Consider the following 72,089-nt stretch of genomic DNA (forward strand, 5'->3'; position numbering starts at 1 on the left):
TGATTTCACATCCCTCTCTTATTAAATACTTAATTTGTCCTTGGTTTATATCTGCCCTCTTTTTTCTTTTTAATGGTTCAATTTATTCATGAGACATTACTGTTAATACACCAATTTAATATTCATCAAGATAAAAATCTAGGGAATGTATTTCTTCCTTGGACTTCTTCAAGTTTGTAGGTTAGTGATTGTCCCTTCCTTCTTTATTGAGTGCTTCATATATTTTTTTGTTTATTTTTATTACATTCTCTTCTATAGATTTAATGTTTCTGAATTACAATTTTTTTGTTATACAAGTGAGGATTTAATCGAGCTTTATTTGTTTTATTTGTTTACTTAATTGTAAGCATATGATTATTTTTTCTTGCTTCTTGGCAACAGCTTTCTAAGTAAATGCTCTTCATCTGACATAAGATCTGGTGCTTTTTCACATTCATACAATTTCTCATAATAATTTTATTGATTATACATACCCATTTTTTTTTACCCATTTTTTTTTAAACTCATAATTTAATAAGAACATTTTCACAAACTAGTAATTTTCAGGAGGTTTCTGTGTGGAGAGCACAGTGGCCTTGTTACTCTAGGTAGGTTTACATTTTCTGTGTGATTCTTTGGGAAGGCCCCCAATTTTGCTTTTCTGAAGTAAATTTGATGCAAAAGTGCTTTTAGGATCAGCCCTGCCCATTCCAGTTTCTGCATTCATTATTGCAAATGACAAACATGTTTTGCACTAGAAAGCGTGCTCTTGAAAGTATTTCCAGTACTTGTAGGATTTGATGCAGCTGAGCTAGCTCACCTCTCTCCCTACTTCTTTCTTTCAATTCTTTCCTCATGACTTTGAACCAGATCTCATTGTTTTCAGTAACCCTTATGCTTATTGTAAAATCTGAAGGGCTTTGATGTCTTGTTGTTGTTGTTGTTTAATTAAGGTTTCTTTGGTTGTTTCTCATGTTCTTGTTGTTGCTTTTTTGTATTTTCTAGGAGAATAAAGAGAAAGATGCTGAACTATGTCACCATGTTGCTACCAGAAATTTTTAAAATAATTGGAACACATATAGATACTCAAAAAACGGACATATAATCCTTTCCATCTGGTGTGAACGTAAAGATTGAAAAGAATATTCTTCAGAGCATAAAAATATATTATCCTGGATTGTTTAATTTTATAATTATGCAGTTATATAATTTTATAATTATATAGTAATAAATATAATTAACAAAATAGTTGACACCTGGTTTTAAAAATAAAGAACTAGGGGCACCTGGGTGGCTTAGTCAGTTAAGCATCCAACTCTCTGTCTCAGCCTAGGTCTTGCTTTCAAGGTTTTGAGTTCAAACCTCATGTAGGCCTCCATGCCTAGCATAGAACCTACTTAATAAAACTAAAACTAGGGCGCCTGGGTGGCTCAGTGGGTTGGGCCACTGCCTTCGGCTCAGGTCATGATCTCAGGGTCCTGCGATCGAGTCCCGCATCGGGCTCTCTGCTCAGCAGGGAGCCTGCTTCCCTCTCTCTCTCTCTGCCTGCCTCTCTGACTACTTGTGATTTCTCTCTGTCAAATAAATAAATAAAATCTTTAAAAAAATAAAAAAATAAAAAAATAAAACTAAAACTAAAAATAAAGAATCACCACTGAATAATTATAATGGAGGCAATATACGTCACTCAGTTTTCATGCACCATGATTGTAAAATAGTGAAGGAAAATGTGTGATTTAAAATTAAGGAATAAATTATAGTATAGGTCAGTATGAGTGAAACTAAAGATCCATATGATCATTTTTCAGAACTCATGTATTGTTCTTATTTCAAATTAAAATAAATAGGAAAATAATATTTTGTGAGTTTTTTTTTTTTTAATTAAATATATTAGGTCCATCCTTGCTAAACATTAGAAATACTGGTCTTTGGCAAGTTTCACTCTACATTTCATTTCCTACCTCAGCTCTGTGAGCTACTGAATATTATTCATGCAGATGTCAGCAGAGTTGCAGTCATAAGTGGAACTATTTACTTATTTACTTACTCACTTACTTACCTATGCATTTAAATCTTTTGGCGTGGGTAGGAGATGATCCCTGGGCATTCTTGTTCAGTTTGTTTATGTTTTGTTCTATGACACAAAGCATGATTCTTGCACAATGACACTTCAGAATGAAACTTTGGGTGATATAAAAAAGTACCATCAACTACATATAGTGTAGAATACAGTATTTGGCCATATATGTCAACTTGAGTTCTTCTTCTGTGTCCAAATTTGAGTTTTTCTTTTAATTTAGTTAAGTCAAACATCTCATTCCTTTTTTTGTTGTTGTTTTGTTTTCAGGAATTGCAACTAAATTAAAGAGCTGAATGCAGGACAGGAAAACTGAGAACTAGATTTAGATTGTGCTTAGTTTTATGTGTGTACCATAAAGATTATGGAAAAAAATAAATCTATGATTTATAATCACTAAACTTAGTTTAATACATTTGATAGTGTTGTGAAATACTGTGACTACTATGAAAGATCAGTTTACTGAGCAGTGGTCAATTATTAAACCAGAGGCAGCCTTAAGGGTTAATTAGAAACCACTGAAGTAAACAGTATCTTCATTTTTTTTTCCATTGCAGAAGGCAATGGCTGGCCCTCAGAGTGTGATGATATTTGCTCTGGGAAGGATGACATTCTATGATGACGATAACAATGATAATAGTGACAGACAAATCTAAAAGTACTCACTTCAAAAGTAAACAAATTGATAAAATGATAAATATCATACTGGGTCTTGGGGAACAAAGTCAGTTGTGCTCTGACACTGATTTGCTCTGTGTACGTGGGGATGTCTTTCTTTAGACTAGAAAATTAATAACATACCAGGTATAAAAGAGACAAAAAGGTGGTTTAGTTCTTAGAAGTTTTGGGAAATTTAAGATTCACCCTATTCAAGGTGAGCTTCCTGAAACAGGACATTTGCTATTGTACTCTTCAGGGCCTGAGAGAATTTTTATGACGAGAACCTTAGGAAAGCAGGTAAAAAGGCTTTTCTGCATCTCTTCCAGGAGAATCAACTTTTGTTTAAAAGGCTGTATGTTGAGAGTTCCCTGGATGTGGAGAGTTTTAAGAAATTTAAAAACCAATCAAATAAATAAGGGAATTTCTCCTCTTAGATATATGTTTTTTGTGTTGAGGTGCTTGAGACAACCAGTTTGGGAGCTTGGAAACAAGTTCTCAACTTTGTAGCAAGTTGACAAGTATTACAGCAAAGGGGAAGAACACATTCAAATAAATATTTTTTGCATGTAATTTGCAATGCTAGTACTGGGACTTTACGAATTTATAATATGTATCTGAATTTATGCTATTTATCTAAGAAGAGACACGGGACTTACGTACAAAAAACAAATGAAAATCCAGAATAGCCTAAGCTACCTGCCACACTATCAATACCTGAAATCAGGCCTCTGATTTTTTGTTGTTTGCCATTTCATTGTTTTAGACTGTTCAGTAAAAGGAAGTGACAGCATTAGAAGCCAAGTCAAGATGATTATTCATAGCAGTAGAGTGCTTTGTGTATGTATGTGTTACATAGAGTTTGATTTTACTGGAGCACAATTAACATATTAGGAGAAATTTTAAAGGGTTGTGCTTAGAGACAGTGTTGCATGCTATGTCAAACAGAATTCATTTAGTACTCTAGCAACAGGTAGTTAGTGAGTGGGGATATGTTGCAGTGGAGGAACATTTATTCAAAATACCTAATATCATTTAAGAGAATGCAGTCAAAACCCATCCCTTATCCCCCTCTGGAAAGAGACATTCATTATCTTTATTGCCCCAGAATATAAGCAAATCAGCTCAAGGAAAAGAAAGATCTCCCTTCCGACTGCTTGTTTATACAAACATCTTTGAAAAAGTAGTTTGGAGTATATTAGATGTTAATGCCTAAGTGTACAAAAAGATGGGAGACCGAACGAGAATGGTCTTTCAAAACAAGATTCTTCTCTAATCTCTCCTAATCCCTCTTGTCTGGTTTAGATATTTCTCTGTGCATGCTGCTCTCTCCAATAATGAAGAGATTTACCAAATCCCCATGACACTAACAGATAAAATAAAAGAAGCACTGTTAAACTTGAATTTCAGGTGAACAACACTTGTTTTGTTTTGTTTTTTAAGATTAAGTATGTTCCATGCACTATTTGAGATATAATTATCCTAAGAAGTATTCTTTGCCTATCTGAAATTAAAATTTAACTGGGCATTATGTATTTTGTTTGCTAAATCTGACAACCTTACCATGAAGTAAATGAAATATATTCGTTGGTGGCCGTAACTTGAAAAGGTTTCTCTGAGGCCCTGGTAGGGAGTCTAGTCACCTTATATTTGTAATTTTGAATCAGTTTTCTGAAACTTCCAAATTCTTCCACCAATGGAAAACCTGTATATTCCCCTAGTCTAATAGTATACTGTGTATTACCTATAGTAATGACAAGTGTATTTTGTATATTACCTATAGTAATGAGAAAATGTATTCTCTAGTAGATAAGAGAAAGAATCATCTAAGTCTGAATGTCTGAATTGTGCTCAAAACTTTTTTTTTTTTTTAGTGTGTGTGTGTGTGTGTGTGTGTGTGTGTGAGAGAGAGAGAGAGAGAGATTTGGTAAATATTTTTCTTTTCTTTTACAAATTCAGATCTAGTTTTTAAAATCCTACTTCACAAAATTCATGTCAAATAAACACATTGAATTATGATAAAACTCTGAAACATTTTCAGAAACTTTAGAACAGAAATTTCTTGAGAACTTTAGGCCTTTGGGCTTGTTTTCTGAGGGAATAAAGAGGAAGGGTGCCAATTATACCTACCTAGCTTGTATGAATTACTCTAATCCTTCAAGAATCAACTCAAAGTTTACACTTCTAACATCATGTCAAGTCTTTCATCCCTCTTGGTATTATTCTATTTCATATTTCTCATAAAACTTTTACAAGATGCAGAGACACTATTTATTAGAATGATTGATTATCTGTTTTCTTACACTGGAATATAAGCATGAATCTCATCTCCTTGCCCATTGTCTTGTTTCACATAGCACCTGCACTGTGCTAGGCTGTCAAATACTTATTAGAACAATGGACAGATTAAATATATTCATTAGGTATTCTTTTGTGTTAGGCACTATGCTGCAGTCTGGGAATCCAGTGTTAATACAATTACACTCACTAAATTTAAAATTATGGCCAAGGAGATAGTAGGAAGTATGATAATCCATTCAAATAATAAACGCATAGAACTTTGGGATCACAGTGTTTTTAATTTAATTTAATTTAATTTAATTTAATTTATTTGAGAGAGAGAGAGAGCACAAGCAGGGGGAGTGGCAGAGGTAGTGGGGCAGGGAGCAGGAGAGGGAGCAGTAGAGGGGACAGGAGAAGCAGGTTCCCTGCTCAGCAGGGGGTCCATGACCTTAGCCTAAGGCAGACACTTTAACCTACAGAGGCACCGAGGTGCCCTGGATCACAGTGTTTTTGTTTTTTATTTGTTTGTTTGTCTGTTTTTAAATTTTTATTTATTTATTTGACAGAGATCACAAGTAGGCAGAGAGGCAGGCAGAGAGAGAGGAGAAAGCAGGCTCCCTGCTGAGCAGAAAACCCAATGTGGGGCTCGATCCCAGGACCCTGGGATCATGACCTGAACTGAAGGCAGAGGCTTTAACCCACTGAGCCATCCAGGTGCCCCTGGATCACAGTATTTTTAAGTATCAGAAAAGTAAACAAGAAGACCCTTAATTTATATCATTATTATTATTGTTGTTGTTGTTTGTAAGAGAAACTAGGTTTGTCTTGTTACCAACCTGCCCACTTTTGTTCTGTGGAGATTTTTTTCTGTGACCTCGTAATCTATATGTAACAAGCACTTATCTTTAAGAGAACATTCGACTAATTCTACTTTTTAAAATTATTTATTTATTTATTTATGTTCAAGTTGTCCAACACAAAACCTTAATTTGGCCTTCTCCTGTTATCTAGATTTACGAAAATCAAGTTAAATTACTGAAATTTGTGCCTGTCTTTCCACTGTAATTGTTCCCTTGTGATTAAAACCAAATGCCTAGAAATTATACTTCAGAGTACCTATAGCTAGTGACTGAAAACAGCAGTTTCTCTGTGCATGAAAACAAAATCTTACCTCTATAAACAGCACACTTAGCAATGAAGAGAACCTTACTCATAAATACTATATATATGTAGAGAATATGCTAAACAGTCTAACCACAACTAATCTAAAAGATTATCAACAGATCTGTTTTGAAAATTCTAACTATAAATGTATTTCTAGGAAAAGAAACAGTTAAATATAAAATCTTGTAGGTACATTATATGTAACAAGAATTACAAATGCTTCATTTTGGTAGATGATATACCATGACATTTAGTATTTGAAAACTTTTTTGCTACTATTGTTTTTAAGGGAGAAATTCCTGGTAATAGTTTAACATTTTCTTTCCAGACTCTAAAAGAAATAGATACTTCTAGTCAAATTTGAAAGTAAAAACTAATCAGCCATAATTCCATCCCACTAATTCAAAGATAATTTACGACTTCTAGCATTCTGGTAGGTGCTGATAACTTTTAATGGGATTAGAAATGGTGTGTGGGAGCTGATTCAAATTAATTCATGAGAACCATTTTGAAATTTATTTGCAGCTTTCTTTACTTCTCTTCTTACCTTTCTTCCTACCTTCCTGCTTTCCTTCCTACCTTCATTTGTAAAGAAATTCTGCAGTGTTGAGCTATTCCATTTTAAATTTTCTAATTTATTTGACCATTGCTTTCCTATTGATAATATTACAATGAGTGCTTAGTCTAGTAATGCTGACTTTTAGCAGAGGCATAGTACTGTTGTAAAATAAACATAATACTGTCTGGGCCGCTTTCTTCAGGGAAAAATATTGGAGCAGTGTGGTTAAAAATACTTATCTTGTATGCATGATTCTAGCCCTTTAGGAATTCAATGCCATCTAATTTGATAATAAAATTATGCTTATTCTACTATGCCTTAAAAATGTGGCATTCAAATTTAGTTTTCCTTCTTCCCTTACTTTGGCACAATGAGCATGCACTTACAAAATATAATTTAAAAAAAATTTTGTGGCATGATGCTACTTGAATGGACTTGAAACCATCCATTTGTAACTATGTCTTTGCAATTTGTAGTGAGCTGGGCTGTAGTGTGAACTGATAAAAGCAGGGTTTAGTCTCTGTTCCAACTATTTAGCCCCACTGTACTGATAGGATTAATGTCACTGGTAAGAAGAGACTCCAGAGAACTAACTCATTCTCTCCATGTGTAAGAGAGGAAAGAGGAAAGGGCATGTGAGAACTTAATGAGAAGGCAGCCAGTTATCTTTAAGCCATGAAGAGAACCCTTGCCAGAAACTGAATTTTCTGGCACCTTAATCATGGAATTCTAGCTTCCAGAACTAGGAGAAAATAAATTTCTGGTTTTTAACCGTGCAGTATTTTATTACAGTGGTCCAAGGAGACTAATGCAATTTTCTTTGGAAACCTAAGAAGCTGATCAGTTCCACCACCAAAATACTAACTGCCTTCACGATCAGAGGCAGGAAACATGCATTAAAGAAGCAGCTTTACCTCACAGCACTAGATTCTTCCTGCTCCTATGCATATTTTTCAGAGCTCTCATACTAAGAGCATAAGAGTACAACAAGCTAGTGTATCACATAGTGTTCTATGATTACCAAAAACAAACAAACCAACAAACAAAAACAAAAACCTTAATGATTCCCAAGACTTTATATGCTTGAATATATCAAATGTGTTATAAAAGTTTCTGCTTTCAAGGTAAATAGATCTCTATTTTCTTAGGTAGATCGTAAACATGGCAATTCTAGACTCTCCTGATTAATTTTTGTCATGTAACTTGGGCAATAGGTTCAGCTATGTGACCTGCTTTGGTCAATGGGGTTCTAGCAGGCTTGAAAACACTTATGCAATTTGAATTTTTCCTCTTCTGTGATTTTTATCTCTATTAAAAAAGAACCCCCCCCCCCAGTCTATCTCATTTGTTCCAGGAGAAGGAAAAGATGTGAGGAGCAGAGCTAAGTTGTTCATCTCCCCATGTGATTCGAGACGTCAGCCAAACCCAGCTGAGACTAGACTATTCCCACCTTCATCTCTCATGAGGTAAAATAATGAACAATGATTTCTTATATCATTGAAATTAGTGTTGCTTTATTATTATTAATTTTTTATCCTTAATAGCAATACCTAACTAATAAAACATGATAAAAGTAACTATTACTTATTGGGTATTTACTCTGTGCTGAGAAGCATGTCTTAATCCATTAAATCTTTACCCAAGGGAATGAGTTTAGTGTTATATCCTTATCTTAAAGATGAGAACCATGCTCTCAGATACCCAGCAAAACTGTTGCAGATTTAGGATATGAACACATACTGACTCTACAATCTGGACTCAAATACACTATTTTTTCTATCCTTAGAAACCAGCTGAATTATACATCTTTGCCCCCCAAAATAAGATCCAAGATCTTAAAGATCTATCATTAGTATCTTTGAAGGGATTTTTATTAAAATGACTACATTTTTGATGGAGAGATTTTTCTTAAAAATAGAGTAATTCTATTTCAATTGATGGTTACAGTTCTTGATAGCATTTTGGACTAATATGTTAAACAAACAACTTGAGATCTTCAAGTAAATTTATCTAATATTCATTTATTACTAAATTATTCCCTAAGGGCGTATATAACCTACCATGTTTGTAAGATTGATATTAATTAAAGATAAGATTCTGTACTTTGCAAAGGTAAACTAGTGTTAGGATAATACTAACACTATACTATTTCTAACTTCATTGACTTATGATATGTTTGCGATTTCTTTGAGGGCTAGTCATAGTCTACCTGGATGATGGTTAAATTATTCCTGTGTTTATTTATTATTTTTTAAGATTTTATTTATTTATTTGACAGACATAGAGCACAAGTAGGCAGAGAGGCAGGCAGAGAGAGAGGAGGAATCAGGCTCCCCGCTGAGCAGAGAGCCCGATGCGGGGTTCGATCCCAGGACCCTGGGATCATGACCTGAGCCGAAGGCAGAGGCTTTAACCCACTGAGCCACCCAGGCACCCCTATTCTTGTGTTTATAAATAATATATTATCCTCACCTAATGTAACTTAAAAAAGCTCTTACTAATTCTTTCAAGGTACTGGCCAATTTATCTCAACTTATTTTTTTTTTAAAGATTTTTTATTTATTTATTTGACAGAGAGAGAGATCACAAGTAGGCAGAGAGGCAGGCAGAGAGAGAGAGAGGAGGAAGCAGGCTCCCTGCTGAGCAGAAAGCCCAATGCAGGACTCAATCCCAGGACCCTGCATCATGACCTGAGCCGCAGGCAGCGGCTTAACCCACTGAGCCACCCAGGTACCCGATCTCAACTTATTTTTAATCCTTAAGTGTTTTGAACACATTAGTTATGAGATGTAGCTATTATTGTTAATAGTAGTAATAATAATAATAATGATGAACATTATCTTTTTATGTTTGGTTCACATCATTATTCTCCATGGAGTATCTGTCTTTTCCAGGTCTTCTGTATTAAATTCTATAATTTCAAGACCCCATACAGATGTGTCAGTCTTGTGGAAATTTCCTCCAATTTTTCATTCTAGGAATTATGTCTTACTCCTTTGAATACTTTCAGAGTGTTTCTAGGGTTTATTTTATAGTGCTCATCATGTCATAACTTGTATCTTTCCCAATTAATTTTATTTTCAAAGATTTCAAACCTATATAAAATTGAAGGAATTTTGTAATCACCATCTATATATCATTCACCTAGATTTGTTAATTGTTGGTAGTTTGACTTCCCTATAATTTTATATATATATATATATATATATATATATATATATATATATATATATATATTTACTACTTCTGTGCAAATATCTAAAAGTAAATTGAGGGTTTCATGGTCTTTCTCCTGTAATACTTTTTTTTTTTCAAGGATTATTTATTTTTATTTTAGAGAGAGGGAGAATGGGGAGGAGAGGCAGAAGGAGATGGAGAAGCACATGGGGCTTGACATCAGGACCCTGAGATCAAGACCCAAGCTAAAACTAAGAGTCAGATGCTTAACTGACTGCACTATCCAGGCATACCTCCTGTAAATATTTCTATGTGTGTTACCTAGAACAAAAGTATTCTCCTATAAAGTTACAAAAAATTATCATATAAACAAAATTAACATTGGTACTATAATATAAATTAAAATAAGGTCTTTAAATTTTAACTGATCATACCAACAGCTTCCTTTTCATCTGTCCTTCTTCCTCTCAGGTTTTAACCAAGATTTATATATTGAAGGCTGCCAGGGTGGCTCAGTATGTTAAGCATCTGCCTTCAACTCAGGCCATGATCCCAGCATCCTGAGATCAAGTCCCACATTGGGCTCCTTGCTCGGTGGGGAACCTGAATCTCCCTCTGCCTGCCACTCCCCCTGCTTGTGTTCTCTTTCTCTTTCTTTCTCTCTGACAAATTAATAAATAAAATCTTTATTAAAAATAAGATTTACATATTGACTTTATTGTTTTGTTTCTTTGGTGTCTTTTTTTTTTTAATTTTATGTATTTATTTGACAGACAGAAATCACAAGTAGATGGAGAGGCAGGCAGAGAGAGAGAGGGAAGCAGGCTCCCTGCTGAGCAGAGAACCCGATGCGGGACTCGATCCCAGGACTCTGAGATCATGACCTGAGCCGAAGGCAGTGGCTTAACCCACTGAGCCACCCAGGTGCCCCACTTTGGTGTCTTTTTTATAGAGTAGTATTCTCCACTTTTTGCCTTACCTGATGTGTATGTTTAAAAATGCAAGCCAGTCGTCTTCCTCATAAGATTTAAGTTATACTTTGGGGGGCGCCTGGGTGGCTCAATGGGTTAAGTCCTTTGTCTTTGGCTCATGTTATGATCCCAGGGTCCTGGGATCGAGCCTCACATTGGGCTCTCTGCTCAGCGGAGAGCCTGCTTCCTCTCCTCTCTCTCTGTCTGCCTCTCTGCCTACTTGTGATCTCTGTCTGTCAAATAAATAAATAAAATCTTTAAAAAAAAAGTTATACTTTGGTTACAATAATACTTGGTCATCCCTATGTAATCATATTAGAAGTCACATAATATCAGTAGGTTCCATTGTTAATGATACAAAATCTAATCACCTGACCAAATAGTATCCTTCAGGTCTCTCAACTATATATGGTATATTTTCAATTAATAACCAATTAATAATCAATGCACAGATTTGTGCATATTCTGTGCCTCTTATACCCCATTTACTTATGCGTGTTCATTGATGATCTTGCTTAAATTAATTGTGTATTTTCAGGGCACTTGGGTGGCTCTGCCCATTGAGCATCCAACACTTGGTTTAGGCTCAGGTCCTGATCTCATCATGGTTGTGGTATTGAGCTCCACTTTCAGTAGGGAGTCTGCTTAAACATTCTCTCCCTCTGTCCCCCTGCCCACTCATGCTCTCTCTCTCTTTTTCTTTCTAAAATAAATCTTTTTTAAAAAGTTGTACATTTTCATATCAGACAACTCTTGTTTTCACCTTACATACTCTAAGATAGTGGTCTCAAGGAGCATCAAGACCAACATCACCAGGGAACTTGTTAAAATTCTCAGTCTGTATCACAGACCTAATAAATCAGGAGCTCTGGGGTAGAGCCAAGAAATGTGTGTTTTAGCAAGCCCTCCTGGTGATTCTAATGTACAATGAAGTTTGGGAACCAGTGCTTCAGAACTACATTTCATTCCAGAAGTTGCCATGGTTACCATCTGTGGTAAGTGTAACTTGACAACACCTTAGATCTGTTGTACTTCATACCTTTAACTTTCTGCTTAGGGTTTAACTGCCTCTATGTAGGGTGCTTACTCTCATATACACAAACCTGCAAATGCCAGGAAGTTATTAACACATAGGACAGCCCTTGAACAATCAAACCTATAACCAGTAGGTAAGTATTCTCCTCTTTAGTGCTTTAATGGTACAACTACAGGTGTATTTTACAGGATTCTTCAGAAGGTCACAGCAGAGTGAGGCCCCTATTGGCAACAGAGAAGACCCATTCAATAATGCACCCTTGGATTAGTTGTTTGTTTGTTTTTTCTTTTAAGTCTCTCTACATTCCCTTATCTCATCTTTGAATTACTTTCCAAAACAAACTGACTTCATAAAAACCATAGCTTCTGGCTCTGCTCTCTATGGGTAACCAAAAATAGCATATTTTGAATCAGATGTGGCACTGAAAAATCCAAGGTTGAGTTTGGCATGATAGAAATGTGTCACTAATTCCTCTGCCACATGGTGATGCTAAGATTATATTACTAGTGGTAATCAGGAAGATGACCACCTTGGGAATGTGGTTGTTTCACAATTAGTACTCTTTTAGCTGGAAGTTATTGGGTTTTAGAGCCAGGTATTTAAGTATATAGGCTTATGTTGTAGTGGGGTACTAAAAGAAATGGGGTAAGTGCTAATTATAAGATTGTGAATATATATATATATATATATATATATATATACATATATATATATATGTATATATATATATATATATGGCTTGGAAGCCTTTAAAAAAACAAAGGACATATTCAAATTCTGGCACTTAAAATTCAAGGCATACTATAAAAGTCAAAAGGCTTCCACAGCAGCATTTGAAGACATTATATCCTACAGGATTAACTAGGCTGAAAATTAGGCCTGGGAATTCATTGTAAGGGTAGTGGAGTTACAGAGGATACTGAATGCATAACATTTACAGGTCTCTTAAGTTTAATTCAACTCCCTGATAGGAAAAGATTAAGACTCTGAGACTTACTGAGGATGAAGATATTTGAAAGATGACCTAAGATTCATGAACCCATAATTTTTCTTTTGAATTTCTGCATTGATAGATGTAACCCCCAACCCACTGAAAGAGAAGCCTCTCTCCTCACACACCCCTCCATCATTTAGAAATCCTGTATGGGCTTAGAAATTGATGCTTGTCCTCCTCAAGATTCTCCTTGACTTCTGTTCATTGTCTCTAAGCCAATAACTAAGATCAAGTCACAGCACAGCCTGAGGGACAATGTAATTCCATTTCTGTGAAGAAATAGTAGATATACCAGAGAATTGTAAGACTTGCCCTGACAGAACTTGAATGAACATATATGGAATTTGATCTTGAAGCTATTGGACAAGGGAATATAGAGTGTAAGTCGGAATAGGAGAGAAATTATTGATTCCTTTGTGACTCAGGAGTTTATGTCCCGGCATGGACCACATGCTGGTGTTGATATGTTGCTGAGATGTCCAGTTAAAGACAGCAGTTAAATGATGGTTTATGGTAAATAAAATAGAGATGCCAGAATTGTCTTAGCAGACAATTGTAAAAGGGTCAGAAGACTAAAAGAGGCTTGTTGTTTGACTTGTATTACTGGTAAAAGTCTAGTACTGAAGATTGGAAGGCTGATGTCCTTTGTCACAGTAGAGAATTAAAATTATTCAGCTAGTTTTTGGATATAAGTCAATTATTAGGGTTACAGTCCAATCATTATGAGAAAATGAGTCCTCTTGAAAAGTTGTACAGTACCACTGTAAGTATATCTAACAATAACTTCTCAATAGTTTTTAAAGCCTCCTGTAGCCAGTTACAGGAAAACTGTACTTTGAGAAAAGGGACATATCCAGGTATTTCTAGGACATGCACTTTATCAAAGGACCAAAAAGCCTACTGTAGTTTTTGTTTGTTTGTTTGTTTGTTTGTTTGTTTGTTGTTAGAGTGAGGTAGAAAAGAACCTAGATGTTATATAAAGCTCTGTCCAAATTCATCATGCAGTCCGACCACAGTATTCACTGGTTCACTGTATAAATTTTTCTGTAACCCCCAGTCCATATTTGGTAGGCAAGGTAAAATGAATTGACATAATACAGAAATGAGAACCACTATGCTAAAGGACTGAGAGGAACTCTTGAAACCGCCCACTTCTCTAACCAACAAAATAAATCAGAACTAATAGGTCATCAAGGGAGGAAGGCAACATTTTAGACTTTTAAGACTTATCTTCTAAGACTTAAAAGAGGTAAAAGTGGTTGTCTCTGTCTTAACCCCATTCATCTACTCTCTGGCCCCTGAAAAAAAACTGTGGAGCATGGTGGATGATGGTGGACTACCATGAATATAAATAAGAGTAGTTCTGATTGTAGCAGCTGTTAAAGCCAGATGATGCATATTTATATCAGATCAGCACTGCCTCCATCATTTGCTTTGGTGCTATTGATCTGATGAATGCATTCTTTACAATCTCTATTAGTAGGAAGCTTCAAAAGTTATGCTCTTTGGTGAAAAGATCAGTAGAAAAAAAATTGACCTTCTTTCCCAAGGTTACATTACCTTTTTTTTTTAATTTTTTATTTTTTATAAACATATATTTTTATCCCCAGGGGTACAGGTCTGTGAATCGCCAGGTTTACACACTTCACAGCACTCACCAAAGCACATACCCTCCCCAATGTCCATAACCCCACCCCCCTTCTCCCAACCCCCCCTCCCCAGCAACCCTCAGTTTGTTTTGTGAGATTAAGAGTCACTTATGGTTTGTCTCCCTCCCAATCCCATCTTGCTTCATTTATTCTTCTCCTACCCCCTTTATTCTCTGTCACATTACAGTCTGCAGGGATCTGATACTTTTGACATTCCAGAAAACATCATGTCGACCCACTCTATTGATGAGATAATGCTAATTAGACAATTTAAGAAGGAAATAGCAAGTGTTCTGGGTATAGTGTAAAATATATATGTGCCACAGGGTGGAAGATGAACATACACAAATTTAGGGGACTGTCATATTGATACAACTTGAAGTTTTTAGGAGACCAGTCATCTGAGGTTTCCTGAAACTTCCCTTTTAATGTAAAGGCAGTGAATTACACCTCATAAATTGTTATAATTTATATGTAATTTATATATAAATTAATTATACAATTTAGACAGAGGCACTGCATTTGGTAAGCCATTTTAGATTCTGAAGTCAAAATATATACACTAAGAAAATACTGTTCTGATTTTTTGTTTGTTTGTTTGTTTGTTTTTTGTTGAGGGCCTCAAAATGCTGTCAGTTTTGAGTGAGGTCTGGATTACGTTAGGACACTTCAGCATGTCATTCACCATTTGAGAAGCAGCTCCTGGCATACAAACAGATCCTAGTAGAGATGGAATGCCCTGTCACTCATCAAGTGTATATATGGCTGATGCTTCTCATCATGAGTCATTATCATTAGATGTATGTAGTCCTAAAGCTGGTTCATACAGAAATATTACATTGAGGATTGGGCCTGAGCCCAAGAGGGTACAAGTAAGTTACATGAACATGGCCCAGACTACCTAGTCACATAACTCCTACAGAAACTTTTCCATCAACTTACACTGGCATTGGCATCCTCAGGGTTTGCTTATGATGAGTTATCACAGGAGAAATAAATTTGGCCTGGTTTACACATGGTTTAGCTCATGATGTTGGTAGTGGTTGAAAGCAAACAGCTTTATAATAATGCAGCTTAAACAAGCAAGGCCAAGAAAAAAAAATTTTTTTTTGAAGGGAAACCACTCCACCTAACAGAGCTATGAACAGTGCATTTGGTCCTCCTCCTATGTGGTGGAAGAAATGGCCTGAAGAATGTTCATGAACACCTGGGACATTTTGAATAATTTGGTTAGTTATTATTTATGTATTTCTTAGTTTTGCCTTATTATATTATAACTCTGTTGGATAGAAAATATCAGCTCTTTGTTTTTCATCTTTCCACATATTTCTACATTAAGTCATAGGAGAGGTAGTAGATTCCCAGGGATGCCATAACAAATCATAAACTTAGTGCCAAAAAAACCCAGAAATGTATTCTCTCATAATCCTGGGATGGAAGTCCAAAATCAAAGTGTTGGCAGAGCCACTCTTTCTCCAAAGGCTTTGAAGGTATATCTTTTCTGTTTCTTCCAGCTTTTGGTGACTTCTGATGTTCCTTAATTTGTGGCAGCATAACTCAAATCTTTGTTTCTGTGTCTACATAGTCTTCTTCTCTAAGTGCCTGTTTAGTCTATCTCTTACAGGGACACTTTCATTGGACTTAGGTCCATCTTACTCCACAATGATCTCATCTGGATCTTTACCTTAATTACCTCTTTAAAGACTCCATTTCTAATTAAAATCACATTCTGAGATTATGGATAGACTCAAATTTAGGGGTGGGGGAAGAGAATTATTCAGTCTACAATAAAGTACTGAACTAATATTTAATGATTGATAATTTGTTTTTCTTACTCAATTTAGAGGTTCAAAATACAGATTATTTATTTATTTTTTATTTTATTAACATATAATGTATTATTAGCCCCAGGGATATAGGTCTGTGAATTGTCAGGCTTACACACCATAGCACATACCCTCCCCAATGTTCATGACCCAACCATCCTCTCCCTTCCCCCCTGCCCCCAGCAGCCCTCAGTTTGTTTTGTGAGATTAAGAGTCTTTTATGGTTTGTCTCCCTCCTGATCCCATCTTGTTTCATTTTTTCCTTCCCCCCCAGTCCCCCATTCTGCCTCTCAAATTCCTCATATCAAGGAGATCATATAATAATTGTCTTCCTCTGATTGACTTATTTTGCTCAGCATAATACCTTCTAGCTCCATCCATGTCATCGCAAATGCCAAGATTTCATTTCTTTTGATGGCTGCATAGTATTCCATAGTATATATATACCACTTCTTCTTTATCCATTCATCTGTTGATGGGCATCTAGGTTCTTTCCATAGTTTGGCTATTGTGGCTATTACTGCTATAAACATTTGGGTGCACATGACCCTTTGGGTCACTACATTTGTTTCCTTAGGGTAAATATGCAGTAGTGCAATTACTGGGTTGTAGGGTAGCTCTATTTTCAGCATTTTGAGGAACCTCTACATTGTTTTCCAGAGTGGTTGCACCAGCTTGCTTTCCCACCAACAGTGTAGGAGGGTTCCCCTTTCTCTGCATTCTCGCCAGCATCTGTCATTTTCTGACTTTTTAATTTTAGCCATTCTGACTGGCATGAGGTGGTATCTCATTGTGGTTTTGATTTGCATTTCCCTAATGCGAAGTGATGTGGAGCACTTCTTCATGTGTCTGTTGGCCATCTGTATTCAAAAGACAGAGTTTAAGAATTTTATTTTTTCAAAGGAATTCCTATTTTTACTTTATTTTTTTAAAGATTTTATTTATTTATTTGAAGGACAAAAATCACAAGTAGGCAGAGAGGCAGGCTGAGAAAGAGGAGGAAGCAAGCTCCCTGCTGAACAGAGAGCCTAATGCGGGGCTCGATCTCAGGACCCTGGGATCATGACCTGAGCCAAAGGCAGAGGCTTAACCCACTGAGCCACCCAGGTGCCCCAGATTCCTGTATTTTAGATGACTTACAGTATAGATATTATTTCACTGTTATTCATACAAGTTATAAGCAGTGGTTGCTCTCATGTAGTTTCTTCAATTAAACTATTTTAACATACTATAAAGCTTTTTAAAAATAATTATTATTAATGACTTAATTAATTAATGTTTTTGTGATAAAATGAGATTGAGCAAGAGAAAGAGAGAGCCCATGAGCAGGGAGGGAATAGAGGGAGAGGGCTCCATTGAGCAAGGAGCCCAACATGGGGCTCACTCCCAGGACCCTGACATCATGACCTGAGCCAAAGGCAGACACTTAACTGACTGGCCCACTTCTAAAATGATTTTAATGTTGAAAACTCTTGGACTATAATCTTGTGTTTCAGTTGTAGACTCTTGATAGGTTTCCCCTAGAAAAGCAATATTGAAGGTCTAACCCCTTCTACTTCACAGTGTGACTGTATTTGGAAAGAGGGTCTTCATACAGGCAACAAAGTTAAAATGAGGTCATTAGTGTGAGCCATAATCCAATAGAACTGATGTCCTTATATAAAGAGGGAAAATACAAAAGGAAGATAATGTGAAGACACAGTAGGAAAAAATCACTCATTACCTTAAGTGATATATCTATAGCCTAAGAAATGCCAAGAATTGGGGCGCCTGGGTGGCTCAGTGGGTTGAAGCCTCTGCCTTCAGCTCAGGTCATGATCCCAGGGATCAAGCCCTGCATCAGGCTCTCTGCTCAGCGAGGAGCCTGCTTCCTCCCCTCTCTCTGCCTGCTTCTCTGCCTACTTGTGATCTCTGTCTGTCAAATAAATAAATAAAATCTTTATTAAATTAAAAAAAGAAAGAAAGAAATGCCAAGAATTGCTGGTAGGCTCTAGAAGGTAGGAGAAAGGAAAGATTCTCCTCTAGAGCCATTATAGAGAACATGGTCCTGCTGATACCTGAATTCAGATTTCTAGTGTCCACAGCTATGAGGCAGTATTTCTGTTGTTTTAAGCCACCAAGTTTTGGTACTTTTTAAATGGAGCCCTAGGAAACTACTACTAGTGTATTATATCATGGACTATTATGCATGTTCTTATGATATAAAATAGTTTATATGTCTTTATAATATGTTTTAAACTATTTAATGTGTGAGTTTATGGATGGTTTCTGAATTGCTTAATGATTGATGATTGGTTGTTAAAATACAGCATGACTCATTTCTGAAAAACAGGTAGATAAGTACAGAGATTTTTTTCAACAAATTTTCCCCCATAGTACCATGGTTAATACTATACTCACTTTAACTGCAAGTGTACATAACATAACAGTAATTGGAGTGAGGAGTGAATTGATGAAATAAAAAGCAACTTTTTCCATGTAATATTTATGTAGTGAAGTAAATAATGACAAGGTAATTGCTGTTGAGCGTCAACCTGTATTTTCTATGTTGTATTTAAGATGGTTGAATTTCAGCATGATAACAAATGTTTTTACAAGGCATCATTTTTTTCATGTGATTTTTTTGTTTAGCTTTAGTCTTATTTTACCACATAGACCATTTATTAATGATGTCTTAGAAACTTCATCGTTTACTCTTATGACACATGTACATTTAGGTTATTAAAAAAAAAGGATTCATTGATTATTAGTTGCAGATTTCTTTTTAACTTGTATATTTGTCATCAACTCTCATTGGATGCAACTACTAGAGACAGATAAGTGTCAGTTTTTTGTAGAGAGATAAATATCCCATTTTTTTTTTAGATCTTTGTACAATTAAACCAAATTCCAATCTTACTAGTTACACTTGGTTTTTTGACCAACAGTGATTTGAAGTGTTAAATGATAGTTTTCATATTGTTATCATTAATGTCTATCTGATTTTGGATAATTAGTTAAGTTTATCCTAGCTATTTTAAAGAGAAAACAAGTTGAATTTGTACCATTTTTTTTTCTATCTGATCTATATTGTATTTCAGCAAGACTTGTAGGAATTGTAATGATATTAAAATTATTCTTTTGTCAGACATTTTCTCATTCATTTTAGAATCAACCTTTAAAATTTAAATTTTTAATTTTGTAGATATATAACACTAAATTACCATTTTAAACATTTTAAAATGCAAAGATCAGAGGCCCTTAGTTTATTCACAGTATAACAAATTTCTAGAACTTCTTCATCTTACAAAGTTAAAAGTCTGTACTCAATAAGAACTCATTCCCCCTCACATCTCCCCTAGCCCTTGATACCTTTCTACTTTCCTTGCTTTCCCTATAATTTTTATTACTTTAGATACCTAAATTGATGGGATTATATAGCATATGTCCTTTTGTGATTTGCTTGTTTTACTTAGCATAGCGTCTTTGAGGTTCCTCCATGTTATAGCAACTGACAGGATTTCCTCCTTTCTATGACTGCACGATATTCCATGGTGTGTGTTTGCATGTGTATGTGTGTGTGTACCACATTTATTTTTGATCCAATTTTTTGAAATTTATTTCCTTTGAATATGATGCTACTGGTTTTGAGTCCAGGAATCTTACTCAAGGAATCTAGAGATTAGTTAACTAAATTCTATATTGATTTATCCAATTTTACTCTAAAATCTTTCCCATTCTCCTTAACCAGTAACTTCACATCACTAGTTAAATATCAGAGCAATATAGAAATCAAGTCTTATATTATATTCCAGTCTCCCTAAAATACCAAGTGAAGTGAAGGCTTGCAAATTTAGAAAATAAAATTTCTAAAGCCAATGCTAATCCCAGGTATGGGCAAGTGCATCCCTGAATTTATAGTGGGTGGGTAAGTCATAAATTTATTAATGAAACACCAACTCAGACAGGAGTTATATGCCTCAAACACCGAGATTCATTCATATAATTTCTCCCTAATAGCAGACTGTATTTTTTAGGGTTCTACAGAGAAAAAGAGCCACTAATATATAAATAAAACCAATAGAATTCCTATAAAAGGAGATTTAATACAACAAATTTGTTCATGTGATTATAGAGGCAAAGTCTCATGAACTGCTGTCTGCAAGCTGAAGACCCAGGAAAGTTGGCGGTACAATTCAGTCTGTGTCCAGAGGCTTAAGAACCAGGGAAACTTATGGTTTAAATCCCATCTTGAGGGCAAGAAGAGATGAGATGAGGTATCCCAAGCAAAGATCTCAGACAGACACCCAGGAAGCAAAAAAGGGGGAAATTTCTCCTTTCTCTGCCAGTATTCTACTCACATCCTGGACAGATTGGATAATGCCCACCTAAACTAGGAAGGGCAATCTACTGAATCTGGAGATGTAAATGCTAATCTCATCTGGAAACTTGCCCACAGACAGATTCAGATACTGTTCAATCTGGGCACCTTGTGATCAGCCAAGATGACATAGAAGAAGATTAACTAACACAAGTCCACTCCTTGTCAACTTGGCAGTCATGTGTATCTCCATAAGCCATACTTAATCTTAAAAGAAAGAAAATAATAAGGTTATAATTTTGGTTTATGTGATAGAACTATCCTTCTACAACAAAATCCCATTACCCTCTTGCCCAGAAAAGGAGATAAAGTCTTTGAGTGGGTTTATTAGCTGTCTTCATATCCCAGAACTAAATACTATGATATAAAATTAACAATTCCTAAATACTATGATAAAAAATCAATACCCTTTATGTTACATGATAAGGGAACAAGAGAGGAAAGAAAATGAAAACAGTAGAGAAGGAATGGGGACCATTTGCATTTGGGCTACTTATAATTTCTTGTGGTTTCAGTGTCTGTTCAAGCCTGATCATGTACAATATCTCTTTCATTTGATGATGGAATATTGATGTGCATTCCAAACTTTATGGCTCAATAGGCCAGATAACACCCAGTTTATGATATGCGGCTCAGGTTGCATGGTAAATTCATGTCCTGTGGTTAAGCATTCAGTTTCTACTAAGGCCCAACAGCTGGCCAGTGTGGTTTCTCAAAAGAGAACTATTTATCTGTGGCTAATGGCCTTGCTCCAAAATCTTATGTTGTAATTCACCTATAGAGGCCTACCAAAGATTCCAAATAACATCCTCATCTGCCACTGATTCTTCAAACACCATGCGTCTTCTGGATTAAATGTCTGAAAAGGCAGAGTAGCTTGCATGGTAGTCTGGACCTGTCACAGAGTCTTCTCTTGTTCTGGGCCTATTAATGACTAAATATTTGTGCCCCCAACCAAAAATCATATGTTGAAGCTCTATCTGCAATATGCTGATGGTTAATTTATGTTGTTTATATGCCACCCAGTTTATATTATTTTGCTATAGCACCCTGAGCTGACTTAAGACAGGGCCCCACTGAGGATAGCTACTTTTTGGTCACTTGGTAAATGGGCCAGAGTATCACACCCAACTGAGGAATATATTGCTTCCAAAATCTGAAGAAACCCACAGGCATTGTGTCCCTTTTTGACTGTAGAAAGGGTCAGATGTAACAATTTATCCTTCACCTGAGAAGGTATATCTCAACAAGCCAACATCACTGAACCCCTGGAAAAACTTAACCACCATATTTCCCTTCCCAAACATCAATCCTCATCTGTAAAACAGTGTATCTGTTTCACTGTATTTATTTGTCAGATATCTTGAACATCTCTTCAATGTTTAAAATTCTTTTTCTAATTCCTAGCTTCCTTTTAAGTTAATACTTTGTTTATTCTTCTCTCTGATATGAGAAATTTGAAAGGCAGGGCAGGGGGTCATGGAGGGAAGGGAGGGGAAAAAATGAAATAAGATGGGTTTGGGAAGGGAGAAAAACCATAAGATAATCTTAATCTCAGGAAACAAACTGAGGGTTGCGGGTGAGGGGAGGATGTGGGGAGGAGGGATAGAGTGGCTGGGTTATGGACATTGGGGAGGGTATGAGCTATGCTGAGTCCTGTGAATTGTATAAGATTGAGGATTCAAAGACCTGTACCCCTGAAGCCAATATATTATAGGTTAATGAAATTTTTTAAATAGTTTATTCTCTACTTTCAGATCACATTTCATCATTCCTTCTTATAAATATATTGATATTAAAGAGAATGTCAATTACCTGTCACATTTATAGATGTTACATTTACATCAGGTTGAAGACCTCCTACTCTAACATGGAAGTCACCTATTAATGAGGAAATTCTTATATGGATTACAACATTGGTGAGCATCACCAGGAGACTTGGGTGACAAAAACAAATTTAAGAATTAAAGTTTCACCTAAGAACAAGAAAACTGCAACATTTTGCTGTTTTTTGTTTTGCTTTGCTTTTGAGATGTTTCTCAAGTACATCTTCAGGATGGAAAAGAGGATTAATTTCCTTGTTATGGAGTAGAAACTCTGGAGTTGGTCTTCCTGCCTGAGTTCAGCATCTGCTTCCTTATTTACTGATTTTATAATCCTGGGAAGTTATAAATATTATTATGCCTCAGTTTTCCTATCAGTAAAAAGTCCATAATTATGTATACTAAAATGCATTGGTTAGATAGACACTGTTAGGAACTTAGAAAAGAGGATGTCACAAACTAAAAGCTCAGTAAATATGAGTTATCCATTATTATTATGATTATTACTGCAAAGACAAGGAGTACACTTTTTCTTAAGCATTTAAAAAGTATCAGTTATCTGTAAATGCACAAGCATGAACTGAAACTTTGAAATCTGGTATCCACTTATGGAGTGGTTTTGAGAATCAGACTAGACAATATAAGAAACGGCATTGTAAACTGCTATATAATATGTGGGATTTTTGCATTAAGCATCACACAAGCATATAAGTAGAATGGCTTACAAATTTCTTAGACCGTGCATTTTTTACTTTTTACCTTGAATGCTTTTGGCATTCAGTTGAGACTGATTTCTCCTCATGAAAGTCTCTGGGAGCAAAGGAGAAATGCAGTATAATTTGTTCTGGATCCCTTGAGCTTTCCAAATCTCTCCAAGGAATGTGGAAATAAAACTTTAGAATTTTTCTTAAATTTTATCACACCCTTGTTTTAATTCTATAAAAATTCTTGTGGGTATGATAGGAATGATAACTCAAATTTTTGATATGTGCATGCCAAATATGCACTAGGCATATGTTTTGGTCAACAATGTTTTAGGCATGTTTTCTGAGTCTTAACCAGGGGTTAGAATGTCTTGTTTTAAACACATTGACATTTTGGTAAATTACCATACTGGATGTTAAATTAATAACATTGAAATCATTATTAAAAATGGTGGCTAAAATAAAAATACTTTAAAACATTTAATTATAAAGTAAACTTTTCCTGTTAAAAAGCTGACCAATATTGAGAAAACAGCAAAATTTCTCAAGATCCCTGATTGCTTATGTAAAAAAAAAAAGATAATGAAATGCCTATTAATTTCTGAGTTTTACATGTAGTGATATTCTTTTATTCAAAATCAAGACAAACTTTGAAGAGAAAAATATATCTTTCATTGTTCTTTTCTTAAAACTACATGAGTTTTTTTCTGTTACCTATTGTAAGATATATTTATGACTTTTTAAACATACATGTAGTATTTTATCTTTTTCCTTAGCATTATGAATATATCTCTGTCTGTTCCCCATGTCCACATCTACATCCAGTTGTTTGCAAGAATCATTAACAATGAACCATTATGTCAAGATCAACCAGTAATGTTCTTAAAAGAGTGAGAAGAGCAAAAAAGCACACATAGTAATAAAATGCTTTTATGTTAAGGTTCTGCTTTTGAAGCTGAACACATATTCTTGCCTGCTTAACTCTTTTTGTTTCAAGTGAAACTTCTGGTTCCCTTAGCAGATGACATCTCTTCTATCATTGCTAAATGTCTTGTATATATTTTGGGGAGGAAAGACGGCATATCCTATAATCGTTTCTTTTTATTTGTTTCTTTAGTTATTTTATTTTGCAATAGGCCAATAATTATTGGCTTTTTAAAAAATTTTTTATTTCTTTTCAATGTGACAGTATTCATTGTTTTTGCACCACACCCAGTGCTCCATGCAATCTGTGCCCTCCCTAATACCCACCACCTGGTTCCCCCAACCTCCTACCCCCCACCCCTTCAAAACCCTCAGATTGTTTTTCAGAGTCCATAGTCTCTCATGGTTCACCTCCCCTTCCAATTTCCCTCAACTCCCTTCTCTCTCCATCTCTCCTTTTCCTCCATGTTATCTGTTATGCTCCACAAATAAGTGAAATCATATGATAATTGACTCTCTCTGCTTGACTTATTTCACTCAGCATAATCTCTTCCAGTCCCATCCATGTTGCTACAAAAGTTGGGTATTCATCCTTTCTGATGGAGGCATAATATTCCATAGTATATATGGACCACATCTTCCTTATCCATTCGTCTGTTGAAGGGCATCTTGGTTCTTTCCACAGTTTGGTGACCGTGGCCATTGCTGCTTATAAACATGGGGGTACAGATGGCCCTTCTTTTCACTACACCTGTATCTTTGGAGTAAATACCCAGGAGTGCAATGGCAGGGTCATAGGGAAGCTCTATTTTTAATTTCTTGAGGAATCTCCACACTGTTCTCCAAAGTGGCTGCACCAAATTGCATTCCCACCAACAGTGTAAGAGGGTTCCCCTTTCTCCACATCCTCTCCAACACATGTTGTTTCCTGTCTTGTTAATTTTGACCATTCTAACTGGTATAAGGTGGCATCTTAATGTGGTTTTAATTTGAATCTCCCTGATGGTTAGTGATGATAAACATTTTTTCATGTGTCTGACAGCCATTAGTATGTCTTCATTGGAGAAGTGTCTGTTCATATCTTCTGCCCATTTTTTTATATGATTGTCTGCTTTGTACGTGTTGAACTCATACAGCAATTCAGTAACATGGCAGGATACAATGTACAGAAATGTATATTCTGTACATACATTTGATTCTCTAATTTCCCTTTCTGTATTTTCATTGTTAGTGTATAAGAAAGCCACTGATTTCTGTACATTGATGTATGTACATTGTATGTATGTATGAACCAATGTACAGAAATGTACAGAATGTACAAGAACCATAAGATACCTGGGAATAAACCTAAACAAAGCACTCGAGGAACTACAGAACACTCATGAAAGAAATTGAAGAAGACACAAAAAGATGGAGGGCGATTCCATGCTTTTGGATTGGAAGAATAAACATTGTTAAAATGTCTCTACTGCCTAGAGCTATCTATACTTTTAATGCCATTCCGATCAAAACTCCACCAGTATTTTTCAAAGAGCTGGAGCAAATAATCCTAAAATTTTTATGGAATCAGAAGAGATCCCAAATCGCTAAGGAAATGTTGAAAAACAAAAATAAAACTGGGGGCATCACGTTACCTAATTTCCAGCCTTATTACAAAGCTTGATCACCAAATGATCACAAAGTGATCACCAAGACAGGATGGTACTGGCATAAAAACAAACACACAGACCAGTGGAACAGAGTAGAGAGCCCAGATATGGACCCTCAAGTCTATGGGCAAATAATCATCGACAAAACAGGGAAAAATATGCAGTGGAAAAAAAGACAGTCTCTTCAATAAATGGTGCTGGGAAAACTGGACAGCTATATGTAGAAAAATGAAACTTGACCATTCTCTTACACCATACACAAAGATAAACTCAAAATGGATAAAATACCTCAACATGAGATAGGAATCCATCAGAATCCTAGAGGAGATCATAGGTAGTAAACTCTTCGATATCAGTCACAGCAACTTCTTTCAAGATATGTCTCCAAAGGCAAAGGAAACAAAAGTGAAAATGAACTTTTGGGTCTTCATCAAGATCAAAAGCTTCTGCACAGCAAAGGAAACAGTCAACAAAACAAAGAGGCATCCCACGGAATGGGAGAAGATATTTGCAAATGACAGTACAGACAAAAGGTTGATATCCAGGATCTATAAAGAACTCAAACTCAACACACACAAAACAGAAATCATATTAAAAAATGGGCAGATTATTGGCTTTTGATTCTCACTTGCCTGGCATCTTTTGAAAATAGTTGCAGGTTCTGGCAGCTGGTGAACACAGGCTTTAATCCCAGTGCTACTTAGAAGCTGTGTGCCATTTGGCAAGTCTCTTAAAATCTCTGTCCCTTAATTTAGTACTTTATTAAGTGATTATAGCAATTCCAAAATACCCAGGATTGCTGTAAGAATTATACTAGATACTATACATAAAATTGTATATACCCTAGCAGGTAATCCACAAATATTAACAGAGAAAAGGGGAAAGGTACCGTTTTTCCCAGTCCCAGATTTTTGGCAGATTCTCTTAAGCACTATAATCCATAAAGTTGCAAACCACTAAACTTTTCCTAAATGTTTATCTATATCAAATTAAAAATACATAAATGCACAAGGCCAAGTACTCTGTGATGAAGCAACTATAAAGTTGGAGATTAATTTTTGATTAAAATTAAATTAATTTCAAATTAAAAATTTTAAATGTCCAATTAAAATTCTCCCAGAGCAGACTTTTTCCCTCTGATCTAGTACTCACTATTCCAATACTGTTTGTCCTTAATTTAAAGGAATCACAGTTATATGAAGGCCAGTTTTACCTGCCCTTCTCCCCCAACCCATATACTGGCTTCTCAGCAATGAATTGGTGTCAACTAGTCCATCTGATGTCTACACTAAGAGCAACAAGAGTAACATAGCTGAACTATGCCAGTGGCTCTCAATGATTAAATGACAGACTTGGCTTTGACCTCTAGATGGTTGCTTGGTTTGCCACCCATACCTCTCATCATAACCGATGATGTCCACGTGGATTTTTGTCTCTTTTAAATCTTTTCTAGATATAAGAAATTCTCAGGATATTACTTTTCTTTTACTACGTGAAAAATTAAATTGCTATAATTACTATTATCTAAACTATTAAAGTTTTCTGAATTTCCAGATATTTAGTGCGTAATAGTCAAATAAGGACCAAGTGATAGGATTTCAGATTGTCCTATGGTTAAGAGATAATGTAATTTAGAAATACGAGGGTGGGGCGCCTGGGTGGCTCAGTGAGTTAAGCCGCTGCCTTCGGCTCAGGTCATGATCTCAGGGTCCTGGGATCGAGTCCCGCATCGGGTTCTCTGCTCCGCTGGGAGCCTGCTTCCTCCTCTCTCTCTCTCTGCCTGCCTCTCTGCCTACTTGTGATCTCTCTGTGTCAAATGAATAAATAAAATCTTTAAAAAAAAAAAAAAGAAAGAAATACGAGGGTGACATGTAGACTTGTCTGTTGGATTAATCACTTACCTCCACACCATGGTTCAGATTTGCATATATGTCTCAGATATGCATATCCTATGAGATATTACTGCTTATCATTTTTAAAAATTTAATTTAATTTAATTTAATTTTTTATTAACATATATTATTTGCCCCAGGGATACTGCTTATCAAATTTGAAAGCTGCATAAAAGCCTTAGGGGAAAATTACTCTAAAGAAAAAAGCAAATTTGTAGAGAATTGGGACCTTCAAGGTATGAGAAATCTGTCTATTGAGAATTTATAAACAATATGTAAGTATGTTTTCCAAAATAGATAGACTATAGAAATATATTGAAGGAACACTTGGGTGGATCAGTTGGTTACGTGGCTGCCTTCGGCTCAGGTCATAATCCCATCATCCTGGGATCGAGTCCACATTGGGCTCCTTGCTCTGTGGGAAGCCTGCTTCTCTCTCTGCCACTCTGTCTGCCTGTGCTCACTCTTTCACTCTGACAAATAAAAATAAAATCTTAAAAAAAAAAAAGAAATATATTGAATACAAAATGAGGATTATATTTAGTTTTCAGGAATAAAATTCTAAAAAAAAAAAAACAAACAAAAAAACAATAAAATAAAGATTCTAGGGTTTTAAAGTTTATTTTCAGAAATCTCAATAATTTTAAATTAATACAAGGATAGAATCACCAGTAACATCCTCACCACTATAAGATTAAAGAAAAAAATTAATTACTTCCAATTGTAAAAGCCTATAATATCTAATAAGTTCTACTTCAGTTTTGAATATCACTATGTTAGACACTATTAAGTGGTTATCAAAAATCTTCCTGTTTCAATTTTCTCATTTTACCTCCATTAGGAGCCTGGGAAGCTAAGTATGTATGTTGTCAATCACCATTTTCAGGTAGTAGTTACTACATAACGCAGGAGTTATGTGGCATAAGTGGAAGTTTGCTGAGGAGATTCTGGGGAAAGGGTCTTCTTGATAAAGGAAGTTTCTTTTTGTCTTAAATGAGAGTTCCAAAGCTTGAAGTCTCAGGACCATTTTGTGACCATGAGAGACAGCTAAGAAAATCATCTCAAATTTTGAGCTACTGAACTAACATCAGTAGCTACCTACCTTCACTTCTTTTGTTATATTAAGAGAGCAATAAAACTCTAGTCTGTTTTTTTGTTTGTTTTTTGTTTTTGTTTGTTTGTTTGTTTGTTTGTTTGTTTTTACCAGTGTGAGTCTGGCTTTTTGTTATCTACTGCTGAAAAAAAAAATACCATTTCTGAATCCACTTATAACTGTGATAAGTAAGTATTACTAATTGTGAATACATTACATTTATAATGAACATAAATTGAAAATCCATACTACTTGAATTGTCAACTTGGTGTAATAAAATGTTATGAAAGTTTTCCAAGGAACCCAAGGGATCCCCAGACACCACAAAACAGATCTTGTGGGTATGTGAAAAGAACAAGAAGAATAATAGGTTATTCTGCTTTTAGCTAGAATACTTCTATTTTTATTTATTAAGCTTTCATGATAGTGTTCTTTTGAAAAAGGAGTTCTATAACTAAAATATTTCTGAAAGCTACTAATGAAAGGAAAAAATATGTTAGGCTATTTGTTGAAAATCCTGAGGTCCAGTCCCACTCTGACTTTATAACTTCTTAATAATATTGCTTTTGATAAGATAATTATTAAATCTTTAAATATTCAGGCATATATCACATATTTTTACATGAAAACTTTCATCTAAAACTTCGCTGAATCTCAGTAATATTTGTGGCAATGACTGACAAAATTCTAAACACTGGTTCATTATATTACTTTTAAAGATGTTTCTGTATGTGTACAGGATTTAAAATGTGACTGGTGAGTTGTCTAATATTTCTAATATGTGATTACTCAATGAAAAGGATTGTAGACAAACATAAATGTCAACAGATGGATATTTTTGCACAAGAACATCTACCTCACATATAAACTGAAAACTGCATATAATGGATGACTCTCCAAAGTAATATTTTCTGTATACCTTTGTTTTAATAAAAATTTTATGTATTTTTATGTTCACATGATACTAGTATCCTTACACTCTATTAAATACCAAAAATAAAAAAGTCATAAATAATAAATATATATGAAAATAACAAAAATTTTCTATTTGTACACTAAAAATATAAAATTGCTCCTCATACACTTTACATGAACCTGATAGGGGTGTGGAATTCAAAACAATCTTTTCCTGTAATCAGTTTTAAAATCATTCTTTAAATTGCTTCACGTAAATTTTAAGCTAAAATTAAGTTGAAAATTGTAGGAATATACAAAGTTACCAAAGAAACTCAAAATTTTAAAAGATCTTTAGCAAGAAAGACTTTTATTTCTCTAGAAAACCAGAAAATATTTTCCCAAGAAAAAATAATACTTATGTTATTACCACTAATTCTCATAGTAGGAAAGAGATAAAAGTGGGTTAGTGCCCAGTCCTGCCAAAATTATTTACCTTAGAATTATGTCTGGAGGAGTAGTTTTAGCTTTAAGATGATTCTTATAATTTAAAGCTCACTAAATATGGGAAAGTACCAAATTTGACACTTAAAAGGCAAAGAATTACATTAGATACAACCCACCTAAAAACTCTCCATGAATTCTTAGTTTCTTTTTCATGTGTCTGGGCCGCTTCCTCCTCTTCTTTTTTCTCCTCTTTCTCCTCCTCCTTTTTTCTTAACAGTCATCTAAAGCATTTAAGCAATCAAATTTCCCATAGCTACAGTCTATCACCCACTCCTTCTGGGCTCTTCCAGTCAGCAATCACACTAATCTGCCCTGGCATTGTTAGGAAATTACACATTCTTAAAGTTTTTCCTTCATACTCCCCTGTACCACCTGCCCTGGTGTCTTCTACTAGCAAGCATAGATCTTTCTAGGTAGCAAAATTAACCAGTGTTACAATGATCTCTGCTAGTTGTGACCATCAACTACCAGTTTGTTGGCATGTTAAGGTTTCTTCAAATGTCTCTTAGATCAGACTTCATGGACTTTTGAAAGTTATAATCTGACACTGTTCATCATTTTGGAAGGTATTGATAGTGAAGCCCTTTATTAGAAATATGCAAATAACAGTGAGTATGGATGAAAGGCTTGTTTTGGTACCTGCAAAATGTTTCATATCAATTATCTCACTCATCTCAAAACAATATTGAAGAAAGCACTTCTAAGGATTTTTTTTTTCTCCTCAAAAACTGGTAGACTTGTATTAATGAAGCAAATCTGTGTAACTCCAAAATTTTTCTTTCTTAGTTGCCTTACATGCAGGCATAGCACATTGACGGCCAGAGGCTCAGTCTTCCTGCCTTGGAAATGAGCATTAGGCAGTCATTACACCTTCTGATTATGGTTTTAACTGGAATATTTTTATGAAATGTCATATTCCTCTTCATATGTTCTCTCTAAAGTAGGGACATACCTTCTTGTTCTCCAAAAAATATCTCAGTACCATGGATTTCCAGGGTAGATTTATAAGTATAACATAGTAGATAGATACCTAGATAAATACTGATATGTACATACATTTCCAAATAGAAAAACTTATAAATATGTGGAAATTAAATAAAATACAAAATATAAAAAATCAAAAGGGAAATTAGAAATACTTTGAGATTAATGAAAACAAATAAAATACATATAAAAATATGGAATATTGCTAAACCACTAGCTAGAAGGAAATTTATAACTGTAAACACATTAATAAAGAAGAAGGAGTTGGGTTTAAGATGGAGGCATAGCAAGAGCTTAAATTACATCCTCCCATGGGCACAAAAATTCTACAATTACAGGGGAAGCAGGGAGCATGCATTCGGTGCGCCTCTGCTGGCTGGGCTCCTTCTAGGGCCTGTGCAGCCCTGTGTGCCTAGAAAGGGAAATGGAGGAAGAACCAGAGCTCAAGGGGCACCCCTAACCCGACTGATGGAGCCAGGAACCCCCTTCTTCTCCGGGCCCTAGTGATTTCAAGCTCCCCAGTGGCCTGTGGCTCACAAGTGGAATGGTCGCTGAGGCCCAGGACATTGGGTTTCTGTGTACCCAGTAAAGGGAACTGAGGAGCCTTGAGTGTCGCTACTCCCATGGACTCCAGGTGCGGAAAACCCCACTTAGTAAGGAGCAGCTGTGTTCCCTTTAAGCAGATAGATACCAGTGGTCACCAATGTAGGGCCCTTATTCTACACTGTTCCATACAAAAGTACAGTACCAATATGTCTGTGTCAGCTGAGGGTGCTATAAGCACCTCACAAATTTCAGCTTCAGAACAAGAGACCCTAGTGAAACCAAAGTCATTGCTTTTGAAGTTGCTAAAATCTGCACACAAAAAGACACTTTTATTACAAAAGGTTATATTTTATTTTGGCCAGTATATTATGACTAAACAATTATATGTTGAGAAACTATAGCATATTGTGTATTGTTCCAATTATCTTCTAAGGGATTTGCTTAGAGTGCCAAGCTTCTCTGTAAAAGAATACAGGAAAATATATATAACAATCCACAGAAACTTTGTAGTAGTCAATCAGCATAAACCATCAGATTCAGGCACATTTCAAATCTGTGAGTAAAAATAAGTGTCACCTAGAAGGTGGGAGTGATCAAAAGGGCCCTGGTCAAGAGTTGTAAAAAGAGAAACTTTCATCTTCAGATTTGCTTCCTAAACCATCTACCTCATGTAAAAGGAGAGTAATTAGTTGGACAGAGGAACATTTAGGTGCATTACCTGGTGAATGACAGAGGGAAAAGCACCACAAATCTGAATTTATTTCTTTCCTTTGATGAAAATCTTTCTCTGTGTGTAATAAGGGAGATAATTTTGTGAAAGAAACAGTAGCAGTGAATCAACAGAGACTCACTCCATCAAATCCAGATCTTGATGCTGGTGAACATTCATGTGATTGGTTGGATCAGGATTCAGTTTCAGATCAATCCAGTGTAGATTTTGAAGTTGTGTCTCTCAATTCAGAAGATGATAGCCTTAGTGAGGAAGGACAAGAACTCTCAGGGAGGAGGATGAGGTATGTTGAGTAACTGTGTATCAGGCAGGAAAGAGTAATACAGATTCACTTAAGAAGATCCTGAAATTTCCTCAGTAGACTACTGAAGTGCACTTCATGCAATGAAATGAATCCTTTTCTACTTCATTGCAACAGATGTTGGGCTTCTCATGAGAACTGGCTTCCTGAAGGTAAAGTGAAAGATAAAGGTAAAATGCCTGAGAAAGACAAACTAGAAAACTAAATTCAAGTAAAATAGGGCTTTGATGTCCCTGATTGTTAAGGAAAAAAAAAAATACAGTGAATAGTAACACAGAGAGCCATGTGTTGAGGAAAATGATGATAAAATCATACAAGCTTCCCAATCCCAAAAAAGTGAGGACCATTCTCAGTCATCAATGTCTAACAACATTTATAGCAGCCAAGAAAACATCAGAGAGTTTGAAGGGAAGAAACACAAGACAAAGATAAAAATCATAGAATCTAGTTTTTCCCTTAATGCCATTGAACCTTGTGTGATTTACCAATGACAGCCTAAATATGGTTGTATTGTTCATGGCAAAACAGGACATTTTATGGCAGACTTTATGTGTGCAAAGAAGCTAAAGAGAAGGATAAGTCCTGTTCAGTGTGTAGACAACCAATTCAAATAATTGTGCTAACTTACTTCTCTTAACGGACATACTTATAAAAGTAAAATTCTGTATTTCCAACTGCATAGCTCTAAAAATTTAGACAAGATGATTTTTTTTTACACTTATCAAAGCAAGAATGTATCTCAGTACACGTAGATTTCTACTCTGTAGTATAATTTACCTACTTTGGGAGGGGGAATAGTAAATACTTCCCTTTAGAAAAATTTCACTTCTGTTAATATTTTATATTTTGTTTTTAATATTATTTAAATTGGATATATAGCTCATCCTTAACTCCTAATCCTCATATTTTAAATGATTTTGACTTCCTTAAAATTCAGAGAAGTATCTGATTTTGAAAAATCTAAGTAAGACACTTAAAGTAAGTTATGTACATCCAGGGTACGGTGTGCAGTGATTATGCTACTTACAAAACATTCAAATCTGCAAATAGTTTCATTTGCCTAGTCATTTAATTGTCTATTTTTTTTTAGTTTTAATATACACATTTATTGATTTATAAATAAAAAATGTTAAATGCTTGATTTTTAAAAATCTGTAATTATATGTGGAAAAATTACTCTAAAAATGACTGATATTGGGGAACCTTGGTAGCTCAGTGGGTTAAAGCCTCTGCCTTTGGCTCGGGGCATGATCACAGGCTCCTGGGATCAAACCCCATATGGGGCTCTCTGCTCAGCAGGGAGCCTCATCCTCCCCACCCCACCCCCCGCCGCCTGCCTCTCTGCCTACTTGTCATCTCTGTCTGTCAAATAAATAAAATCAATAAAAATAAAAATAAAAATGACCTGATACATAGTCCTGGGTTCTGGGATCAAGTCCTGCATCAGACTCCTTGCTCAGCAGAGAATCTGTTTCTCCCTTTCCTTCTGCTGCTGCTCTTTCTCACTCTCCATCAAATAAATAAAATCTTAAAAAAATAAAAAATAAAAATTACCTGATAATTGAATGAACAGTTTCCACAACAAAGAAGTAAATGACAACATCAAGAGAGAGAAAGGAAGAGACATAGACTTGTCAAGGGAAAAAAAACAAACAAACAAAAAAAAAACCACAAAAACAAAACACCACATTCATGGTGAGTCCCAATCAGGAGGGATATAAAAGGTATTGAACCTCTCACTGAGGAATGAGAGATTCCAACTCCATATTACCGATGCCAGCTCTTAGATCCTTCACAGGAGTGAAATCCCAAATCATTAGGTTTTAAAAATCAGTGGAGTGATACTTGAGTGGCTCAGACAGTTGAGCATCCAACTTCTGATTTTGGCTCAGGTCATGATCTCAGGGTCATGGGATCGAGCCCCCTGTCTGGCTCCACACTTAGCAGTGAGTCTGTTTGAGATTCTCTCTCTCTCTCTCTCTCTTTCTCTCAAATAAATAAATAAATCTTTTTAAAAAATCAACAGAGATTATGTTCAAAAAAGCTCTAGAGAATGGAAAATTCACTCTTAAAGGATTTCTGTGCAGATTACTCAATTTGGAAGCCAACACACACACACACACACACACACACACCCCAATTTGAAAAGTGCATAGACCACATGTAGAAGAGACCCATTTACTAAATTTAAAGCATCTACCAGGAAGGCAGAAGCAGCAGGGACCCTCCCCAGGAACTTCTCCGTCTGGTGGGAGCCATTTTTGAGATCTTAAACTATCTTACTAATATTCACGCTAATGGGCACTATTTTGGAGTTATCCCTCCAATTTGCTAGTACCAGTGGGTGTGCCCTGCTGAGAGATCAAACCTTCAATATGCCATGATGGCCATGGACCACCCTACAGGTGAACTGGGGGAAATCATAATACAAGAAAATCTCATAGCTAACATTATACTCAGTGGGGGAAATTTGAAAGCTTTTTCTCTAAAATCTGTAATAAGAAAAGGATGCCCACTCTCCCCACTTTTATTCAGCATAATATTGAAAATCCTAGCTACAGCAATTAGGCAAGGGAAAAACAAAAACCAAAACAAAGGTATCCAAGTCAGAAAGGATGAAGTAAACTGTTACTATGTGCAAATGACATAATATTATATTTAAAAAATTCTAAAGAATGAACCAGAAAAACTGCTACAACTAAGAAATTAAATTCTACAACAGAGAAAATAAGAAAATAATCCATTTACAATTGCATTAAAAAGAGTAAAATACCTAGAAATAAATTTAACCAAAGAAGTGAAAGACCTGTATAATAAAAAACTATAAGATACTGATGAAAGAAATTGATTAAGTTACAAATAAGTGGAAAGATATTTCATGCTCATGGATTGGAAGAACTAAGATTGTTCAAGTGTCCATATACCCAAAGAAATGTACAGAATCAATGTCAGGCTTAACAAAATTCCAATGGCATACTTCACAGAACTAGAACAAATAATTCTAAAACTTGTATGGAACCACAAGAGATTCCAAATAGATCAAAGCAATCTTAAAAAAGAAGAATGAAACTGGAGACATCACAGTCCTTGAATTCAAACTATACTACAAAGCTATATTAATCAAAACTCTATGGTATTGGTACCAAAACAGACACACAGATTGTTGGGCTGCCCGCCGAGGGGAGGAGGCGCCCGGGCCAGCCGGAGGCCTCTCCTTGGGGCTGAGCGGGATGGCGAGTGTCGTGAACCCGGAACGCACCCACAGAAGACACCGGGCTCGGGAGGTCTGTCGAAGCAGGATCTCACTTTATTGAGCAGGGCAGCGGCTTATATGGGGTGAGGGAAGGGAAGTGAGGTCAGCAAAGTGGGGACCAATGGGGATGTGCCGTGTCCGCGGGAGTTGGGAGAGACACGCCCTGCAGGGGGTGGAGACTCGCGGGAAACGAAACTGATGGGAAACCGAAACCGCCACTTTGGCACCTTTGTGGTCGGCCATGTGGGTTCCCGATCCGGAAGAGAAGGCCACCCGGCACCATCTTAGCCTCTTGGGGCCCAACAACAGATCAAAGGAACAGAATAGAGAGTCCAGAGGTAAACTCCCACATATATAGATATCAAGAGCCAAGAACATACAAAGAGCCAAGAACATACAAAGCAGAAATGACAGTTCTTCAATAAATGCTACTAGGAAAATTGGATAGCCATTTGCAAAAGAATGAAACTAGGTCACTGTTCCATCAAACACACACCAAAAAACAAACAAACACAAACATCAAACAAAACTAAATTGACTAAAAACTTGAATGCAAAATCCAAAATCATAAAATTCCTAGAATAAAACATATGTAGTAATCTCCTTGACTTTAGTCTTAGCAACATCTTTGTGTGTTGACTCCAATGGCAAAGGAAACAAAAGCAAAAAATAAACAAATGGAACTATACCAAACTGAAAGACTCCTGCATAACAAAGGAAACAATCATTAAAATAAAAAAGCAACTCACTAAGTAGGAGAAGATGTTTGCAAACCATATATTCAATAAAGTATTAATATTCAAAATACATCAAGAACTCAAACAACTCAACAACCAAAATTAAACAACCCAATTAAAAAATGAGCAAATAATCTGAATAGACAAATCTGCCAAAAGAAACATACAGATGGTCAACAGGCAAAGAAAAAAAATGATCTATAATACTAATAGTGAGATGAAAATTAATTATCATCTCATACCTGTTAGAATGGTTATTGTCAAAAGATAAGAAATAACATGTACTAGAGAAGATACAGAGAAAAAGGAATCTCTGTACACTGTTGGTGAGATTGTAAATTGGTGCTGTTACTGTGGAAAACTGTATGGAAACCTCCAAAAACATTAAGAATAAGACTACTACATGAGCCAACTCTTCCCTTTCTGGGTAATTATCTGAAGAATATGAAAAATACTGGGACTTCCTGGGGAGATGACAGAGTAGGAGGATGCTAAGTTTACCTTGTCCCAAGGATACAATGAGATATCACCTATATCAATATAAATAACCTAGAAAACTACCCAAAGACTGGCAGACCAGCCTCTCCACAGCTAAATGTAGAGAAGTGGCCAAAATCAAAGAAGATAAGAATGGTATAGACATGGTGAGGAACCAAATGGATCCACAGAACTGTTCCAGGAAGGGAGGGACATGGAGGTATGGAGAGGGGCATCAAAATTGGTAAAGAGCAGTTAAAATTTCACTATTTTCATATGATGTACTATATAGAGAAAATTCTACAGTCTCCGCAAAAAACTGCTAGAACAGATAAAGGAATTCAATAAATTTGAAGAATACAAAAGCAGTATACAGAAATTTGTTGCATTTCTATACACTAATAACAAAATAACAGAAAGAGATGTTAAGAAAACAATCCTATTTACAACTGCACCAAAAATTATAAAATACCTAGGAATAAACTTAACCAAGGAGGTGAGAGATCTGTACCCTGAAAACTATAATACACTGATGAAAACATTTGAAGATAATGCAAACAAATGGAAAGATATTGCATGTTCACGGACTGGAAGAACATATATTAAAATGTCCATACTACTCAAAGCAATCTACAGATCAAATGCATTTTTTATCAAAATGCAAACTGCATTTTCACAGAACTAGAACAAATAACCTTCAACTTTGTTTGGAACTACAGAAGATCCCTACTAGCCAAAGCAATCTTGAAAAAGGAGAACAAAACTGGAGGTATCACAATCCCATATATCAAGATATAGTGCAATGCTATAGTAATCAAAACAGTATGGTATTGGAACAAAAATAAACACATAGACCAGTGGAAGAGAATAGAGAGCCCAGAAATAAATCCACAATTATATAGTCAACTATAATCTTCAACAAAGGAAACAAGAACATCTAGTGGGAAAAGACAGTCTTATGAAAAAATGTTGTTGGGAAAATTGGATAGCAACATGCCAAAAAAAAAAAAAAATCTAGATCGCATTCTCACATCAGAAACACAAGTAAATTAAAAATAGATTAAAGACCTGAATACAAGTTCTGAAGCCACAAAAATCCTAGACTAGAGCACAGGGAGTAATTTCTCTGAAATCAGCTGTAGCAATATTTTTCTAGATATGTCTCTTGAAACAAGTGAGACAAAAGCAAAAATAAACTATTGAGACTATAGCAAAATGAAACATTTCTGCAGAACAAAAGAAACAACATAACTAAAAGACAACCTACTGAATGGGAGAAAATACTTGCAAATGGTCTATCCAATAAAGTATTAGTATCCAAAATACATAAGGAACCTACACAACTCAAGCCCAAATCATCATCATCATCCTCAACATGCGATTAAAAATGAGCAGAAGATAGTAACAGACATTTTTTTCTAAGACATACAGATGTCCAACAGACATATGAAAAGATGCCCAATATCACTCATCATCAGGTAAATGCAAATCAAAACCACAATGAAATATCATCTCACATCTGTCAAGATGGCTACAATCAACAACCTAAGAAACTATAAGCATTGGTGAGGATGTGGAGGAAAACGACCTTCCATGAACTGTTGGTAGAAATGCAAGCTGGTTCAGCTGCTGTGGAAAACAGTTTTGAGGTTTCTCAAAAATCTAGAAATAGAATTGCAGTATGATCCAGTAATTGTACTACTGGATATTAATACAAAGAGTATGAAAATGCTAATTTGAAAATATTTATATATCCCATGTTTATTTTAGCATTATTTATAATAGCTCAGTTATAGAAATAGTCCAAGTATCTGTCAACCCATTAATAGATGATTTGATAAAGAATATATGATACATATATATCTTTATATATATTTCTATATAAATAAATAGATAGATAGATATAGATCTATCTGGCTGATCAATATTCCATTATATTATATATCTTCCCATTTGCAACCTGGAGGGATCTAGAGAGTATAATGCTAAGTGAAATAAGTCAGAGAAAGACAAACACCATGATTTCCCTCTTATGTGGAATTTAAGAAACGAAATGAACAAAAAAAAAAAAGAGAGAGAGAGAGAGATAGAAACTACAACAACAAAAAAACCCACATAGTTTTAGCTATAGAGAAAAAATTTATGGTTATCAGAGAGGAGGTGGGTGAGTGGATGGGTGATAGGTGAAGGAGATTAAGAGTACACTTATCATGACGAGCACTGAGTAGTATACATAATTGTTGAATCACTATATTGTGTATACTTGAAACTAATATAACACTGCATATTAATCATACTGGAATTAAATTTTTAAAAATGTAAAGAAGATGAAAATACTAATTTGAAAAGATATATGTACCACTATGTTTGTTGCAGCATTATTTATAATAGTCAAGATGCGGAAGCAACTAAAAACTTTCTCAATGGATAAATGGAAAAATAAGTTGTGCTATATTTATACAATGTGGTACTACTCAGCGATAAAGAATGAAATGTTGCTTTTGACAACATGAATGGACCCGTGTGTGTCAAATGAAATAACTCAAGCAGTGAAAGACAAATACCATGTATTTTCACTTACATGTGGAATCTTAGAAAAGATGAACAAGCAAAAGTAAATAAAAATCAAATTTATGAACACAGAGAACAGACCAGTGGTTTCCAGATGGGAATGAGTGAAGTGGGTGAAGGAGACCAACCATATGGTGATGAACCATATGGTGATTACTAGACTTGTAGTAGTTTCACTTTGGAGTGTATACAGATGAGAATTATAAAGCTGTACACCTGAAACTTACGTAACAAAAGAAAAAAAGGCAGAAGAAGAAGAAATTTCTAAAATTATCATCTTAATATTTCGCCTAAGACACTGGAAAAAGAAAAGCAAATTAAAAATAATACAAATACAAAGGAGGGGATGTTAAAGATCAGAGAGGTGTTCAATATAAATAGAGAACTGAAAAACAATAAGAAAATCATCTAAGACAAATTATGATATTTTTAAAAGATCAACTTATTTGAAAAATCTGGCTTGATTTGCCAATGATGATGATGATGATGATGATGGGAAAAAGCCAGGTTATTTAAATCATGAACAGAAAGGGAATGTTATTACAGATATTACAGAAATAGGAAAGAATTATAAGTGAATAATATGAACAACCATAGGAGTAAAAATTATATAGCTTAGATGAATTCTACAAATTCCCTTAAACCCATAAACAACTAAAACTGACTCAAGAAGAAAAAGAAAATCTGACTAGACCTTGTATAACTAGTAAAGAGACTGAATTAGTAATTTAAATACTCCCCAAATTAACAACACAGCTCAGATATACTCCCTGATGAATTCTAACTAACATTTAAGAAGAATTAATATTTGTTCTCTACAAACACAAAGTTTTCCAAAACTTAGAAGAGAAAAAAAAGTTTCCAACTCAATCTATAAGATCAATACTTGACAAAATTCAACATCTTTTTATGATTAAAAAATAGAACACCTCATTAAAAAAAAAAAAAGTTTCCTCAGTCTTATATAGCGAAGCATGGAAAAACTACAGCTAACATAGGTAATGGTCAATGACTAAATGTTTTCTCCTTAACATGAGGAACAAAAGAATGATGTGCACTTTTAACATTTCTCATAGCATTTTTTTTTAATATTTCACTTATTTATTTGACAGAGAGAAAGAGGTCACAAGTAGGCAGAGAGGCAGGCAGAGGGAGAGGGAGAAGCAGAGCAGAGAGCCCAATGCAGGGCTCAATCCCAGGACCCTGAGATCATGACATGACCTGAAGGCAGAGTCTTAACCCACTGAGTCATCCAGGCACCCTTCTCATAGCAATTGTACTAGAATATCTAGCTAGGGAAGTTGCTCTATAAAAATAAATAAAAACATTTAAATGGGAAAGGAATAAGTATAATAACCTCTATTTTCAGATATCCTTAGTATATAGAAAATCCTAATGAATTCACAAAAATATTTTAGAATAAATGAATTCAAACTGTTTGGAGAACATTAATATAAAAAATTAATTGTATTTCTATACATTATTGAGGGACAATTAAAAAATGAAGTTTGATTCTATCTATAATATCATCAAAAATTAAAATGCTTGGAAATAAATAAAATAAATGTAAAACCTATATTCTAAAACTATAGAATACTATTGAAAGAATTTATTAAATGGAAAATATCACACATTAATAGATCAGACAATACTCACCAAATTGATCTACAGATTCGATGCATTCCCTTTCAAAATTCTAACTCTATTCTTCGCAGATGTTGGCAAAATGATTCTAAAATCCATAGGGTACTATTAGGGACCCAGAACAGCCAAGTATTAAAAAAATAAGAACAAACTTTATAGACACACACATCTTAATTTCAAAATTTTATTAACAATGTACTGTAATCAAGAGAGTGTGATGTTGGTATGAGAATAGAAATATAGTTAAATGGAATGGGGTTGATATTTCAGAAATATACATGTATGTTTATGGACAATTGAATTTTGATAAACATGCCAGAATAATGCAATGGGGAAAGAAACCCTAGATACATTGGATGTCAATAAAATTAAACACCTTTGTTTATCAAAGACCACCATCAGAAAAGTGAAAGAACAACCTACAGAATAGAAGAAAAATATTTGGAAATCGTACATCTTCTGAGAGGCTTATATCTAGAATATATGAAGAATGGGCGCCTGGGTGGCTCAGTGGGTTAAGCTGCTGCCTTCGGCTCAGGTCATGATCTCAGGGTCCTGGGATCGAGTCCCGCATCAGGCTCTCTGCTTGGCAGGGAGCCTGCTTCCCTCTCTCTCTCTCTGCCTGCCTCTCCATCTACTTGTGATTTCTCTCTGTCAAATAAATAAATAAAGTCTTTAAAAAAATTAAAAAAAAAATAGAATATATGAAGAATTATTACAACTCAATAATAGAAAGATAAACCAATTAAATTCAAAATTTAAAACTGAACTGAAATTTAAAACTGAAAACAGTTTTCCAAACAAGATATAAAAGTGGTCAATAAGCACATGGAAACATGCTTCAGATTATTAACCATTAGGAAAACAATAATCAAAATCACAATGAGATGCTAGTTTACATCCACTAAGATGGCTGTAATGATAATTATAAAAAAAAAGACAGTGAATACAAAATTTTGTTGAGGATGTGGAAAAATGGTAACCCCTATACCTTACTCACTGAAATATAAAATGACCTTGTCATTTTGGAAAGCAGTCTAGAGGTTTCTCAAAATATTAAACATAGAGTAACTAGGAATTGCATTGCTAGATATATACTCAAGAGAGAGGAAAGCATACAGCCATGTTAAAAAAAAATAACATATTCATATAGTGGAGTATTATGCAATAGTAAAAACAGAATAAAGCACTGATACTTGTGATGACATGAATAAGTCTTGAAAACGTGCTACGCGAAAGAAGCCTATCACATAAGACCACATATTGTGATTCTTCTTTTTTGAAATGTTCAGAACATCAAATCTATAGAATTGGAAAGTGGGCTAATGCTTGCTCAGGGCTGGAGGATTGGGGGTAAATTTAGAGTACCTGATAATGAATATGAAGTTTTGTTTTAGGGTGAAGAAAATGTTCAAAAATGATTGTGCTGGTGGTGACGGTAGTCTGAAAATACACTAAAAACCATTAAGTGGGTATTTACATGGCAGAATTGAATCTCAATAAAGAGGTCATATACATTTTAATTTTTTTATAACGATGTACAAAAGGTGTCAGTTACATCTCTCTTTCTCTCTCTCTTTTCCTTTGGGATATCTTGTACAGTCTGAAAGCTGACTAATTTTTCAAACTGTAATGTACATTTTTGATACCTATCTATGTTCTTTAGCAGTTTTTTCCCCTCAAGTTTGACTTTCTTTAATTATGTTGATTTTTTTATTTTTGTATTTATTTTTCAATTAGCATCCACAGTGTATTTTATTGAAATTGTGTCTCCTCAGCGCTCTGTTTTGTTTTATTTTGTTTTGTTTTTACTTCAAATCCCTCATTTCCTTTGTTTCTCAGGTTAACTTTTTCTCTTTATTTTTGGTTTGTTTTGGAAAAAGGCAGGATATCCTGCCTTTAGTCTTCCATGACACTATTTTCTTCAAATATCAGGCAACCAATAGGAAGTCTCTTCCTTTGAAGGTCTTACTTTCACTAGGATGCTTTTGGGATAATCATGTGTGTATCTTTCTTGTTGGAGCTTCTATAAGTGCTAAAAGGAGCAATATTTTATTTTGGATTTTCATTATCTTTTCCAGTTTGCTGCAAAGAGATTACTGCTCAATTTCAGTTTCTTCAGAAGGACTATTTATTTGTTTGTTTGTTTGTTTGTTTGTTTTGGTGGAGTCCTTGGTGAAAAATTCAATGATGATTTGAATATAGCCATGGGATAAGGATAGTAGATGACTTCCATAAACGTCAGTCTTCAGTTAAAACTCAACCTTAGTTTTATTTAGTATTTCCAGCCACAATTGACAAATCTACTCTGAGAACACAGATTCTCTCTTTGGTCCTGAAGGATAGATTGTATTCCTTTTCCCATAAATCCTCTGTACACATGCACTAAGAATATGTTTTGTTTCATGGATTGGTATTTTTGCGTCATCTTAATGTCTTTAAAAATATATTCCAATCTTTCCTCCATTGAAATCTCTCATTGTATTTTTTTTGTTGTTGTTAATGAGTTCAAACAGTACTGGGTTTTTAATAACGAATTTGGAATGTCAGAAAATTATGGGCAAATCGTGTGTGTCCTCTCCACAATATTAACTCACAGTTTTCTTTATTTTTTCATTAAAGGAGAGGTTAATTGTTATGATGGTATAGTAAAATATCTTAAAATGGTTTATGAGACAGAATTCTTGTGTTATTCTGGTCCAAAATAGGAATTGTCTTTGTATAAAGCTCTTTAAGGGTTCCCAGATCTAATTCCAGGGTGGGGGGATTCCCCAACACCCCCCCCCCCCCGACAACATCAAGTAATTTTTAGACACAAATTCAAATCAAATTTGACACTATCTACCTAGAGATAGGATCATATTCCACAGGTTAAACATGCAGTCTTACAAGACTGGCCCTCCATCCCTTACTTCAGAGACCAATTGCAACTCAGGTTGTTACCTCTGCTTTTAACAAATTGATTACAGATTTAGGGTTCCAAAGACCTCCCCCTTTAGTTTGATTAATTTTCTAGAGTAGTTCACAGAACTCAGAGAAACACTTACACTTACCAGTTTATTTAAAAATATGATAAAACATATGAATCAAAAGCCAGATAAAGAAATACACAGGCCAAAATCCTGCACAAAGCAGTTTTGTCCTCATGGAGCTGGGGGCTTTTCTTGGTAACACATGGAACCACTCTGGTTCCCTAAGCATTGAAACTCTGATAAATGGATCAAAAATCTCTCCTCTTGGGTTTCTTGGAGGCTTTGTTACATAGTCAAAATTGACCAAGTCATTAGCCATTGGCTGCTTCAACCTCCAGCCCTTCTCTCCCGTCTGGAGGTGGGGGGTGGGACACTGAAAGTTCTTACCCTCTTATCATATGGTTAGTCCTCCTGGCAAGCAGTTCTCACCTTTAGGTGGAGAGAAAGTCATTTTCTTTAGTAATAAGGTATCCATTTCACTTTTTTTTGTTGTTGTTGTTCTGAAGCAATTTTAGGAACTGTGATGAAGACCAAATATATTTGAGAAATACTATTTCTGATAAATCATTATATTGCAAAAGTTCATTATTACACATATCACAATTAAATTATGGTAAAGAATTGTATATATCAAGACTGCTCTATATATAGTAATCAATTGATATGACTGAGTCAGAATTTTAGAAACAACTATTAAGAAAAATTTGCTATGATTTGGTCTTAATCAGCTCTTTAAAACTGATAACTGAGCAAAAGAATTATCACACTCAGGTTAATGTTTAATGTTATAATTACAACTGCCTATTAGAAAATATATCAAAGGAGATGAACCAAGTCTTTTTTCCCACATTTTTTCCCCTATGGAATTCCCAAAGAAAATGAAAACCTCAGAAACAGTACAATTAAGGTACTACCAATCATGGGCTAAAAGAGAGCCAGGTGTTTGTTTTATGTATGCTAGCATCATAAGTGTGCTAAATAAATACTAAATAAGAAATATTTTTACTGAATAACAAAATCAGCAAATAGACCAGATTTTCTCCTGAGAAGTGTTTGAAAACAGTCTGTCCAATGGCCTGTAGGCCACCTGGGACTTGGTTGTCAATACATAAGATCTTTTAAGGAGTCTCTAGCAAATTTTATAATAAATAAGAAATGAACAGGAAAGATAGACTATCATTCATTTTAAAATTATCACATAGCCATTTCACAAAAAATAAGATATTCATACTACTGTATCCTGCCTGGCCTTATCTTCAAAACTATATTACTAATTATTGAAATGATTAATTTGACCCCTTAGTCAATAATATAAATATCATAATAAAAAACTGCTAAGTGTATAGAGGTGAGAATTACATTTTGGTTAGCAATCTGAAAAATTGTAATATATTTTATATTCTGTAATCTCCAAGGAAACAATACATTAGAATTATTTTTTTAAATAAGAAAATCTGAAGGTATAGGAAGATAATGGTGTACTTAAGGTTTTTTCTTTGTTTTTTGTTTGTTCTCATTTTAAAACTATGCACCAATTTAACATTATTGAACTGAGATTCTCCAATATTATTTGATCATGGAATTTCTTATAGAAATAAGCCAATAAAATATAATCTGGAAATGAAATCCCACATATTATACCATGACCAACATAAAAGCATAGGCTTCCCCTTTTAATGTAATGCATTTGATATTGTAGTAAAATACACAAAAAATGTTCCATTAGTAACATTTGGCACATTCACAATTTTCAACCATAAGTATTATCTAGTTCCAGAACACTTTCATTAATCCAGAAGAAACCCTGTCTCGATTAAGCATTCAGCTATTCCTCCGCCACCAAGCCCTAGAAACTACTAATATGTGTTCTGTGTCTGTGGAGTTCCCTACACTGGATATTTCACATAAATGGAATCATGTAACATGTGTTTTTTGCTCTTCTGTTTTTAAATATATTATTGCATTTCATAGTTGTTGATTTATTTAAAATAAATATTACATTAATTAGTTCAAGTCCTCTGAGAGGCAAAAACCAAGATAAACCAAGATGAGATTAGATGTGAAACCACTCTACTAGAGGAAACTCCTCTGAGGACCAGGAGGAAGGGCAGGAGACAAGGAAAGCCATCAAAATGAGATACAATTTTGAGCCTCCTGAAAGAGAGAGGGAACAAAAGAGAGTTACATAGGCACAGCCCAGCTACAGTGAAAATAATAGAAAATTTTGTGTAGGCTACTGGGGATTCCTGAAACCAAAGAGAAGTCCTGCCTCTGGCAGGATTGGGCTACCTTAATACTTCTTCTTCTTCTTTTTTTTTTAATGGTAACTTTAATGAAAAAGAATCACTAAGGGATATAGTTAATAATATTTCATGAAAATTGAAAGAACATTCTGGTTATATTATTTCCTTGTAATTAACCTAATATTTAAATAAGACTGACCTACAAACAGTGCTCTGGACCACAAAAAAGCAGTCTACTACAGAAAATTCCTCTTCAAAGCTAACTTTCAACAGTACAGAATAACATCTCTTTCATTCATATTAACTGAAACTAACAGGTTAAACAATACACTTTCCATATCAGATGACACTGTTAATTGCCTTTATTAATATATGAGAAATTTAAAAATAGGAGTAAGTTGGATATTTCAATCAAACACAGTCAATATCTATATAAATAAAAGAGTAAGGCTATATTTAATGTAATGGCACTTACTGAAGGTATCACATTTTCTTCAGAAATGAGAAACTGGTGCCTGGGTGGCTCAATTGGTTAAGCATCTGCCTTCAGCTCAGGTTGTGATCCCAGGCTCTTGGGATTGAGTCCTGCATCAGGTTCCCTGCTCAGAGGGGAGCCTGCTTCTCCCTCTACCTGCGTCTGTCTCTTTCTCTCTCTCCGTATCTCATGAATAAATACATAAAATCATAAAAAAGAGAAATGAGAAAGCTGTGGCTGTGTTCATTAAAATCTGTTTTTCAACATTTTATTGTCTAAAATATTCAACAGATGTATTTTTACTTTGTGTCTAAAATTATCACAATCTTTTAAAAATACAAATAGTCATTTGTATAATATGGATTTTGAGTTGTCATTCCATGATGAAAAATATACCACCTGAACACATGCTACCAACTGGCTTTCTGTAGCTTTTTGAGAGGGCATTTGATTACATTAAGTACATTAAAGCTTTTTGTTGTTGGTAGTGTTTGTTCTGAAGATGCCATCTTAGACTAGTGCCCATTCTATCACATTTAATATTTTCTAAGATTCACATTTATTCACACTTATTTATGTGAAATGAGAATGTATTTTATTAGATGATATTTTATATTTGATAAAATAAAATTATATCCTTGTGAAGAAAAACAGCATAGAGGTTTGCTTAGATCAAAAAACACTTTACTCCTCACATAAGGATTTTATTTTCTAAGATCCTACTAAAGAAATAGTGGAAGAGATGCTTTCTCAGGTGAAATTAGCATCATGCCTTAAGGTATCAGATAAAGGCTATTTTACTTTAGATTTCACCATATTTTTCTTGGTTGGGAGGTAAGGGCCAAGTTTCTAAAGATAACTGTCCTAAAAACACTTTCAGTTCTTTACCTGAAAATATATAAAGATTTAAATACTTTAAAAGTATATATTTTTCAAAAAGGCAAAAGCAATTTTAACTCTATTTTTTTTCCTTTTAACAAAAAGTAACCATGTAGAGTGAACTTTGTCATTTCTTGTAACATTTCTGGGTCATCATAAAATAATATTATTTTAAAAATTCATCTTTTATAAAATTCTACATTATACATAATAAAATCATTTTGTATTGGGACTAATTTATGAAGTCATTTTGACTGATGTATCTCAATGTGACTGTTGGATATATCTAGTAAGTGGCATAAATCAGGGGAAAAGTGAGTGGGTTTGACATATATATCAAATCTTTGTAATGGGAAGTGGAAAAGAGTGCTATCTGCTTTAAGAGAAGCTTCTCTATGAAATGTGTCCTTACCTAACTCCAATCATCTAACTTCAACTCTGTTCTAGGGATTTTTTTTTAAGAAATCACTGAAGTTTTGCGGCGCCTGGGTGGCTCAGTGGGTTAAGGCCTCTGCCTTTGGCTCAGGTCATGATCTCAGGGTCCTGGGATCGAGCCCCACATCAGGCTCTCTGCTTGGCAGGGAGCCTTCTTCCCTCTCTCTCTCTGTCTGCCTGCTTGTGATCTCTCTCTCTCTGTGTGTCAAATAAATAAAAATCTTAAAAAAAAAAAGAAAGAAAGAAAGAAAGAAATCACTGAAGTTTTGAAGTTGTGAAATCTCCTATTTTGATGGCTTGTTGTTTTATGTGACTGATGACAAGCTCTGGAGGTGATATAGTAAATCAGTGACAGAGCAAATAAGGATCAAGGATTCTTCATTCTATTTATCTAAGAGGCAGCAAGGTGGAACTTAGAAATATGTAAAAATTAAAATTAAAAAAATATTATTTTCTAGATTATCATATTATCTATATTTTATGGGATAATATGGGCTATCTTGAGAAGCATGTTCCATACATTTATTTGCCTCATATTCTTATATTGAAGTATTATTGACATGCAACATTGTGTTGGTTCCAGGTGTCCAATAAAATGATTCAATATTTGTATGTATTGCAAAATGATGACCACAATGAGTCCAGTTAAATTCACCTTACAAAGTTACATAATTTTTTTCCCTTAGTATAGAAACTTTTAAGATATATTCTCTTAGTAACTTCCCAATATGCAATATTGCATTATTAACTACAATCATTCTGTACATAATATTCCCATGACTTATTTTATAAATGGAAGCATGTGCCTTTTGACTACCTTCTCCCATTTCACCCACCCACCCCAAAACCCCTGCCTGGGAAACACCAATGTGTTCTCTGTATCTAGGAGCTTGTTTGTTCTGTTTTGGTTTGTTTTTGTTTTTGTTTTGTTTTGTTTTGTTTTGGTTTGGTTTGGTTTGGCTTTTGTTGCTGTTTTTGTTTTTCCTTCCTTCCTTCCTTCCTCCCTCCCTTCCTCTTTCTCTCTCTTCCTTCCTTTCTTTCTTTTCCTTCTTCTCCCTCCTTCCCTCCCCTCCTTCTCTCCTCCCTTCTTTCCTGTCTTTCTTCCAACCTCCTACTCTTATTTTTTTATTCTTTTCTTTCCTTCAGATTTTACATATCAGTGAGATTATATGATACTTGTCTTTCTTTGACTTATTTTATTTAGCAAATACCCTAGAGTTTCACTCATGTTATTGCAAAAGGTAAAATTTTATTCTTTTTTATAGGTGAATAATGTTTTGTTGTGAAAGTATGCCACACTTTCTTTATTCATTCATCCATCAATGGGAACTTCACAGAAAGACTGAGCTCCTGGGTCTGTTGCTTCTTGCTCTGCCCTGGAGGTGATAGTTTTTTAAAAACTCTTTCTCTGCTGGTTATAATCCTGTGGGACATGTGAGCCTAAGTCCTGTTGGCTATCAGGCAATGTAGGGGTATCCCCTGACCACAGCCTCAAAAATCAGAGCACTGGAGAAAGGTATAAGCTCCTTTTGGGGAGGATACTGGGTACCTGGAAAGAGGCAGAGTGGAGAGCAAAAATATTATGTCTACTGGCCTCCATTCCCTAAGGGCACCTCTATAACTCTGAAAAATGTCCTAAGCTGGTAACTACCTCCTAGGCTGAAACTCCTGGACAAGCAAATAGTCCTCATTCTCAGAAAAGCTCATGGTTTGTTTTAGTCTTCTATCTGTGCCATGTCTTGGGAGTTGTATTCTGCTAAGAATTGTCTCTTTGATTATTACAATCCCATGAGACCCAGGAATCAAGAGCCAGGTGATCAAAGGACATCCCCTGGGTAGCAGTTCCAAAAACCGTGTCCCCAGATATAAAACCTGGACCACCAGATATGTACAGAGACGCCTTCTGTAATTATAAGAAACTCCTCAATTATAAAAATGAAAGCTTTTTTTTTTAATTACAGTAAAGGAATTAAAGATTTATATTCTCCTTCTAAAATGTAGATCCTGTGGGTCATTTTCTATATTAATTTGTAAGTATTCATGATTATACTACTGCAGCTTTAAATATTTTGTTTAAAAAAAAATTTAAATTTAATTAAATAACATATTACCTATATTTATTCAATGCTTAAATAATTTCCAGTATTCTCCTTAAAAAGATGAGGGGGAGATATTTTATATCATAATATGCTCAAATTGTTTAGAATAATAAAAATATGCAAAAAAATTTCCTTTTCTTTTTTGTATTTGAAAAATGATGAGTGGCCTATATGTTATTATAGACATTGAGATAATTTTTCATAAACCAAAATTTATTCTGAAGCATAAATTTTGATATTCCTATTTGTGAGTGAAGGGATTTATCATAAAACATCTACACATTTAATTATAAAAAGCAGAAAATATAACCCAAATCCAAATGCATTCATTAAAATATATAAAATAAGTTAGCAGTTTGTAATTTCCAACAAAATTATTTAGGAAAAAGAAAATTATCAAACAAAATATAAATAGGAACTATTTCTCAACTATTCCAGTAAGGTGTTCATGCACACACACACAAAGGACACGTGATTTTTAATCAGAAGTGATAAGTAAAAGTTGGCATTGCCAGGAGCAAAATCATTTGAAAGTTGTGGTCATACTGGGTAAAAGAAAGCAGCCAACTTTAAACATGAAGCTGTTAGCATAACCTTATCTTCCACTAGGGCTTCAACTCTATTATTTTTAACTGAATTTCTATTATAAAATAAATCAGTAATTTATATGTTCAAATAGTGATTTGGAATAAAATATAAATTTAAGGGTTCAAAAGCCAAAAATCTCTAAAATACTACCAATATATAGGAAAATTTACTTTAGTATGAACATTTACAAAGAGACATAACTAGACCAAGTGGAAGCTCAAGGGGCAGAGATATGTAGATAGAGATGGGTAGATAGAGAAGAGAAAGGCAGGAAGAAAGAGTTTTTGATGAACCCTAATTGCAATTTGAACACTGGGTTTGAAAAAGTGAATTGTGATAGTAATGAAATTATTTAAAATCATCTGCTTCTCCCACCACAATCCTCCTGCTCCAGGTTGCCAGTTATAAAGCTAAGATGAGGCAAAAATAGAGAAAGGACAATAAATATGTATTTGGTAAGCTGGTTAGAGACAGTTGTTTGAAAACACAACTTCATACATATTTTGACATTTTACTGGTGTAGAATGATGACACTTTTATTGACATGTGAGATGGAAAACAACAAGACAAAAACCAATAAACTACAAAGACAAAACTGAGGAAAACAAGACTTATTTGGGGATATAAAAGTCATTTTCAGTGATGCACAACTGCTAAAATTATCAGCTGCTCATCAAATGTCATAACTGTGCTATAGGGAAGTGCTTTTAACCTAGAATTATATTTATAATTATAAATTCCATAGCCTCAGAATCAAACATTAATCTATATAGATTATAGCATATAGTTTACAGTTTATAGGTGATGATCATTCAGTATGTATTCATTAGAAACTCCTACTTATTTTTTTTTATTTTTATTTTTTTTTTTGCTTTTACTGCTATTGCCATGAAGGTTCATGTTTACAGACTGGAAGGTCTCAGAGACTAAAGTTAATACTGTTTAAATTTTCATACAATGTTGTTTAGCATAGTATTATAGATAATTAGTCCTGTCAATGCTTTAACACCCCAAGAAATCATTACATTACAGATAAACCCTAATAGGCTGTAATACAGATAAGCTGTCAAAATTAAGTTTTAGAAACTCCTGAGGAAGTATATTTATGTACAAACAGAAAATAATAACAATTTAACTTAAAAAATGGAAGTTGGGAAAGAGGTAGGTGAGGTATATAATGTTAGTTGATTCCCACCTTCTGTAGAGAGAGTCAATAGGTAATGTCTATGGATGATACATTGAAAAGTGGGTGATATTATTGTAATTTAGAAGTCTGGATATAACTTTCAAAGATGTCTCACTAGAAACAATTGAAAATAGTTTTCTACATATTGAATCTGAGAATGTGGGGAAGTGAATATGAGGACTGTCACAGTTTACTAAAAACATTTTAATATTTTTAATTTTAGCAACTGCATACATCTTTTTGTGGAAAAATGTAATCTAAAAAATAAAGAGGCAAACCAGCAAACAAACCAAAACACAGAAGACATTGCTGAGGACTCAAGATGGCGGAAGAGTAGCAGGCAGAGATGACATTAGGTAGCAAGATATCAGCTAGATAGTTTATTAAATCATTCTGAACACCTACAAATCCAACAGGGGATTGAAGAGAAGTAGAATAGCAATTCTGGAAACAGAAATTTGACCACTTTCTGAAAGGTAAGACCTGCAGAGAAGTGAATCCAGAGGCTAAGCAGAGGTGGAGCCCTCACGGGGACAGCGTGGTCTCAGGTTCTATGGGGTCACTGAAGGATCAGGGGTATCTGAATATTGCAGAGCTCAAAGGTATTAGTGCAGGGAAGCTGGCTATAAAGATGGAGCCGAAGAGTGAGGTCTCAACTTAGGGTTACCTTAAACTGTGATCTGTGGAACCATCAGGCCACTGTTATTTTAACAGGGACCCCACAAGTGGCAGATCTGGGAAGACCTCCCTGGAAGAGTGGCAGTGATCTGCTGCATTTGGAGATTCTGGGTAGGGCTGTGTGCCAGAGGCAGAGATGCTCAGTCACAGGCCAGGTGAGCTTGGCACGCAGCCAGAGGCCAGGGGGACAGGAGTGAATGAGTGCTTTTCTAGGAAGGTGCACTGAGGAGTGGGGCCCTGAGCTCTCTGCTCCTCTTGCTAGAGATTGAGAGGCTGCCATTTTCATTCCTGTCCTCCAGAATTCTACTGAAAGCTATCAGGGAACAAAAGCTCCCGAGAGGGAATGGGAGCAGATTACTTAGCCTGGTCCCTGGCAAAGGTAGTGCAATTCCACCTGGACAAAGACACTTGAGAATCACAACAACAGGCCCCCACCCCAGATGATTAGCAAGAAACCCAGCCAACACCAAGCTTACTTATCAAAGAGAAAAGCGGAATTTCAGAGAAGGAGAAAGCAAAGCATGGAATTCATGGCCTTCTCCCTGTGATTCTTTAGCCTTGCAAAATTAATTTTTAAATATTTTTTCTTCCTCTAATTTTTTTAACTTGTACTCTTTCCTCTTTTAATGTTTTTTTAACTAGTTTATCTTAATAATACCTTTCATTAAAAAACAAACAAAAAACTTTTTGAATCTTCATTATTATAGTCATATTTTATTCTTTATTGTATCTAACTTTATCTTTTTGCATATACATATGGTCTTTTCTTCTAAAAAATTTTGAGATACAATTTCTTCTAATAGATCAAAATATACCCTAAATCTAGTACAGGGCTTTGTTCTAGTCTCCAGTCTGAGCCAGTGTTCTCCACTTTCTTTTTCTTTCTTTTCCCAACTAATTTATCTTATCAAGTCTTTTTTTTAGATTTTTTAAATTTATCTTTACAGTCATATTCCATCCCTTCAGCATGTTTACCCTTATTTTTGTAAATATGTATATACATTTTTATTTCCTTAAAATATTAGTAGGTAGTTTCTTCTAAGAGACCCAAGTACTCCCAAAATTAAGTGGGTGGCTCTGTTCTATTCACCAGTCTAATATCTATATTTTCTTCCTTAAAAAAAAAAAAATTGAACTTCTTTTTACCCTGTCTATTCCCCCCAGGATTTGTAGTCTCTTCTGATTTGGTTAACACACATTTTTCTGAGGTCTTTGCCACCATTTTAGTATTTTATTCTCTCCTCCATATATTCTTATCTGGACAAAATGACAAGGCTGAAAAACTCACACACACACACACACACAAAAGCAGTACTGAAGGCTAGAGACCTAATCAATATGGACATTGGTAATATGTCAGATCTAGAGTTCAGAATGACGATTCTCAAGGTTCTAGCCAGGCTCGAAAAAGGCATGGAAGATATTAGAGAAACCCTATCTGGAGAAATAAAAGAACTAAAATCTAACCAAGTTGAAATTTAAAAAAGCTATTAATGAAGTGCAATAAAAAATGGAGGCTCTTACTGCTAGGATAAAGGAGGCAGAAGACAGAATTAGTGATATAGAAGACCAAATGAAGGAGAATACAGAAATTGAGCAAAAGAGAGACTAACAACTACTGGACTGTAAGGGGAGAATTAAAGAGATAAGCAATACCATAAGACAAAACAACATTAGAATAATTGGGATTCCAGAAGAAGAAGAAAGGAGAGGGACAGAAGGTATATTGGAGTGAAATATTGTAGAGAATTTCCCTAATATGGCAAAGGGAACAAGCATCAAAATCCAGGAGGTACAGGGAATCCCCCTCAAAATCAAGAAGAATAAGTCCACACCCTATCATTTAATAGTAAAACTTAGAAGTCTTTGCCACAAAGAAAAAATCCCGAAAGCAGCCCGTAACAAGAAGTCTATAACATACAATGGTAGGAATATTAGATTGGCAGCAGATGTATCCACAGAGACCCAGAAGGCCAAAAAGAACCGGCATGATATATTCAGAGCACTAAATGAGAAAAACATGCAGCCAATAATACTATATCCAGCTAGGCTATCATTAAAAATAGAAGGAGAGATAAAAAGCTTCCAGGAAAAACAAAAACAAAAAGAATTTGTAAACACCAAACCCTCTAAGGAAATATTGAAAGGGGTCCTCTAAGCAAAGAGAGCCTAAAAGTAGTAGACTAGAAAGGAATAGAGACAATATACAGTAACAGTCACCTTACAGGCAATACAATGGCACTAAATTCATATCCCTCAATAGTTACCCGGAGTGTAAATGGGCTAAATGCCACAATCAAAAGACACAGGGTATCAGAATGGATAAAAAAACAAATCCCATCAATATATTGTCTATACGAAACTAATTTTAGTCCCAAACACACATCTAGATTTGAAGTGACAGGCTGGAAAACAATTTACAATGCTAATGGACATCAAAAGAAAGCTGGGGCGGCAATCTGTATATCACATAAATTAGATTTTAAGCCAAAGACTATAATAAGAGATGAGGAAGGACACTATATCATACTCAAAGGGTCTGTCCAACAAGAAGATCTAACAATTTTAAATATCTATGCCCTTAACATGGGAGCAGCCAACTATGAATATAGTTGAATATGAACTAATTAATAAAAAAATCAAAGAAACACATCAACAATAATAGTAGGGACTTTAACACCCCGTGACTGAAATGGACAGATCATCCAAGCAAAAGATCAATAAGGAAATAAAGGCTTTAAATGACATACTGACCAGATGGACACCACAGATATATTCAGAACATTCCATCCCAAAGCAACAGAATACACATTCTTCTCTAGTGTACATGAAACATTCTCCAGAATAGATCACATCTTGGGTCACAAATCAGGTCTCAACCAGTACTAAAAGATTAGGATCATTCCCTGCATATTTTCAGACCATAATGATCTGAAGCTAGAATTCAACCACAAGAGAAAATTTGGAAAGAACCCAAATACATAGAGACTGAAGAGCATCTTTTTAAAGAATGAATGGGTCAACCAGAAAATTAAAGAACAATTGAAAAAAAAATAATTGAAACCAATGATAATGAAAACATAATGGTTCAAAATCTGTGGGACACAGCAGCAGGAGGCCTGGGTGGAAAATACAGTGATATAAGACTTTCTCAAGAAACTAGAAAGGTCTCAAATACACACCCCAACCCTATACCTAAAGGAGCTCTAGAAAAAAGAGCAAAGAAAGCCTAAACACAACAGGAGAAGATAAATAATAAAGATCAGAGCAAAAATCAATGAAATAGAAACCAAAAAACTAAACAAAACATAACAAACAAACAAAACCAGTAGAACAAATCAACAAAACTATGAGCTAGATCTTTGAAAGAATTGAATCCCTGGCTAGACTTATCAAAAAGAAAAGAGAAAAGATCCAAATAAATACAATCATGAATGAAAGAGGAGATCACAACCAACACCAAAGAAATACAAGCAATTTTAAGATCATATTATGAGTAACTATATTCCAGCAAATTTGACAATCTGGAAGAAATGGATGCATTCCTAGAAACATATAAACTGTCACAACTGACCCAGGAATAAATAGAAAACCTGAACAGACCCATAACCATAAGGAGATTGAAGCAGTCATCAAAAATCTTCCAACAAGGGGCGCCTGGGTGGCTCAGTCGGAAAGTGCCTGCCTTCAGCTTGGGTCATGATCCCAGGATCCTGGGATCGAGCCCCACATAGGTTCTCTGCTCAGCGGGGAGCCTGCTTCCTCTTCTCTCTCTGCCTGCTTCTCTGCCTACTTGTGATCTCTGTCAAATAAATAAATAAAATCTTAAAAAAAAAAATCTACCAACAAACAAGAGCTCAGGGCCAGAGAGCTTCCCAGGCGAATTATACCAAACCTTTAAAGAAGAATTAACTCATATTCTTCTGAAACTGTTCCAAAAAATAAAAATGAAAGGAAAACTTCCAAACTCATTTTATGAGGCCAGAATCACCTTGATCCCAAAACCAGACAAAGATCCCCTCAAAAAAGAGAATTACAGACTAATATCCTTGATGAACACAGATGTGACCTGTACCCCTGGGCCTGATAATATATTATATGTTAAAAATAAATAAATAAAATTTAAAATAAAAAAAAATAAAGAAGACATTGCTAATACATTTCTGGGATATACAGAAATAAGATATTATAATGTATCAAGGTATTTTGGGGGACTAATTTGATTGGATAGAGAAATTTATGTTCAGATTTGAATTATATAACTATGGCTGTCATGTTGTCAATTGACTGAATTCAATCAGGCTAATTAACAAGCAATTGAAATTGATGGGTGAGAAATCCCTAAGAAAAACATTTAGAAAAACATCATAAAGACTTTGACTTCAAACTTTCAAAACTTTTACAGAGACCAGAGATGAAAGAGGCAGCAATTTTAAGAATGAGAAATATTCTAGTCCCAAACTATTGCAATGTATGCTTGACACTATCTATGAGAGACTATGTTTTAACCTCAGCAGGCTACTGGATTTCAAAGTTGATGTTAGAGAATTTTGGAGAAACAATTTTTTTTTTAAGAAGCAATACATATATAAAAACATTTGGGAATCCTGAAGGGTATACATGGGTTTGGGAAAATCAATAATGATTTGAAACAACCTCAATGAAGACATTGTCCAAATAATTAGGATTCTTTTTTTTTTTTTTTAAAGGTTTTATGCATTTGTTTGAGAGAGAGAGAGAGCATGGGCAGGGGGGAGGGGTAGAGGGAGAAGCAGGCTCCCTACCAAAGCATGAAGCCCAATGCAGGACTTCATCCTGGGACCCTGGGATCATGACCTAAGCCAAAGGCTGACACTCAACCAACTGAGCCCCCAGGAACCCTCACTGAGGATTCTTTAGTAAACAAGTATAAACCAATGTAAGTATGATCTCTTAAACGAACAATGATACGATAGTGGAGATTATAAGTTATATTAAAATATGATTTGAATACAAAATTATTTTTCATTTAGATTGTTTATTGAAATCTATCTAATTCATTTCTGTGCCAGGGAGAGTTTTGTGTTAGTTTCTTCCTATTTCATTTTCTCCTCATAAAGACACTGTATTAACATTTTCATTTTACAGATAAAGAGAGCTTAAATAAGACAAGGAGATTTAACATAGAGTCTAAATTATATACTTACTAAATGGTGAAGTCAGGAATCTTCCTTAGCAGTACACTTTCTGCTTTTGGTGACCCAAAATGAGATTGGAACTACTGACGTTATCTATTTATATAAGATTTATAAAGTGCATAACAAAAACCTTCCTGGACCAAATATGTTTTCAGGGATTTCATTCATTTTTATATTTTATCTTATAACATCCAATTATCATTTTAGTCTAAAAGTGAAAGATAATTTATGGAAGTAGCCATGTGTGGACACTTTTATACAGAATAATTAAAATATTATCTTAGATTATGATAATTTTATTCATAATGTTATTGACAAAATATACTTTAGAGACCTCCTTTTTTTTTTTTTTAAGATTTTATTTATTTATTTGACAGAGAGAGAGATCACAAGTAGGCAGAGAGGCAAGCAGAGAGAGAGAGAGAAGCAGGCTCCCTGCTGAGCAGAGAGCCCGATGCGGGGCTCGATCCCAGGACACTGAGATCATGACCTGAGCCGAAGGCAGCGGCTTAATCCACTGAGCCACCCAGGCGCCCCGAGACCTCCTTTTTATTATTGATTTTTATTCATTGATGAGAAGGCAAATAAATATTGTAAGAGTACTGTAAGTTGTTGAGGGTTTTTGTTTGTTTGTTTGCTTTTGTATAGTGTCTTCTATTACAGAGTCTGTCAAGGCATATTTTGGTTTCTCTCTTGAGAAAAAGCATTCTTATCTTTAAGCCAAGTTCTCAAGTTCTATAAGAACTTTTTTTTAATCATGCTTTGGGATGATATAGGATTTGGGTTCAGTGTTATAATATAGGTAGTATGTCTTTATTAATTAGATACTAGTAATCTAAAATTAATTTAGATTCTATTCAAAGTTTTCAAATACTCCTCTATGTACATACTTCTTAATGTGCATTAAAACACATTCATAGCCAATTACTCATGTCAATGTCAAAGGTGGCACTGATATTAAATTGCCACGTTTAGTGTATTCATCTAAAATTATCAAGTGGCTGTTATATGACAGGAGCTATAGTAACAGCTGGAAATATAAAGATAAATAATTCATATCCCTGTCCCTAACTAAGAGCTTACAGTCTAGTTAGGGTTGGCAGAATATACAATACCATATAACCAGAGATTTGAATCAAGTGTCCTGGAAGCACCAAGAATAGCTAAGTTAAATTTCCAGAGATGTTTGTAATAAATAATAATGAGAAACGTGTAAGATAGAATGTTGGAATATGAAGTTCACTGATCATTACACACCTATATATTTTTAAAAATTTTCTATGTGATTAGCATGATTAAAATGTATATAAAGACTCTAATTACAAGTATATAGGTAACTTGAAAATTATTCAAATACAAACAAGATAAATATGGAAAATAAATGGAATATTATAATAAATTTTAGCTGATGTATAAGTTTTGAGAAAAGTAATGATCCACATTCAATTTCAGCCAGTTATAAATATCACAAAGGACAGTTAAAGCACATGTATTGTAATCTTAACTCTTTAAATAAAAGCACAAAATTTTCTTTTAAGACCGGTAAATTGTAGATTAGCCACATACTACATATTACATGCAAATGTCCAATAACAGATAACAAATATTAAGAAAATATAAAAATTAACTTCCATTTCTACAGCATGCAATTTAGGATAGAATAATTGATTTCAAATAATTGATTTCAAATAATTGATTTCAAACAAATTCAAGGAGTGATAAAACTCTGAGCTAGTAACAGCTATTATTTATATTGACAGATAAATGATTATTTTCTACAGAAATGAAAATTGTATATACAGTTAATTGCTTAATGTTATGTTGTGAAAATAATTTGTTCAATTTCAGCTCACATTGACTTTTCTAATTCATATAAGTACTTTTGTTTTATTTTATTTTTTAATTATTTATTTTTAATTTTTTAATTTTACATTATTTTCATTTTTATTTATTTTAATTTTATTTATTATTATCATTTTTATGTTTTATTTATTTTTAATTTTTTATTATTTATTTATTTGACACAGAGAGAGAGAGAGAACAAGTAGGCAGAGAGGCAGGCAGAGATAGGCAGAGAGAAAGGGGGAAGCAGGTTCTCTGCTGAGCAGAGAGCCCAACATGGGGCTTATCCCAGGACCCTGAGATCATGACCTGAGCTGAAGGCAGAGATATTAACCCACCATGCCACCCAGGTGCCCCTCACAGAAATACTTTTAACATATTTATTTCTTTAACAACCACATAGTCTTTCTATGTGTCCAATACTGACATTTGAGCATTACAAACCAGTTATTTAATTCTCACATCTTTTTTTTTTTTTAAAGATTTTATTTATTTATTTCACAGACAGAGATCACAAGTAGGCAGAGAGGCAGGCAGAGAGAGAGAGAGAGAGAGAGGGAAGCAGGCTTCCTGCGGAGCTGAGAGCCTGATGCGGGGCTCGATCCCAGGACCCTGAGATCATGACCCGAGCCGAAGGCAGCAGCCCAAACCACTGAGCCATCCAGGCGCCCCAAATTCTCACATCTTAATTCATTTTTCTTTTGCAAATAAAACACTGTATAGACTATGTGGTGTATAAAAAACAGAAATTTATTTGTCATGGCTCTGGAGCCTGGGAAGTCCAAAATTCAGGCACCAGCAAATTCAATGTCTGATGAAGCCCTGCTTCCTGGTCACTCAGTCCTCATTTTGCAAAAGGGATAAGGGAGCTCTCTGGGGCCTCTTTCATTGGGGTACTTTTCCCATTCATGAAGGCTCCATCCTCAAGACTTAATCATCTTCCAAATATCCCACTTCCAAATACCATCACAATGGGGGTTAGGTTTCAACCCGTGAATTTTAGAGACACATTCAGTTTGCTGGACCTCATAAAAACACTAGGAAGTAGTTCTCTTTATTAACTCCATTTAAAGGTGAAGAGTAGAGATTGAAAAAATAGCTCATCAACTAGTATGTAAAACAGCCAGGTTTGAAAACAGACTGAATCCAGATAAGGGAATATCTTCAACCTTAACTTGTATTTTGTCTCAATATACATTAAATAAGTGGTCATTCACATGTAATGATATAGTAATAATATACATCATCAACTGTTACAGTATTTTCACTATAGATTTTTTCCTCATCCTCCTTTCTGAAACTCCATTCTTTCACCCTATGAAACACAGATATCTTCTGTGCTTTAACAAAACACAGTTAACATTGTATAAATAGAAAACAAAACAAAACAAAACAAGAAACAACCCTTCAAGTTAAATGCAAAACTCAATGTAGCTTCTCTGAAACTAACATAATTATTTCAGTAGGGGAAATTAATGGGATACATAGAGGGAGTAAGAGGGTAGTGTATTGGGGCACCTGGGTGGCTCAGTGGGTTAAAGCCTCTGCCTTTGGCTCAGGTCATGATCTCAGGGTCCTGGAAGCGAACCCCAAGTTGGGCTCTATGCTCAGCAGGGAGCCTGCTTTCCCCTGCTTCTTTGCCTGCTTGTGATCTCTGTCAAATAAATAAAATCTCAAAGAAAACAGTATATCAATATACAGTGTCCAATACAGTGCATTAACACAATACAGAATGCTAATTAAGCTTTTATTAATAATTATTTTTAGTTCTAAAAACTTTAACTTTTTAATCTCATACCCCTAAATAATCTTGACAATATTTTGTTTTATGTTAAAATTTCAAGTATGATTTCATTATAGCCCTGGAGTCTTATTTACAAAAATCCTTTCAAATCAAATGTCCTTGGAAAACTAGAAAACTTGCTTCTGATTTCCCATTTGCTTTTGTTTATCTGTATAGTACTGGAGTTTTGTAAACACCCACAGCATTGTTCACTTTGTTCACCTGTAATCTTCTAATTCATCTTTCATTTTTATGGTACCAATCTAGATGAGAGTTGCTACAGTCCAAAATGCAGGCTTTAATCTAAAGCCCTAATGTTTGTGATGGACATCCCTGCTGTACTCACTTGAGCCTTTTGCCACCAAATGGGACAGACTGTCTGATATCTGGTTATGTGGCTACAGGGTTTTATATTTTATAATTGTTCCATCTAGCTGAAATTCCTACATAACAAAAATAGTTCATATAATCTATTTAATTATTTTTAAAATGTAAAGAATATATCTTTTTCTCATGGTATCTTAATTCTGTGTAATTCCTTTTTTTCAACTAACTTTTTTTTTTTTGTCTGCTTAATGATAACTGAGATCTTATAAAGACAATTCTTGAGTATTCAAGTAACTTTTCCGTAGTAGTTATGGATACATTGTTTTATTTTTGTTTTGCTAAGAACCACTTGTTGGCAATGTTTGTTTACTCCATCAGTCAGAGCAGCTCATCCCTACCTTGTAATACTCTTCAACTCCTCCCCATTGAGAGTAAACAGAGTGGGCCAAGGCTCTTCTTAGATAAGTCTTAGCAAATGGCTTAAGTGTTGGCAAATTTATTCTCAGACTTGCATAACTTCTCATAAGCGAAAACCAATGCAGATAATATTTGTCTTTTTATTTTGTTCGGTGAGAGAACAAGAGTTTTAAGCTCCTAATTTCAGAAAGTACATATAGGATAATAGTCAAGCCTGTCATATTTCAATCCCTTACAATAAAAATGTGTCTCTCTATAATTCCTACTGTTGGGTAGCTCTAGAATTGCCCTAGAAGCTAAATTCACATGTAAATGCTCCAGTCTTATAGCCCAACTGGTGATAATTGTACCAATAGTAGATATCCAAGGATATCATTCAGTAGACCCGTCAGACCACAGGAGGGCATAGTGTGAAAACATCTATTCCCAACTTGGCTTAAGTCTTACTTTTCAGAACACTGTATTAAGAAATAATGAGAGAAACATGAAATTGCAAAGTAATGAATGGACAGGCTAAGAATGTAAGGTAGACCATGAACTATGAGTAAACCAAAACTTAAAGTGATAATTAATAATTTAGAAAATGCTATGGAATGGATGAGGAATATGGAAGTGAAGCTTGAAGAAAAGATCTCAAAGAAGGGAGAACTGACCAGACGCAGGAATCAAAAAGTGGTTGAATCTCATTAATGAAGCACTACTATTATAATGATCCCAAAACGCCTGCCTCTGAGATTCCTCAAACATGTGGTTTTCTACTTTCATGTCCCTAAGATACAGGGCACAGGTGATTTTACTTTCAGTTTGTTGCTGTGGCTTACTGAGTTACTTTTAAATTGGCAAATACATTGGCCTAAATTATCCTGAATGAGAGTCTGGCCCTTTGAATTCAGTAGGAGTACCACAACAGAAACCCATGAATTATGGACCTCAGTAGGGCCAGACAGAAGACACATCACCCACCCCCCCACCACACACACACACACACAAACACACACACACACACACACACACACACACACATATGAGATAAATATATATATTAGGTACACATGTTTTTCTTTTTCTACTATTGCATTTTGAAATGCTGTGCCTGATAAGCAATTTAAAGCAGAAGATAATTTAATTAGATGCTACAGCTCTATGAAATCATGATAAGTTTCACACGTAGTATTTATTTCACTTTGGTTTATAAACACTTTAGGATCTTTAATGAAAAAATCATTAAATATGGTGAGGATGGTTATATATATATATATATGTATATATATATACACATTAAATATATGTTGAATATATATTTATATATAACTGAGATATGTCTTAAATTTAAAGTATATATTAAACCACTGCAAATGCATTTTATCCATAAGACATAAAAATATGTATCTCAAATATCTAGTATTTCCATTCTGGTTAAATTGAACTTATGCCTAAAGTACCAAAATTTAGGATTCAAGATGATCCCCTGGAAGAGGCACTGGGGTTCCCCATGAGGCAGACTAATTTGAACAGCAGCAGCTTTCGAAAGAGAGCCACTGCATTTCTCTTTGACCTCTGAGCCAGGCACTGAATCCTGCCTGTGGCTATTTAGAGCACTTATGAAGAATTGAAAAAGAAAAAGCAATGCTGCATATTTCAGAATTTAGTTTGTTCTTATTAGACAAACTTATTCTCCTCCCCAACAAGCAGCTTCAATTCTCTAAAACTGTTAATTCTATATGAAGAAATCACTTTTATTTACATGTTATATTCATATGAAATGTGTATGCATGCATATTAGCTAAGCCTCAAATGATCTGCTATTTAATAAGACTGGAAAATCACCTGCTTAAATTAGAGAAGTGCAGGAGGAATGGGGTATGCATTTTTAAACACACTGAGTTACACTGATATCATAATTTGACAGAATAAGCTTAATCACTACAGAAAACGGTTTTCTCTTTGGATAACTTCAGAGGCCAATGCTTATCATCTATCTTCCTTGTTAAATGATTGTAGGGGATCTATAAATAGGTATTTATTCTCCCACTAGTGCTAAATATACTTTATTTTTAGGACATATTGAGATATTTTCCTCATGTCAGCTTTTATTTGATTTTCGCCTTTCCTAAGAACATTTTGTAAAAGTTTAAGTTAAACTAAAAAGATAGACCTAAAGATAGAACTTGTAGCATAATTTCAAAAATTCATGTGGTTTCATATATTTCATGTTGCAAGACAATATGTTAAGAATTGACCTTGCTATCTAAATTACTCTACGAGACAACATAAAGCATAAATTTAAAAGAATAAGTAAAATATTTCACTAGAAAGTTTTAAGCTATTATAAGAAACTAACAAAATGCCTAATTTAAAATGAACTCAAATGTAATATGTTTAAAAATGTGATGTATTTCTAAGCTCCTTACTTCATTGGCTGAAATAAATGAAATGTAAATAACAAATTCTTTAGTTTGAATAATCTCTACAATTAATTAATATTTTAATATTTCAATTTCTCTTGACTTACATGGATCAAAAATATTAAGTATTAGTTTCAATAGCTTGCAATATATTCCTTACTTATATAGCAGTCCCTGACTTAAATTTCAAATGCCTGAGTAAGGATTGTATATTTCCATTACTGTAACAACATATGTACAATTGAGGCTACCACTGTCAGGTTTAGTTGACAGGCTATAGGAAATAAATTGGCAATGAATTTCTTCACTTTCATTGTTACAAATAAATGTTACAAATAAATATTTTATTTATAGGATTAATGCCCTCATTCTACATAACAGAATATGTACATATATACATTTCTGCATACACCTATACATTCCTGCTACATATATGCCATAAAGTTAAAGTCATTATACAAAAAATTTAGGATCAAAACTTAGCCTTACAAAGATCATGAAATAAAAAAAATTATAATAATAAAAAACCCACACAAAGACCACAAAATAAAACAGTATAATAGTTTGTTTATTAAAAAGGTTAAAAAATGCCCCATTTTCTAAGTTTATGACAGTTATCAAATAAACAGCATCATACTTTATATCTGTCTGTATATATCTTGAAATAAATAATATCAGAAGAAACTCAAGACACTATAAAATAAAAAATCATTCAAACGGTGCCTGAGTGGCTCAGTCAGTTAAGCATCCAACTCTTGATCTCTGCTCAGGTCCTGATCTCAGGATTGTGAGTTCAAGTAGCATGCTGGGCTCCACACTGGGTGTGCAGCCTACTTAAAAAAAAAAAAAATTAAAAAAGATTAAAACATTAAAAATTCCAGCTTTCATGTGTTAAGCAAAATTAGTCAGAGAAAGACAAATACCACATGATTTCATTCACCTGTGGCATTTAAGAAGCAAAACAGATGAACACGGTGGGGTGGGAAAGAGAGACAAAGGCAAACCATAAAACAGATTCTAAACTGTAGAGAACAAAGAGGTTTGCTGGAGAGGAAGTGGGCAGGGAGATGGGGTAAATCAGGTGATGGTATTAAAGAGGGCACCTGTGATGAGAACTGGGTGTTGTATATAATGAATCATTGAATTCTATTCCTAAAATTAATATTACATTATATATTAACTAACAAATTTAAATAAAAACTTGAAACCATAAGTAAACAAATAAATTAATAGACAATAGAAATTTTAACTGGCAAAATGTAAAAAAAAAATAAAAATTGCCTTGTAAAAAATTTAAAAATATAAATAAATAAGTAAAAAAGAAACAAAAATTTAAAAAATAAAATGCTCAATAAAAAAGAAAAACAAAATCAAGCCTACAGTTTTATAAACAAACAATTGGAAAGATATGGATGAATGTTATTAATTTTTTTCTAAAAAGTAAATAAATCATCATGCCTTTATTGCACTAGCTCTGCTTTCAAATATATAGGAAACACATGTATATTCGCAGTTATGCAATTTTCTACAGGGAAAATAATTCCCAAGACTTTCATACTCCAACTCACCCTCTCCTCAATGTATGCTAATATGACTAAGACCCCCTAATATGCTTATACCTGGAAGTGATTTCTAAATATCATCACAACTTCATGGGCTCATTCTTTGTCTTGGTTGGCATACTCTGTACTCTACTAATATGCTCTGATTATGCCATCAACATACTATAGTGCAGCAACTTCAGCTATCTCATAAGGTGCTAGGGGTCAATTAAAATTCTCATATTTTATACAAACTGCTGTCAAACAAAATGCCTATCCCATTTAATTATATCTTTAATTTATATGCAAAAACTTTATACTAATTCAAGTTAAATCAATTAACTTGCCAAAATGGTATTTTATTATTTAAAAGATTTGGAAAATGAGCCATCAATTCTACTTGTGTCGTCTGCCATTTCCGTTACATTAAACAAATTTTATCCCTTAAGATGGAACAGATTTACCACTTCCTTTACATAACCCAGCTCATTTGAGGGCACCACAATTCACACAATAGTCTAATTCCATGAAATATTGCATAACCCATATCTGTTGCACAATCTATAACCAAGACAGATCTACTTCATTTGAATGAGGAACTGAGTAAACTGAAACATATAAAATGTTTTAGATGGGGAGAGGAGGAGTTAAGATGGCTGAGAAGTAGCAGGCTGAGACTTCTTCAGCGAGCAGGAGATCAGCTAGATAGCTTATCTACAGATTGCAAACACCTACAAATCCAACAGCAGATCGAAGAGAAGAAGAACAGCAATTCTAGAAACAGAAAATCAACCACTTTCTGAAAGGTAGGACTGGCGGAGAAGTGAATCCAAAGCAACGGGAAGATAGACCCTGGGGGGGAGGGGCCGGCTCCTGGCAAGCGGAAGAGCAAGGGAGCAAAATCAGGACTTTTAAAACTCTGTTCTGCTGAGGGACATCACTCCAGAGGCTAAACCGGGATGAAGCCCACACGGGGTCAGCGTGACCTCAGGTCTTGCAGGGTCACAGAAGGATCGGGGGTGTCTGAGTGTTACAGAGCTCGAAGGTATTAGAACAGGGAAGCCGGCTACAGAGACAGAGCCAAGGAGTTAGCTCCCAGCTAGGGGTTACCTTGAACCAGTCACAGGCTGGATGAGCTCAGAGTGCCCGGAGGCCAGGAAGACAGCAGTAATTGGGCGCTGTTCTCTGAGGGCGCACTGAGGAGTGGGGCCCCGGCCTCTCGGCTCCTCTGGGCTGGAGACCGGGAGGCCGCCATTTTCATTCCTGTTCTCCGGAACTCTACAGAAAGCACGTAGAGAACAAAAGCTCCTGAAAGCAAACCCGAACTGATAACACAGCCCAGCCCCTGGTAGGGGCAGTGCAATTCCGCCTGGGGCAAAGACACTTGAGAATCACTACAATAGGCCCCTCCCCCAGAATATCAACAAGAAATCCAGCCAGGACCAATTTCACCTACCAAGGAGTGCAGGTTCAATACCGAGGAGAGCAACAGAATTCCAGAGGAGGAGAAAGCAAAGCACGGACTCATGGCTTTCTCCCCATGATTCTTTAGTCTTGCAGTTAATTTAGTTTTATTTTTTCAATTTTTTTTCTCTTTTTCTGCTAAATTTTTTTAACATTTACCCTTTTCTTTTTTTAATGTTTTTTTAACTAGTTTATCTAATTTTATATATATATATATATATATATATAAATTCTTTTTATACTTTTTCTTAATTCATTTCCTTTTTTATTTGTTTCTTTTATTTCTTTTTTTTTTTCTGAACCTCTTTTTATCCACTTTCTCCCCCCTCATGATTTGGAATCTCTTCTGATTTGGTTAAAGCATATTTTCCTGGGGTCTTTGCCACACTTTTGGTATTTTACTTGCTCCTTCATATACTCTTATCTGGACAAAATGACAAGGCAGAATAATTCACCACAAAAAAAAGAATAAGAAGCCGTACCAAAGGCTAGGGACCTAATCAATACAGACATTGGTAATATGTCAGATCTAGAGTTCAGAATGATGATTCTCAAGATCCTAGCCAGGCTCAAAAAAGACATGGAAGATATTAGAGAAACCCTCTATGGAGAGATAAAATCCCATTCTGGAGAAATAAAAGAACTAAAATCTAACCAAGTTGAAATCAATAAAAGCTATTAATAAGTTGCAATAAAAAATGGAGGCTCTCACTGCTAGGATCAATGAGGCAGAAGAAAGAATTAGTGATATAGAAGATGAAATGACAGAGAATAAAGAAGCTGAGCAAAAGAGGGACAAACAGATACTGGATCATGAGGGGAGAATTTGAGAGATAAGTGACACTATAAGACGAAACAACATTAGAATAATTGGGATTCCAGAAGAAGAAGAAAGAGAGAGGGGAGCAGAAGGTATACTGGAGAGAATTATTGGAGAGAATTTCCCCAATATGGTAAAGGGAACAAGCATCAAAATCCAGGAGGTGCAGAGAACTCCCCTCAAAATCAAGAAGAATAGGTCCACACCCCATCGCCTAATAGTAAAATTTACAAGTCTTAGTGACAAAGAGAAAATCCTGAAACAAGCCCAGGAAAAGAAGTCTGCAACATACAATGGTAAAAATATTTGATTGGCAGCAGACTTATCCACAGAGACCTGGCAGGCCAGAAAGAGCTATCATGATATATTCAGAGCACTAAATGAGAAAAAAGTGCAGCCAGGAACACTATATCCAGCTAGGCTATCATTGAAAATAGGAGAGATTAAAAGCTTCCAGGACAAACAAAAACTGAAAAAATTTGCAAACACCAAACCATCTCTACAGGAAATATTGAAAAGGATTCTCTAAGCAAAGAGAGAGCGTAAAAGGAGTAGATCAGAAAGGAACAAAGACAATATACAGTAACAATCACCTTACAGGCAATACAATGGCACTAAATTCATATCTCTGAATAGTTACCCTGAATGTTAATGGGCTAAATGCCCCAATCAAAAGACACAGAATATCAGAATGGATAAAAAAAACAAAACCCATCTATATGTTGCCTACAAGAAACTCATTTTAAACCTGAAGACACCTCCAGATTTAAAGTGACGGGGTGGAAAACAATTTACAATGCCAATGAACATCAGAAGAAAGCAGGAGTGGCAATCCTTATATCAGATCAATTAGATTTTAAGCCAAAGACTATAATAAGAGATAAGGAAGGACACTATCATACTCAAAGGATCTGTCCAACAAGAAGATCTAACAATTTTAAATATATATGCCCCAACCTGGGAGCAGCCAACTATATAAACCAATTAATAACAAAATCAAAGAAACACATCAACAATAATGCAATAATAGTAGGGGACTTTAACACTCCCCTCACTGAAATGGACAGATCATCCAAGCAAAAGATCAACAAGGAAATAAAGGCCTTAATGACTCCGGACCAGATGGACATCACACATATATTCAGAACATTCCATCCCAAAGCAACAGAATACACATTCTTCTCTTGCACACAGGAACATTCTCCAGAATAGATCACATACTCGGTCCTAAATCAGGACTCAACCGGTATCAAAAGATTGGGATCATTCCCTGCATATTTTCAGACCACAATGCTCTGAAGCTAGAACTCAATCACAAGAGGAAATTTGGAAATAACCTAAATACATGGAGACTAAACAGCATCTTTCTAAAGAATGAATGGGTCAACCAGGAAATTAAAGAATAATTGAAAAAATTCATGGAAGAAAATGATAATGAAAACACAATGGTTCAAAATCTGTGGGACACAACAAAGGCAGTCCTGAGAGGAAAATATATAGCAGTACAAGCCTTTCTCAAGAAACAAGAAAGGTCTCAGGTACAGAACCTAACCCTACACCTAAAGGAGCTGGAGAAAGAACAAGAAAGAAACCCTAAACCCAGCAGGAGAAGAGAAATCATAAGGATCAGAGCAGAAATCAATGAAATAGAAACCAAAAATCAATAGAACAAATCAAGGAAACTATGAGCTGGTTCTTTGAAAGAATTAATAAGATTGATAAACCCCTGGTAGACTTATCAAAAAGAACAGAGAAAAGACCCAAATAAATAAAATCATGAATGAAAGAGGAGAGATCACAACTAACACCAAAGAAATACTGACAATTATAAGGACATACTATGAGCAACTCTACACGAACAAATTTGACAATCTGGAAGAAATGGATGCATTCCTAGAGACATATAAACTACCACAACTGAACCAAGAAGAGATAGAAAGCCTGAACAGACCCATAACCAGTAAGGAGATTGAAACAGTCATCAAAAATCACCAAACAAACAAAAGCCCAGGGCCAGACGGCTTCCCAGGGAAATTCTACCAAACATTTAAAGACAAACTAATTCCCATTCTCCTGAAACCATTCCAAAAAATAGAAATAGAAGGAAAACTTCCAAACTCATTTTATGAGGCCAGCATCACCTTGATCCCAACACCAGACAAGGACCCCATCAAAAAAGAGAATTACAGACTAATATCTTTGATGAACACAGATGCAAAAATTCTCACCAAAATACTAGCCAATAGGATTCAGCAGTACATTAAAAGGATTATTCACCACGACCAAGTGGGATTTATTCCAGGGCTGCAAGGTTGGTTCAACATCTGCAAATCAGTCAATGTGATACAACACATCAATAAAAGAAAGAACAAGAAGCATATGATACTCTCAATTGATGCTGAAAAAGCATTGACAAAGTACAGCAGCCCTTCCTGATAAAACTCTTCAAAGTGTAGGTATAGAGGGCACATACCTCAATATTATAAAAGCCATCTATGAAAAACCCACTGCAAATATCATTCTCAATGGAGAAAAACTGATAGCTTTTCTCTAAGGTCAGGAACATGGCAGGGATGTCCCTGATCACCACTGCTATTCAACATAGTACAAGAGGTCCTAGCCTCAGCAATCAGGCAACAAAAGGAAATTAAAGGCATCCAAATAGGCAAAAAAAAAAAGTCAAACTCTCACTCTGCGCAGATGATATGATACTATATGTGGAAAACCCAAAGACTCCACTCCAAAACTGCTAGAACTTGTACAGGAATTCAGTAAACTGTTAGGATATAAAATCAATGAACAGAAATCAGTTGTATTTCTCTACACCAACAACAAGACAGAAGAAAGAGAAATTAAGGAGTCAGTCCCAATTGCACCCAAAACCATAAGATACCTAGGAATAAACCTAACCAAAGAAGCCAAGAATCTATATCAGAAAACTATAAAGTATTCATGAAAGAAATTGAGGAAGACACAAAGAAATGGAAAAATGTTCCATGCTCCTGGATTGAAGAATAAATATTGTGAAAATGTCTATGCTACCGAAAGCAATCTACACATTTAATGCAATTCTTAATAAAGTACTATCCATCTTTTTCAAAGAAATAGAACAATAATCCTAAAATTTATATGAAACCAGAAAAGACATTGAATAGCCAAAGGAATATTTTTTTAAAGATTTTATTTATTTATTTGAGAGAGAGACAGTGAGAGAGAGCATGAGCAAGGAGAAGGTCAGAGGGAGAAGCAGGCTCCCCATGGAGCTGGGAGCCCAATGCGGGACTCGATTCTGGGATT

At 34.9% G+C, this 72,089-nt stretch overlaps 1 pseudogene; it reads left to right on the top strand.

Annotated features, from left to right (window-relative positions):
* The first annotated feature begins 31,825 nt into the window (after positions 1-31,825).
* LOC116591845 lies at positions 31,826-33,416 on the top strand (annotated as a pseudogene).
* Positions 33,417-72,089: the final 38,673 nt, after the last annotated feature.

Source organism: Mustela erminea, chromosome 1 (genome assembly GCF_009829155.1).
Source record: "Mustela erminea isolate mMusErm1 chromosome 1, mMusErm1.Pri, whole genome shotgun sequence".
NCBI lineage: Eukaryota > Metazoa > Chordata > Mammalia > Carnivora > Mustelidae > Mustela > Mustela erminea.